The sequence below is a fragment of the Lagenorhynchus albirostris genome, chromosome 5, assembly GCF_949774975.1.
Source record: "Lagenorhynchus albirostris chromosome 5, mLagAlb1.1, whole genome shotgun sequence".
Lineage (NCBI taxonomy): Eukaryota > Metazoa > Chordata > Mammalia > Artiodactyla > Delphinidae > Lagenorhynchus > Lagenorhynchus albirostris.
Window position 1 is genome coordinate 6,372,258 of NC_083099.1, and position 72,089 is coordinate 6,444,346.

Consider the following 72,089-nt stretch of genomic DNA (forward strand, 5'->3'; position numbering starts at 1 on the left):
ATTTATCCTTCCCCCTTTGGCAACCATAAATGTGTTTTCTATGTCTGTGAGTCTGTTTCTGTTTTGTATATAAGATCATTTGTATCATATACACACTATTGTATTTAAAATAGATAACGGAGAAGGTCCTACTGTAGGGCACAGGGAACTCTGCTCAATATTCTGTAATAACCTAAGTGGGAAAATAATTTGAAAAAGAATAGATATATATACAACTGAATCACTTTGCTGTATACCTGAAACTCATACAACATTGTAAATCAACTATAGTCCAATATAAAATAAAAATTAAAAAAACCCTAATTGTGGGGTATTTTATAAGACAACTGAGAAAGGGAGAGAGAGAGAAAGAGAGATGAATTGATAGGGAAGCGATAAAGCAGATGTGCCAAAATGTTGACAATTGTTGAATCTAAATGAATGGTATACAAGTGTGTAATGTATGGCTATTCCTTCAACTTCTCTAAGTTTGAAATTCTTTTCCAAATTTAGGGGTCTCTTTTGGAGGGGTAAGAGGGTACTTCTGATTATATCCTTGGAAGAATGTTCTTAACTCTGAATGTTACCCAGTATGATACATCTTGTAGTAGATAAAGGGCTGAGCTTGCTTGTTTAAGGGTATAGCATTGTAACGATGTGGCATCTACATAATAACTACATAAAACAATCAACCAGCAATTTCATAGGTTTTCAATTTGGGTCTCACTGACTGCACAGAAACCATGTTAAAATATATAGATTTTAATTAGTGACATCCACTGGAGGTCATTATATATTCATTTTGAACTCAATTTTATTATCTGGGTTAACGTCTACTTCACAAGACTTTTGTGACAATGAAATGAAGAAGTACATATAAAGCACCTTGTGTAGTGCCTAAGACATAGGAGGTGCTTAATCAACAGTAGTTTCCTTTCCCCCTCACATTTTAGGTCCAGATATAGGTTCATGTGGACACAGCCCTCTCCCTGGGCACTGCAGTATTCACTGATCACCCTGAAGGCTGATTCACTCCTTCACCTAACAGGAAATTCTAATCTAGTTCCCTGACTCCACTTGGCTCCTTATACGGACCATGGACACATATGTCAATAGCACAATAGATTGAAATGTTTTTGAAGTTTCTCCATCTCTGTCATCCTCACGGTGCATAGATCAGTGTCTTTTAGTTAGTAAGAGCTCAATAAATATTTTAGACTAAAAGGATTGTGAAATGTGGCAAAGCATCTTAGCATCCTACCTTTCCCAACACTAGCAGATGTTTACTTGGAGTGCCTGAAACTGCCATGAATTTTTACTCTATAATGAACATCTAAAGAAGCCTGGAAAATCTTCTGACCTCAAGCATTGACCATGAAGAAAATGAAAAGGAAAGCAAAGCAATGAAGCGCATTTATCAATACACTTGTCATCTTTTTCTGTGCCTTAATTAAAATTAATACCTGTTTTGGGCTAAATTTAGGCTTATTTTTTCCTGTTTTCTCTTTGATGAAGAGAGATATGCCCATGGATGTTCAAATATAAGCTTTCATTTCTTTTCTCCCAGTCTATTTTGGAGACCTTTTCTCATGTGTTGAAACCTTGCCACAGTAAACAATTACCACCTGTAATTTAGCACTGTGTATACGGAAGTGTTACCAAGTTTAGGCATTTCCAGGTTAGGCAAAAATGAATGAACCAAAAAAGAGATAAGGTAAAATGAAAGTGGAAAATTACTCTTTAGAGTTTTTACAGAGTAAGAATAAGAGCACACAGCACTGTATGGAAGAAGTCTCCAACTTCAGGCTTAAGTTGTTTAAGAAGCTAATATACAAACAAAAACATAAATCCCATGGAAGGGAAGTAAAACTCTTAATATCTATTCAGTCCTTTTTTGAGACTGAATTTTTAGCAATGGAAGCACTTCCAAAAATGATTGTAGAACTAGATTGAAGGCACAGCTGTAGTAACTGCATTCCAACCAGCTTTTCTATATATTGTTGCTCTAAGAAGCTGCAATAAACATTATAATACCACATGGAATTCAAACATGGCTTTATCTTTCTGAGCAGAGGGGGAAATCCTGAGCACCTTTAGACCTGGTCTTAAGTTCTGAAATGAATGTGGAAATAGCAGCAATGCCTAAGGGATTTTTTTTCTCTGCCATTACTGGTACAAGGTCAAAAGTATTAGTGATTAAAAAACCAACTAATCTTATTATGCCAATGTGGGAATAAGAGTGCCAAGGATGGCCTTCACAGACTGCCAAAGGCAACACTAAACTTGACTTATATTTTCATCCCACCAAGGATTCAGGGCTGTATCAAGTGAGGTTCAATACCGTGATGTATTGACTTAGTGACAACAAACTTGAATAGGAGGAATTTGTACCTAATGAGAGCTTGTAGCAGTGAATTATTATCTCCTTCAATGGACCTGGGTTATCAGTTCAGTCTCACCACTCTTTCTCTGCGTTACGTTGTCCTCTTCAACAGAGGAATTTAGGTGTACACAACCACCTTAGGAGTCCACTTGGCCTGCAGCCTGCTACCTTGTATTTCTCAGACTGCTACTTTCTATTTTTCTTTTTCTGATTAAAATGCAAATACCCTAGGAAGGAAATAATGGTTTAAGGAATTTAAGTCATTTATTATTGAGTGTGAAGGTGTTTGAGATGCTTTTTGATAGAATAGAGAAGATATTGATAGACAAATATATTTAGGAGTTAGGAATCAAGAAAGTAGTATAAGATAAGGAGAGGTGCAAATGCCAAAGTGATGCCGAGATACCACTGAGGAAGTGAGAACACATACAGTTTATGTCACGAGTTTTCCAACATTTGCCTCTTTTTTCTAAAATGCATCCTGATCCTTGGTTCAACATATAGCATGGAAACTACCACCAAGGATTTACTCTCGGCCTTCTAAATATCTAAAAATTAGATATTAAAAAAAAAAAAGCCCTTACTTCCAAAGAATAGGTTTCTAGCTCAACCTGGGTCCATCGACACCTTGTAGGCAAGGATTTTGTCTTAATCACTTTTGCATTCTCAGGGGATGCAGAGTTCAGGAAATCTTGGTAAAATGAATGAATGAACAAACCTCAGTCAACGGTTATTTGTCACCAGGTTTCAGTGCTAGTCTCGTGATCCATATTTCCAAGAAAGATTTTTCTTTCATTGCATGTCAATTGCCGGAACAGACACTTCTTACCTGAACTCACTTCACGGTGGCTGCATCCCCACACCCAACCCCCAACATGCTCAGCTCCACGAATAAGGGCGTGACCCACAATTCTTTCAGACTGATTTTTTTTTTTTTTTTTTGCGGTACGCAGCCCTCTCACTGCTGTGGCCTCTCCCGTTGCGGAGCACAGGCTCCAGACGCGCAGGCTCAGCGGCCATGGGTCACGGGCCCAGCCGCTCCGCGGCATGTGGGATCCTCCCAGACCGGGGCACGAACCCGTGTCCCCTGCATCGGCAGGCAGACTCTCAACCACTGCGCCACCAGGGAAGCCCTCAGACTGATTTTTTGACAGCTGTTCAGAGGCATCATGTCACACAAAAAAATCACAATACAGCCCAGAGAGGGGTCATGCTAGCTATTTCGCACTCCACATTATAAAATTTAGCTAAGTTTAATTTGTGAGTAAATAGGTTTCTGATGCATATGAACATTTCATGCATAAATCCCTTTTCATGTCTTGCCAAATATTGAGTTTTTCTACTTTAACATGAAGTTTTCCTGAGATCTGCCTTGTGAATGCAAATTTGGAACTGATGTGAGCTGTGAGAAGCAGCCAAGGAAAACAAGCTGTCATCTTGCAAACAAAATCCTTCAGTGATTTATGTGTTTGGCCTCAACTTTGGATTATTATTACTAAAATACCTGAACTACAATGAGATAGCTGAACCATAATGTCTTATCAGAGACCTTTAAGTTATAAACCAGACTTCTAGCTAATTTGCCAAATAACAAAATATTATCAGGAAAAGTGGGCAAAGGTGGTGGGGGAAACTTTGAATTACTAAGTCATGTTTTGGTAAAGGATGATGATACAAATATATTGATTACAGAGGTTAATTTTGTAAATTTAACTTGAAATTCAGGAATATAGTTATCCTCTGGTCCCTGTGTATAAGATTGAATGGTCATCTGAATTTCTGTCAAGTATATTCAAGAGCAATAACAATCATGTTTTTTAAGTGAGAATTACTTCAAAGATATTATTTTCTATATGTTTCTTGGATAATGTTCTGGTGATCTGTGTTACTATCATTCCCATTTTACTGTATGTATCATTATGTATACTGTATGTATACATTATATCATTATGTATCATCCAGTATTTGAACATAGATATTTTAAAACTGGTCCAACTATTTGACTAAGGAAAAGACATTGAATATGAACTGTAATAGTAAAAAAAAAATCCTATGATCAAGAACAACCACACACATTTATGCAACTGTCACTACTTGCAGGGCAGAATGTTAGCTCTGGAAAACAGACCGTATAATAGGGTCTATTTACCCCCTATATTGCCTTACACAATTAAAAAAGGTGACCTGGAGATCTCGGGAATACAAATCCTGTAGATAAAACTATTAAAAATTCAGAGGACAAATACATGAGCAAGCTCTTCTTAAAGAATATACATAGCTTGAAAATAGCCAAAGTTGTCATTAATATGTTTTTCCATTCATTTGCTCATCTTACACAGATATATCAGGGACAGGAAAAACTGTCCTACCCTTCAGTAATAGAAAAGTGGAACTTTCTTTTGGGTAGAAAAGACACATACATAAAAGAGATTAACCAAACAAGAAAGCACAGGTACCAAGTAAATATTATGAAATGCAACACAAGATTTCATGATGGCTTGGGTAGTAAGAAAGAATAGATAGAAAGAACAGAAAGAAGTCCTCCAAAGAAGAACTTGAGCTAAGATCTTGGAGAGTGGTTGCTTTTTTAATAGTAGAGAGAACAGAGAAACATTATAATAGGGGTAACTAGTTCAGAGACAAGAGTATGGATGACATCATTTCAAACAAATCAGCCTAGCTTGAAAAAATGTGCTAAAGGAGAGCTGTGCAATTTACAAATAAAATTTTGAAATAAAGCTTCCTATAAACATGCAAATGAATTTAGACATGAGATAGATCAAATTTACAATTTCCTTACTGATTCTTTGTCTGAATGATGTATCCATTGCTGAGAGTGAAGTACTAAAAGCTCGAACTATTAACGTATTGCTGTTTATTCCTCCTTTTATCTCTGTTAGGTTTTGCTCTATATATTTAGGTGCTCCAATATTGGGAGCATAAATATTTACCAGTGTTATATCTTCTTGACGGATTGACCCCTTTATCATTATATAAAGACCTTCTTTGTCTCTTTTTACAATTTTTAGTTTAAAGTCTATTTTGTCTAATATAAGTATAGCTACCCCTGCTTTTTTGTTGTTACCTAACTTAAAATATCTTTTTCCATCCTTCACTCTCATTTTATGTGTTTCTTTAAGTCTAGAGTGAGTCTCTGTAGGCAGCATAGCCTTAGATCCTGTTGTTGAAGCTAGTCAGTCATTTTATGCCTTTGATTAGAGAATTTAATCTGTTTATTGTAAAGTAATCATTGCTAGGTAAAGACTTACTATTGTCATTTTGTTCATTGCTCTGTGTTTTGGTAGACTCGTTGTTTTTTATTTCTTACCCTGTTGTCTTTTTTTTTTTTTAACATCAATATGATTTAAGTTCTTTATCATGTTCACTTGTGTAATTGCTACAGTTCCCTTGTGGTTACCATGAGGCTTACATAATCTTAAAATTAAAACATCCTGTTTTAAGCCGATAACAACTTAACTTTAATAGAATTCCTAAACTACAATTTTATTTCTCCTCCCTCTGCCATTTTACATTATTGTTGCTGTAATTTACATGTTTTTAATATTGTGCAACTAATAAGAGATTATTGAATTCACTGTTATTATTACTACATTCATTTTTCTCAACTTTTAAACTATAGTGGTAAGTGAACTATGCACCACCACTACCAAATACAGAATCTAACTTCAATTATATATTTACCATTCCCGGTGAGTTTAATGCTACCTTTTTTATGTTTTCATGATGCTAATTAGTGTTCTTTACTTCCACTCAAAGAAATCCCTTTAAAATTTCCGATAAGGTGGGGCTAGAGGTAATGAATTTCTTCAGCCTTTGTTTTTCAGAAAAGTCTTTATTCTTCCTTTATTTCTGAAGGACAGCTTCACCAGGTATAGAAGTCTTGATTGACTTTTTTTTTCTTTCAGTATTTGTATATGTCCTTTTACTCTCTCCTGGCTTGGAAAGTTTCTGTTGAGAAATCAACTAATAATCTTATGTGGATTCCCTTGTATGTAACTTCTCTCCTTTCTCTTACTTTTTGTTTTAGTTTTTGTTTTTGTTTTTGCGGTACGTGGGTCTCTCACTGCCGTGGCCTCTCCCGCTGCGGACACAGGCTCCGGACGCGCAGGCTCAGCAGCCATGGCTCACGGGCACAGCCGCTCCGCGGCATGTGGGATCCTCCCGGACCGGGGCACGAACCCGTGTCCCCTGCATCGGCAGGCGGACTCTCAACCACTGCGCCACCAGGGAAGCCCTCTCTTACTGTTTTTAAAATTCTTTTTCTTTAACTTTTGATAATGTACTTATAGTATGTCTCAGTTCTAGACCTATTTGAGGTCTTTTGGTATCATGATCTGGAGGTCTCTTCCCAGGTTTGAGAAGTTTTCAGCCGTTATTGATTTAAGTATACTTTTGGTCCCTTCCTCTCTCTCTTCTCCTTCTGGAATGTACATAATGTAAATTTTGTTTCTTTCCATTGTATTGTGGTAGACTTTCTTCACTCTTTTTTATTCTTTATTCTTTTTGCTCCTCTAACTAGATAATTTTGAATGTCCTATCTTCCAGGTCACTGATACTTTTTACTGCATTGTTGAGTCTGCTTTTGAAAAATCTCTATTGAATTATTCAGTTCAATGTTTGTATTTTTCAACTCTAGGATTTATGTTTACTTAAAAAATTGTTTCTATTTCTGTGTGGAACTTCTCATTTTGTTCATGCATTGTTTTCCTAATTTTAATTTGTCTGTGTGTTTTTATAGTTCACTAAACTTTCTCAGAATTATTATTCTAAATTCTTTGTCTGACAGTTTATACATCTCCATTTCTTTAAGATTAGTTATTGGAACCTTATTAGTTTCCTTTGGTGGCATCATATTTACCTGATTTTTCATTATCCATGGTATCTGTACATTTGAGTAATCGGGCTCCTCTTCCAGACTTTATAGGTTTGCTTTGGCAGAGACAGTTCTTCACCAGTTGGCTTGGTTTGGGATTCTTGATGTGTTGGCTGGTAATGTCCTTGGGCAGTTAGGACCTGGTATTATCTTCTATTCTGGGGCAAGGCAACTGATCTAGCTCTAAGGTCAGGGATGGGAGCTGTGCCACCAGCTGAGAACAGCTGAATAGGATTGCTGACTTGGTTCCCTACACAAGTGAGGCTGTAGGACTGTCTTCAGAGTTGCCTGGATTCTCTGGTCAGGCTTAGTAGATGCTTGGGACTGGGTACTATTTGTAATAGTAGATGGGGCTATGAATTAGCTTCCTTACTCTGGCAGGGCAGCATCATGGGATCCAGGACCTGTACAGCTTGTTGTTGGACCACTTGCATCAGACAAGAGTGTGCACTGGATTCCCTGGTCAGGTGAGTCCAACAGTTTTGCTGTGCAGCTGGAGAAAACTACAAGCTGTACTCTCTGTTCCACTGCCGCTGGAAGCAGGGCTTTTGGATGAGGTATACAGCTCCCTGTGTGCTCTGGTTAGGGTCCCTCATCAGGTAGGCTGAAGGTTGTGTTCAGCAATTTGTGAAGCTACAATTTAGTGTCCTTGCCTAGGTGCAGTAGAAAAGGTAGCTCTAAAGATGATAAAGTTCTTGTTGTCTCAACTCAAGCCAACTTGTGCTCCAATTTCCCTGGTCAAACTGGGCCACTGGCTTTGTACTGTAGACTATCGACTCTGCCTGTTCATCTCTTGGCTTGAGTGTTGTTGGCTTACAAAGCTTCCAGGTATTCTTACCAGGCCTTCCCGTTAGATAGTACCGGGAGACCCTCTCCACAGCAGGCAGAGCTGTGTCTCAGTTCCCTTGCCTAGGCAGGATGGAGAGAGGTTACTCCAGGACTCTCCCAGTGTTTCCCAAAGTGACTTTCTTGTTTGGAGGGGCCACAGCTACTCTCAGCGTAAGCTGTGGATCAATCTCTCTGTCTGGAAATAGCAGGGGAACACACCATGCCTGGTACTTGCTTTATTCTGGGGGTGATCAGCTCTGCTTTCCCACCTCTTGACTCAAGAGTTGCTGGTTATACAGTTTCCAGGTGTTCTTGCCAGCCCTATGGTCTGGTGGAGGCCAGGAGCCACAGTAGGTGGGGCTATGTACTAGCTTACTTGCCTGGGTAGGACAAGGAGGGGCCACTCCACACAACTCCTAAGTTTTATCCAGCAGACTTTCCGGGAGGAGCTGGGAGCTACCCACAGCCTTGGTTTGAATATATCCCCCTGCCTGGGGATGGCCAGGGAGCCCTCCATGCCCAGTAAGGCTTTGCTCTCGGGGAGTTCAGCTTTGCCTGCCCACCCCTCAGCTCCATTTTGCTGGACTATATACAGCTTCCAGGGGCCCAGACGAGCTGTGAGACACTCTCCCCAGCAGGTGGGGCTATGACTCAGCTCCTTGTCTGGTTGTGGGCACACCAGGCTCTAGGGCTGGCAAAACTCCTCATATAAGGATGTTATTGAAGAGGGGGAAATTTCTGCCCTTCACCTCTTAGACATTTGGCTGGCCAAATAATTAAAATAACATAAGACATATTTTTTTATTGGAGTATAATTGCTTTACAATGTTGTGTTAGTTTTTGCTGTACAATGAAGTGAATCAGCTATGTGTATATTTATATCCTCTTCCTCTTGGACCTCCCTCCCACTACCCCCCCATCCCACCCATCTAGGTCATCACAGAGCACTGAGCTGAGCTCCCTGTGCTATACGGCAGGTTCCCACTAGCTATGTATTTTACACAAGGTAGTGTATATATATATATTTTTTACGGTACGCGGGCCTCTCACTGCTGTGGCCTCTTCCGTCGCGGAGCACAGGCTCCAGACGCACAGGCTCAGCGGCCATGGCTCACGGGCCCAGCTGCTCCGCGGCACGCGGGATCCTCCCGGACCGGGGCACGAACCCACGTCCCCTGCATCGGCAGGCGGACTCCCAACCACTGCGCCACCAGGGAAGCCCAAGGTAGTGTATTTATGTCAATCCTAGGATTGACATAGACATATTAACAGGAGAAAAAATTCAAATACATATGTATGAGGAATCTGCATAAACATGGGTATTCTTAAGATAATCATGCAAAATGAGTCATTCAGGACTAAGGAGAAGGGGGCAAGTATGTGACTTCAGAGTGAAGCAAGCAATTCACAGGAAGATGAAAAGTGAGCAGATGTTTGGTAAACAAATATTTGCTGGGCTACACAGAAACAATGGGACACAGAGAGGAATGTTAATCAACAGACATTGCTAGGTTCCTCCCTGTTCATATTATACTGTAATTCATATTATACAGTAGATATCTCTGGTGATTTGTCTCTTTCCTAGAATTTGTCCTGTATCTAAATTCTTTTAGGCAGTTAAGAGAAAAGTAAAAAGAAAAAATGCTTTCTGAGTATTCTGTTCCTTCCTCACGCCAAAGGGACACATAGATGGGAGCAGAATTTGCTTCCCTACAACCCAAATCAGGTAGCTCTGCACCCCAAGTTCCCTTGTCAGAGCGCACCACCAACTCTGTTCTGCAGATAAGCAAAGTGGTCCATTGGGATAACGACTTGAACAGGGATGGTCAAGATGCATATGCTTGTTGTTACAAGTCCCTCCCCCCCTTCTCTGTCACAGTAGGATTCCCAGTGGTTAAGCCTTGCAGATTCCTCTGCAACCTCTGTGGTGGGGGGGGGGTGGCAAAATCAGATTAGAGGCTCCCACAAGGTGACCCACAATGCTGGGGTGGCTGGTTGTCCTCCTTGGGCTCTATTTTCCCACTGGAGGAACATAGGACTCAGGGGAGACCTCTCAGTGTGGTGCTGTATTGACCTGGGGGAGGGGTAATATGGTCAATGTTTAGCCACTTTTCTTACCTTCTAACGCAGCCTCTCTTGGTCTCTGTGGTGCATGGGGTTGCTTCATCCTCACCACCATGTTCCAGGATCCTCTCAGTGATGTATTCTTCATCAGCAGCTCTTAGTTGTTCTTCTTGTGACGGGAAGCAAAGTCAGAAATGATTTATGCTGCCATCATGGTGGCTTCACTCAGGGGGTCTGATCTTAGGAACAGACGTCCAAGAACAGAAAGGCACCAAAGAATTGCCAGGAGGTTGGACCTGGATTCTTGCTGGGTCAATGTCCTTAGCAGCTTTCTTAAAAGTGATTGTCTCCCGTCACCTTTACTGAATGATGTGATAAGATGATCTTTCAGTCTCATCTATGCCATGGAAGAAACTTGGCTGCATCTCTATCAGGACCTTTGGGGTTAACTATCCAGCCCGAGGGAGAAGGGCACTTAAGCCGCAAGACTTCCCTCTGGTACCTTCCAACTATCACATGTGGATATCTTTTCCTGATAATTCAGGAGTTAAAAAAAAAAATAAAACAAAAGAATGAATATAACAAAACAGATACAGACTCACAGTTAAAGAGAACAAACTAGTGGTTACCAGTTGGCAGAGGGATGCGGGGAGGGGCAAGTTAGGGAAAGTGGATTAAGAGGTACATTACTATGTAGAAAATAAATAAGATTTCAAGGATATATTGCATAACACAGGGCATATAGTAACATTTTGTCATAACTTCAAATGGAGTACAATCTATGAAAAAATTGAATCACTGTTGGACACTTGAAGCTAATTTAAATCAACTATGCTTTAATAATATATCTATGTCTATATCTATCTGCTCAAAAAGAAAAAAAATATTTGGATGAACTTCATTAATTCAGCAAATATTTACTGAGGCCCTACTGTGTGCCTAACCCAAAATTACACACTGAAAATACAATGGTGAAGAAAGTGGATACAATCTGAGCCCCAGGAGTTTATAGACCAGTAGAATTTTAAAACTTCTTTATTTATTGTCCTAAATAGTGATTGTGGTTTACATTTCATAAAGTATAGGTCTGAGCACCTGTTTTTCCTAATTAAAAGCAGTAGCTCCCTGTATCTTGTTGATTGAAGAATAATCCCAACCAGGTCTCAATGTCATATTCTTAACTCGCCTTTCTAGGCATCTCTCTCTGGATAGTGAATTTCCAGGCATATCATATAGACTGTGGGTTCTATGAGGAAAAGAATGAAATCACATACTCATTTATTTTTGTCATCCTATTTGTTTGGTGACTAACTGCTTCCTATTTTCCCTGTATACTCTGGTTTCTAATCTAATTCCGATTCCTCCAACTGGAATTCCTCCTTCACCGAGTAGTTAAGTTTTGTCTCAAATATCAGCTCCTTTATAAAACATGTGCTAAATCTTATCTCAAACCAAAAGTACTAGTTCTCTCATCTAAATCCCCATAATAGTTCTGTGTATTGCTATGTACTTCAGCGTCAGTTTCAAACCTTTGCCTTTTGAGGATTTATAAAATAATTAGTAACAATGAATAGCACAACGGCCAAGGCAAATAATGATAACTCTGTTAGGCAGAGGTTGGCAAAAGAAACAAACTCCATAAATGCTTTCATACACGCTTGATAGCAATTTTATTTTCCTGACATTTTTAGCTATCTATAGTTGACAAAGAACAAAAATTATTGGTGGTTCTGGTGGAATTTGAGCCTAATTCTGAGGCACATGATCAGATTAAATTCCCCATGGGTTTGGTGACAGATTAGCATGAGCTTCAGAATCACTCAATTGAAATGACTGATGAGAAAATATTATGTAGGAACACTCCTTTACAGTAGTCCAGAAAAACACACTGCTCAAATGTAAATATGTTATCTATTATCTACACTAGAGCTTCTACTGGAAAGGATAAAATAAAACTAGTTTTCTCCCTCACTCCCTCCCTTCCTCTCTCCCTTTATTCATTATTAGTAAGTTTTAGTCCTTGTTATGAAATACGAGGAAAACATGACCCCCAAGAACAGCACAAACCAGTGAGGAAAATGGAGAACTATAGTATAGAAAACTTCCATACTTCCTCCTGGAAGACTTTCTATTCCTCTCCTCATGGTTCATCCTCCCCAATCTATGTCATCTCTGTGCTCCTCTAGGACAGGAATTGACATAATTTTCAAATGGAATTGTGATGTGCTTTAATGCACATCACCGCAGCTAATACGTGGACCCGTTAGTTTCTTTTCTTTTCTTTGTCCTTAGTACTTAACACAAAGTTGGTCTTGATAAATGATTAAATATTTGTTGAATACATAAATGAATTAACAAAAGCATGAACACATGAAATTTTAGAAAAAGAGTTACAAACTTCCAGCTATAAAATGAATAAGTCGTGGGGATATAATGTACACATAGGGAGTAGAGTCAACAGTATTGTAACAACTTTATGTGGTGACAGATGGTAACTGGTCTTATTGCTGTGATCATTTCATAATATTATATAAAAATATCAAACAGCTATGCTGTACACCTGAAACTCATACATTATTGTATGTTAATTATAACTCAGTTAAAAACAAACAAGCAAATAAACAAACAAGCCCAAGAAATACTTGGGTTGGTGCAAAAGGCCTGGGGGTGGTGTGGGGAGGAGCATAGCCTATGAGAGAGAACTTGGTCTCTTCAGTGCCTAAAAGATGGTTCATTTATAGTTGGTCCTTGAAAAAGGACTGGAACGTTGGGAAGAATATCAAAGAACATGAATTTTAAATCTAGTCCTACCACCATGTTACTGGACTATCAGATTAAAACCTCTGGTTTTTCTACCTACAAACTCCTCTAGAATTTGTATTTAGTTTATAAAGCTAAATAAGATTATATAGATAAAGATACTTTCTCAGTAAAATTACTACTGGAATGAATAAATTCATGAACTGCTACAAGTCACATTGTGTTTATAGAGATTTAGCTGTTGATAAATTGGAGACTTTGGTAATAGCCTATTGGGCTAAAGAAAGTCATTGGAAGTCTGAACTAGCTGGGTGAGTTATTTCTTCCCTTGGCTTCTATCATGCACCTGGCTTTGAGTCATAGTTAAATAGTTTCTCAAATAATTGAAATCCACATGACCCTAAACCAAATCTCCTTCCCAAACTGATGGTATTTTAGAACACATTATAAAGAACAAGATATCTGTTGTTTTAAAAATGATGAGACAAGACATTTTAAAAGAGTTCTTACATTCTTGGAGGAGGAAAATATTGCCTTATGATTTAATTAAGAGCTCGGAGATTACTTATCCACTGGTGGTTCTTAGCTAAACACCACCACTTAGCTGAAAAGACATTGCCTGAAAATAACTGTCTCAAACAAAATATGCAAATCCTCATGGCTGTAAAAAATTTTGTAAAGAAGTTTTCTTTTCCTTAACTTTTTATTTTATGAGATTTTTAGAATTGCAGAAGAGTTGCAGAAATAGTAGAGCTCCCTTACCCCCTTCATCCTGGCTCTCTTTTTTTTTAACATTTTAATTTTATTGGAGTACAGTTGATTTACCATGTTGTGGTAGTTTCAGGTGTACAGCAAAGTGATTCTGGCTCTCCGAATGCTAACATTTTATATAACTGTACTATAATTATCCCACCTAGGAAGTTATCATTGCTGCGATGCCATTATTAACTAAACCATAGGCCTTTTTTTCACATTTTATCCTGTTCCAGGATCTAATCCGGGATCTCACATTGCATTTAATTTTCATGTCTCCTTGTTCTCCTCCAATCATGATAGTTCCTCAGTTTTTCCTTGTCTTTCATGACCTGGAGGCTTTTGAAGAGTACTGAATGGTTATTCTGTAGAATGTCCATGTAGGTTTGTCTGATACTTTGTCATGACTACATTGGATTTATGCAGTGATGTGCTTTTCTCAGTGTATCGTATCAAGGGTACCTTAGATCAAAATGTTTTGCTGCTGATAATGTTAACCTTTATCCTTAAAGTGGTATCTTCCAGTTTCTCCACTGTAAAGTTACTGTTTTTCCCTTTGCAATTTATAAATAATTAATTTACAGTACATGCTTTGAGACTATGAAAATACCCTATTCCCCTTAAACTCTGTACACTAATTTCAACATCTATCAGTGGTTCCTGAGGGCAGGATTTTACTGGATATTCTAACAAGAATGTTCTAGTTTCATCATTGTTTCTACATTTGTTTATTTATTTGTTTGTTTTATCATTATGGACTCAAGGATATTTATTTTATTCTTAGGATTATATTGCAATATTATCATTTATTTGCTAAAATTGTTCCAGCTAAAGCCACTAGGTGTTTTGATTTTTGTTGTTGTTATTTTAAATAAAATATATTCTTCAGAATAGCTTTAGATTTACGGAAAAACTTTAAAAAATATATGGAGTTCTCATATGCCCTCAGTTTCCCCTATTATTAACATCCTACATTAGTATAATACATTTGTTACAATTAATGAATCAATATTGATACATTATCCTTAACTAACACCTATAGTTTATTCAGATTTCTTTAGTTTTTACCTAATGTTCTTTTTCTGTTCCCAGATCCCATTCAGGATACCACAGTATATTTATTTGTTGTGTCTTCTTAGGCTCCTTGTGGCTGTGATAGTTTCTTAGACTTCTCTTGGTTTTGATGACCTTGACAATTTTTGAGGAGTAGTTGTCAGGCATTTTGTAGGATGCCCTTCTATTTAAAGTTGCTGTGGTTTTTCATAATTAAAATATAGTCATGAGATTTGGGGAGAGGTAAAGTGCCATTTTTATCACATCACATCAAGAATAAATATCAATACAGCACAATTTTTCAGTGGTGATGTTAACCCTGATCAGCTGGCTGAGGTTGTGTTTGTCAAGTTTCTCCACTGTAAATCTACCCCCATGTTATCTTCTACCTTCCCATACTTTATTTTTTGGATGGAAGTACTATGCACATGGCACACACTTAAGGAGTGGAGAGTTAGCCCCTTCTTTTGACAGCAGGGTATTTATATAAATTATTTGGAATTCTGTGTGGGAGATTTGTCTAATCTTCCACATTATTTATTCAAGTAGTATTTATATCATTATAGAATCGTGTGTATTTATTTTATATTTCATGTTATGTTACAATACTGCCTTATTGTGTTCAAACTGTTTTGGCTTTGGCCATTGGAGCTGGGAAAGAAATGAAACTAAGAGTTGGCTCTTGTGTCCCTTTGATGTATTCTCTCAGGGTAGTTTGTTTGTCTTTAGTTTGGAACTTCCTGACTTTCTAGCACTATAGGATGCTCTATAGTCATCTTATATATTTCCTGCCTCCGTCCTAGAATCAGTCATTTCTCCAAGGAGCTGTGCTGGTTCCTTTAGAAGAGACCATAATCTGGCTCAGATGTGCTCATTGCTACTAGAATGTCATTGCTTTTAGGCCCTTTCATCTAAGAGAGTGAGAACATATATCTCTATAGTAAGCCATGTATATGCACATAAATATTTCCATACGTAGCCATGTGTACCAACTTTAACCTAAACGTAAATGCATGGGAATGTCTTGAACTCTAATCCATTACTACATGGACCATTTTAGCTTCCTCCACTTGCTATAACTTCACCCTCCTATAGGGAGAAATCTGGTTCCCAACATCCCCCATCCATTTGCTTAACTATTCAATTCCAGAATAGGTCAGAGTGGTTAATCCATTACCACTGTATCAACGAGAGTGCCGTGCTAATGTCCAGTACTTTTTGCCTTTAGTTTTACAGACTTCACTAGTTTCCAAAAGTACTTGGGTACTTTTGCCCCCACACATTTCAGTAAGGTCGTTTCATACATATTTTAAATTGAGGTATAATTGACATATAACAATATATTTGTTTCAGGTGTACAACATAATGATTCAGTATTTGTATCTATTGAGAAATGATCACTACAATAAGTCTAGTTAACATCTGTTACCATTTAGTTAACATATATTTTAGCTACAGTTAAGTTCTCTTGTCACAGTCATCATTTCTTCCTGGATCCCCTGAACTCCTAAATGATTGTTTAAAATTTTTGAATACATTAAGATTTATTATTAGGCTAAAATGTTCTGTGGGTTTTGACAAATACATGATATCAGGTAGGCACCATTACACACCATATACAATATTTTTTCACTGCCTGAAAAATTCCCTGTAATTCATGCTTCATCCCTTTCCTCTCCTCCTGGCAACCATTGGTCTCCATACCATCTCCATAGTTTTACCTTTCCCAGAATGTCATGTAATTGAAATTATGCAGTATGTAGATTTTTAAAGGCTGGCTTATTTTATATAGCAATATACATTCAAGTTTCTTTCATATCTTTTTGTGGCTTGACAGCTCATTCCTTTCTATCACTGAATAATATTCTATTGTATTTATGTCTCAGCTAGTTATCATTAGTCTAGTGAAAGGCATTTTGGTTGCTTCCAGTTTTGGTAATTATTAGTAAAACTACTATGAACATTCACATGCAGGCTTTTGTGTGGACAAAAAGTTTTAAATTGGTTGGCTAAATACAGTAGTGCCCACTTATCTGTGGGGGATATGCTCCAAGACTCCCAGTGGATGCCTGAAACTTCGCATGGTACTGAACCCTATATATACTTATGTTTTTTCCTATACCTACATACATACTTATGATAAAGTTTAATTTATAAATCAGTAAGAGAATAGCTGAATTGCCAGTATCCCTACTCTTGTAATAATGGCTTTGGGGACATTATTAAGTAAAATAAGTCTCACTCTCAAACACTGTAATACCACATCTGTTGATCTGATAACCGAGAAGGCTGGTAAGTGACTGATGGGTGAGTAGCATATACAGCACGGCTATGCTAGACAAAGGGATAATTCATATACTGGGCAGGATGGAGCAGGACCATGCAAATTTTCATCATGCTACTTAGAACAGGGTGCCATTTAAAACGTATCAATTTTTAATTCCTGGAATCTTCCATTTAATATTTTTGGACCATGGTTGTCTGCAGGTAATTGAAACTGTGGACATGGAAACCATGGATAAGGGGTCGGGGGCTACTGTACTTGGAGCGGGATTGATATATTGTCCAGCAAGATTATGTTTACTTTGTAAGAAACTGCCAAATTATCTTCCAACATGGCTGAACCATTTTGTACTCCTACAGGCCATGAATATGTATTCCTGTTGCACTACCTTCTCACCAAAATGTGGTATTGTCAGGTTCTTTTGTTTTTAATTTTAGCCTTTCTAGTAGGTGTGGAGCAGGATCTCATTATTGTTTTAATTTACAATTCCCTAGTGATAAATGATGGGGACATCTTTCCACATATGTATTTTCCATATGTTGATTTTCTGTTCAGATCATTTGCACATTTTTTATTGGGTTCTCTTTTAGTGTCTCATTATAAGCGTTCTTTGTAGATTTTGGACCAAATGTTTTATCAGATACATAGTTTGCAAATATTTTCTCTAAATCTCTGGCTTGTCTTTATTCTTCTACCAGTTTCCTGAGAGGATACAAGCCTTTAATTTTAATGAAGTGCCACATCAATTTTTCTGTTCTGTATTGTGCTTTAGGTGTTGTATCTAAAAACTTATTGCAAAACACAGGGTCACTTAGATTTTCTCTTATGTTTTCTTTTAGAAATGTATAGTCTTATATTTATGCATTAATTTTTTGTGAAAGATGTAAGATCTGTATCTTAATTCACATTTTTGCTGATGAAATGCAAATTATTCCAGCACTGTTTGTTGAAATATACTATATTTTCTCCATTTAATTGCCTTGCTTCTTTGTAAAAGACTAGTTAACTATATTTGTGTGGGTTTATTTCTGGGCTATTTTCTTCCATTGGTCTATATATCTGTTATTTCACAAATAATATATTGTCTTGATTACTCTAGCTTAATAGCAAGTCTTGAAGTCAATTAGTGTCAGTCCTCTAACTTTATTCTTCTTCAGTATCACATTGATTATTCTGAGTCTTCTTCCTTTCCATATAAACTTTAGAATCAGTTTGTTGGCATCTACAAAATAGCTCGCTGGGATTTTGATTGGGATTACACAGATCAAGTTGGGAAAAATTGACATCTTAAAAAGTTAAGCCCTCCAATCAATGAACACAGAATATCTCTCTATTTATTTAGACATTCTTTTATTTATTTCAACAGAGTTTTGCAGTTTTATACATGATTACTGGTACATATTTTGTTAGGTTTACACTTATGCTATTTTTGGTACTATTGTAAGTAATACTGTACTTTTAAATTTCAAATTCCAATAGCTAGTTGCTAACATATAGGAAAGCAATTGACTTTTGCATGTTAACCTTGTGTCCTGAAACCTTTCTATCATTGCTTATTAGTTCCAGAAATAAGTTTGTTGATTCTTTGGGCTTTTCTATATAGATGATCATGTCAACTGTGAGCAGACAATTCTAATTCTTCTTTCCCAATCTGTATATCTTCTATTTCCTTTTCTTATCTTATTGCACTAGCTAGAACTTCTAGCACAATGCTGAATAGTAGTGGTTTCTCACTATCTTGTTCCCAACCTTAAGGGAAAATGATCTAGTTCTCACCAGTAAGTATAACGTTAACTCTAGGTTTTTTGTAGACGTTCTTTATGAAGTTGAGGAAGTTCTTCTTTAGGAACTTATGGGATTTTTTTAAAATTTATTTTTATTTATTTAATAATGGGTAAAATGTCATCCCTGAAGGAAAAAAAAACCAACCCAACTATATGGAGTTTCTCGGAAGAACATTAGTAGAAAGTTACTCCATTCTTATGAGAATAAAAGGAAAGGAGTTTTTTAAAATGTATCTCTTAAAACCTAGCTCACTGACCTCTTTTTTCATAAATCTCTTTATGAAATGATGGACTGATGTGTTGACAGCTCCTCCAGTTACTGTTAGGTCAGAGCTCAATCACACCTATTACAGGCAAGTTTGATCTTCACTTTTCTGAGGCTCTCTTTTACCTTCTTTATTCTCCCTTGCAAAGTCCAAAACCTTTATATAACATCTTGTAGGCCCAGGCATATTTCAGCACCATGCTTCTTAAATATACCTTCCCTCCCAGATAGTGAAACTTTCTACAAAAACCTTGTTTTAAATCTGTAATCACACTTACTAGCTATGGGGTTATTTATTTTTTCTGACCTTCAGTTTCCTAGGGGCTGCTAATTCTCTTTTTGCCTTATTCTCTTTTTATGTATTGCTAGTTTTGAATAATAAAGACAAAACTGATATGAAATATCTGATACACAATAGACTTTCAATAAATGTTAGTTTTCCCCCCTCTATTTTAAAACATTTTAACATGACTAAACTTAACCAGAAGTGTAATGATGGAAACTTTAGATTCTGTGGCAACTTTGTGGAGAAATTATTTTTAAGATATTTCATTTCTCATCATTCATTGACAAATTCACTCAAGTAGATATGAGTATCTTTTGCATAAAAGTACGATATTTATTCTTAAAATAAGGTCATATTGGGGCTTCCCTGGTGGTGCAGTGGTTGAGAATCTGCCTGCCAATGCAGGGGACATGGGTTCGAGCCCTGGTCTGGGAAGATCCCACATGCCACGGAGCAACTAGGCCCATGAGCCACAACTACTGAGCCTGCACGTCTGAAGCCTGTGCCCTGCAACAATGGAGGCCGCGACAGTGAAAGGCCCACGCACCGCAATGAAGAGTGGCCCCCGCTTGCCACAACTAGAGGAAAGCCCTCGCACAGAAAAATGAAGACCCAACACAGCCAAAAATAAATAAATAAATAATAAAAAAAAAATAAGGTCATATTATTGCTCTGAAAACATATACAGAAATAACTGTAATACAGCTTTACAAATGAATATGAAAACAATGAGGGCAGTGTATGGGACAGAAAATTTTTCGCAGAGAGATTGAACCACAGGAAAACAAAACTGTCCTTTTGAACTTGAATATAAACACATTATGTATTGATGCATAGGCCTTTCAAATCACCTTAAAGAGATTGGCTCCCAGGTCAGTGGCACTAAAAGCAATAGTAATGAATGTGTATACAAGGCTGAAAAGAGAATATCTTATCAGCTATGGAAATGAGGGGCATGAAAATTCAGAGAGGTTATTGGCAGAGACCCTGAAATCTCTGCTCAAAGAGAGCCATTGAAAACATGGATTTCTCCTGTGACTTCCTACTGTGGAGAAGGGTAAATCTGGCTGAGTTGTCATGGTGACATTCATGAGTTGACATTGAACTCATGCCTGTGTTAACACCCGGTTCTAATCTCACACCGGGTAGATCACCTTCTGATTGTAAGCTGGCTCCCCAGGTATCCTGCCTACAGGGATAACATGTGCTGAACTGGAGAGTTGAATAAGAAGTTTCCTTCAAGGGAAAAAAAAAGGAGATTTTGGTGTTCAGAGTTTATTCATTGGTATTATGAGTTGTCTAATCTGCATCTGTTCTTTTAAGAGGTAAAGATGGTCTTGAAATGCCAAGAAATGAGACTTTTAATCTCTCAAAGTTGAGGAATTGTTTATCAAAATTCACTGAAGTAAAGCTATTCTCTGAGGTCTTATGGATGATTTTCTTGAAGAGCTGGACCAGGAGGCAATGTTTTTCAGACAGAAGGAGTTGATGTGAAACATTTTCAGGGTGTTTGGCATAACTGGGGAAAGAGTGTGAGAGTTTAATTGTACTGAGGTGGGATAGGGAAGGAGGAGTCGGGAAGTGGAACACTGAAACAAAAGAGCTTGGAAAGGTAGATTAGGGCCAGAGAATAAATGTACTTGCCTGTCAGGCAAAGAACTATGGACAATAGATTTTCTAAGGCATCTTATGCTGAGGAATGATACAAGCAATGTTTCAGCTATCTATTGCTAGATAATAATAGCATTAAAGTATATTGGCTTTAACTATTCACAATAGCCAAGACATAGAAACAACCTAAATGTCCATCGACACCTGAATGGATAAAGGAGATGTGGTACATATAAACAATGGAATGTTAGTCAGCCATAAAAATAATGAAATAATGTCATTTGCAGCAACATGGATGGACCTAGAAAATATCATACTGAGTGAAGTAAGTCAGAAAGAGAAAACAAATACCATATGATATCACTTATATATGGAATCTAAAATATGACACAAATGAACTTATCTACAAAGCAGAAAGAGGCTCACACACATAGAGAACAGACTTGTGGTTGCCAAGGGGAAGTGAGGCCAGGGGAGTGATGGATTGAGAGTTTGGGAGTAGCAGAGGTAAACTATTATATATAGGATGGATAAACAGCAAAGTCCTACTGTATAGCACAGGGAACTATATTCAATATACTGTGATAAACCATAATGGAAAAGAATAGGAAAAAGAGTGCCTATATGTATAACTGAATCAATTTGCTGTACAGCAGAAATTAACATGACATTTTAAATCAACTATATTTCAATAAAATAAATTTTAAAAAATGTATTGGCTTTAAACAACAATCACAAATACTGGGAGAAGTGATTCATTGGGGCCATCAAAGTCTACCATATGACCAATCCTCTGGTTTGGAACGAATCTGTTGTCAGAATGGGGAATGTACTCTGAGAATGGGATACAGATTAAAAGACAAGTCGCATAGACAGGAATCTGCATAAAAATTCTAAGTCTGCACTGACGACTATAGTCCTCAGAGAATCTTACAGGATGAGGAAGACAACAGGAGTATATTTCTTTAGACCCATAGTAACCAAGTCTCTCCCTTTCTATCCCTTAGAAGGGAATCAGAATTCCAAAGAGAGCTGGATAAAATTGAATAATACATTTTATGTATGGAATCTTAACATTTTTCCAACATTTTCTTGGTTTTGTTTATGGTTTGTGTGTTACTTTGCTTTACCTTTCCACATTCTTGTCCCTCTTCATAGTCTAACTCACTAAGCTGTCCTCCTCACTGCCATCTAAGCCAAGAGAGTACATATTGATCTCAAGTCTGAGAAAGTCTTTAAAGGTAGACAGGAGGTATGAAGAATGATCACAATGGTATTTTCTTCAACACTTTCACAGCCAGTGTTTTCTGTGAATCTTCCTTAGTAATCAATCACTAGCCTAGGTGAAAAGAAATTTATAGTCCTCCAAAGCTTTATGTAAAGTGTCTCTTATGAAGTGAGCAGAAAGTGCTCAAGATTTAACAAATTCAAACCCAGCTCTGCTTATAAGTAGCTTGGTGATTTGTGGTCAGTTACAGAACCTCTCTGGCTAAGTAGTAGTTTTCTTTATCTACAGAATGAATGCATTGGACTTTATGATATTTTAAATCTCTTCCAGATCTTGTATTATATCTTTTATAAGCATTGACACTCCTTGGAAACTTAAGTGATATCTTTCCCATATGTTCATTTCATGTATTTTGATTCATTTTACTTCTAAAATAAGGTTCATTTCATGTATTTTGATTCATTTTACTTCTAAAATAAGGTACTTGTCTTGTTGGTATTAGAATCAACAAAATCCAGATTTCACAGGCGAATTGAGCCAGAAACTAGAAATTAGGAAGAACTGAAAAACTCATAAGATGCTCAGATAAATGTTAAAGATGTTGTGGTTACCCACAATCAGGGAAGGTTTTGGATGAACACCCAAGGGGCCAGTACTTACAGGATTTGGAATTTCTGCTCTTATCCCCCCCAGATTTTTCCATAATAGTTCTGTTGTATTAAAAAATGGTAACACTGCATTTTATCATCTACGGTACTTACAGAGGTTAGTTGTTTTAGAAGTTTAAAATTTATCTTATTGATATTCAAATATTTAGGAAAAACAATAATAAGAGATTTTGATATAGGTGTGGATAGAACCAAGTTTTGATACGGATGAAACATAAGGTGTGACAGGGATTTATGTATTCACACATCCATTCCTTTATCCATCACAATTTTTTGAATGTTTACTATGTGCCAGGTAATATGGTAATTGCAATGAATAGAAAGATAAGTCTTTGCCTTCACAGTATTAACGTTTTAGGAGATGGTATAGCAATTACAAAATAATATGACAAGTATAACAGGTATTATTGGGACACATAGAGAACACCTAACTGGGAAATCATATGTAAGGAGAGCTTCCCAGAGAAGCTACATACTAGTTGAAGCAAATAGTGGGTAATAGAGTGGAAATTATACAAAATAGAGGGGAAATCATACAAAAGTTCAAAGACCAGGGAGATGATGCTTGGGAATTGGACAGATTTCAACCTAAGCTGAATATAGAGTATAGTGGGGGAAATGATGGGGAATTAGGCTGGAGGTCTCAGCAAGAGAAACCCTGAATGATATGGTTAGCCATGAGGAGGGCACCTAATTTTATTTTAAAGGCAGTGAAAAGCCGTTAGACATATTTAGATGGTCGTTGAAATGCTTTAGAACATTTACTTTGGCTGACGTATAGAGTGTAGAATGGAAATGGGACATTACTTGAAAGAGTTACAGGCAACATACTTAGAAAGGATGGGATATAGTAAGTTGGTGTGGTTAAATATAGGGTTGTGACAAGGGGCATTCAAGACAAGTGAAAGAATTTGAAACATAAAAGTCACCAGTACTTGATGATGGATTTAAGGTGGAGAGAAATAGAAAGTTATCCGGTTTGACACCCAATTTCCCATCTTGAGTACCCAGGTTGGTGGTAGCTGGGTGAGCTATGAATCCCAGAAAAAGGAGCAAACTGGGACTGACAGATGAGAAGAGGGATCAGTTCTAGAAGCACTGTCTCTTTGGAGTCCCTGTGACCTCTGAGTAGAAATGTCAAGGAGGCCGTTGGATGGGGTAGTTTTAGGACTCAGGAGAGGCATTCAAGCTGAAGGAATAAAGCAATGGGTCACCAATGAAAACACAATAATGATAAGGAAGTGAATGCTTATTCAGAACTTTCTATGTTTTAATGAAATTAATTCTTTACTTTATTCATATTAATTCTATAAATACTCAAAATAACCCATTGATGTCGATACTATTGGTATTCCCATTTTATAGATGAGAGAAAAAAGGCATGGAGAGTGACAGATCTAGGATTGAATCCCGAAAACCTACCCAAGAGTCCGTGCCCTTAATCACCAAGGTAATTGAAGTCACAGTAGGATGGATATATGACCCAAGGAAAATATGTAGAGTGACAATGGAAGCAGCCTCAGAGAGGATCCGGGGCTCTCCAATATCACCAATATTTCAGAGAGTGGAAGGAAAGAAAAATATGCAAAAGAGACTTAAAAAGAAGATGGTGAAGAGAGAGGGTAAGATAGTATTACCATAATGCAAAAGGAAAAACATATTCTGAGTCATAAGGAATAGTTAGCACTCCGAAATTCTGCCGAGAAGTCTGTGAAGATTAGCCTTAAAGTGTGCTCCTTGGGCTTGAAACATCATGAGCCCAAGTGGAAAAGTCTCATATGTCATGCTGAAGTGTTTGGCTCTTGTTCTGTGGTCTAGTGATTGTCTGCCTGGGTTTTGTGCATCAGAATCCCCTGGATCCTTTTTAGGTATGCAGATGCCTGTGTCTCCAACTCAGACCCGAAGATCTAGAAAATTTTGAGGTTGAAAGGAGCATACGCACACTCTGAAAGCTCTGTGGGAGGTTTTGATGCCCATCCGAAGTTCATAGTCAGCACTCTTAGTCACTGGGGAGTCACATGGGGGCAGTGATATTGATACATCCATGTTTTAGAAAGATTTCTTTGATGGTTGTGCACCAGCGTGGGTTGGGGGTGGGGGAAATAGGGACCAAACAGCTAAGAGATCTAGACAGTCCAATATTTTGGATAAACTCCTAAACCTGGATGGAGAGGTGTAGCTACTCTTTGAATTTCTCATACTTTTTACTTTCTTGAGGCAGAGTCTACTACAGATACCTGGTCCCTGAAACACTGTGGTATTTGCAACACGAGAGGGCTTTTCATGGTGAGTTTTCAATGACTTAGTTCGGCAGATATGAAGTTCAATAAGAAACCACCAAGTCTGAGACATAGTTGGAATCAAAGGGCTTCCCTACACTATGTTGTTTAGTTAGAAATATGCAAATTTTTTTCTATTGCTTAGAAATAATGCTTTAATACATCTATAATTCTAAAAACATAGGGGGAGGGGTTCCAATGGAAAGCGTTGGGTTTATTTTTTTATTTCAAAGAATTACAAAGAAGAGAAGGAAAAAAGCATTGTTTTCCTTCCTGTTTGCTGCTTTCCAAAAAGCCTTAACTGAGCACAGCTGTGTAATGGCACAGACAAACAGGAAATGAGTGTTTCAATAATTCTACATTTCCAAAGCACTCTTAAATGCCGTGGCGAAAATACTAACAACAATGCCTTTTGAGATTAACTGTGAAGGCATTGGATTTAACTCACCCCACTATTTCAGAAGACCCCACTTTCAAAAAGATTCTGAAAAATCACTCTCCTCTAAGCTGTCAGGATACAATGAGCATAAAAATAAAAAGCGAAAAAAAAAATAAAAAAAGAAGAAAAGTGAGTGTACAGAATAGAATAAAAGGCTGTTGTTCCCAGCAAAATTTTTCTACCCTGTGTTGTGACTGCCAAGTACAATTTCACATTTTTTGATTTAGGAGCAATCTTCTCTAGATCATTTCTTCAGCAGGAATGTGACCAGTGATGAAGTGCTTGGGCTCTTGGACCAGGTTCTTAAGCACTTTGCAATGATGCAGTTCGAGAAAAGATATTTTTTAAGACTTTCAATGTCAACAAATTTTAAAGTGAATAGCAGCCCTGTGTCACACACACCCTTTCCCACCACCTCCCCTAATTCCTTCCATGATTTACTTGGACTCCTGACAGATAACTCTGACCCAGTGGCCTTGTTGCTGGCAGCATAATAAAATACTTGCTTTAGATCATTTGACTACAGTGTTCTTGGTCATAGATTCTTGGGTTTGGGTGAGCTGCAAAATGCGTTCAAAATAGCAATGATTTTGTGTCCTATTTTGAAAAACAGGCTTCCTTGAGAAAACAAAATTATGACCATTTTCATCTTGTGAGGAATGAGGAAATTCATCAGTCATTTAGTTCAGTTTGAAAAGCATTTATTGAGTACATAGAGAGTCTTAAGCACTATGTGGTATGTTAGTAACACAAAGATCTACCCCAAGTAGTCAACGTTTCAATGCAAGAGTCTGCAAACCTTTCTATATATGGTCAAGATATCAATATTTTAGGTTTTGTGGGCCACATACAGTCTCTGCCACCCATTCTTCTTTCTTATTGTTTTACAACCATTTAAATGTAAAATCCATGCTAAGATAATGGATCACACAAAAGCAGATACCTGGTTTAATGGATAAATAAATAATACAAAAAAGGTGGTCTCACACATGCAAAAACAATAGTTTGGGCCATAAGAAATTACTAATCGTTGACCATTTTGTGATGGCAATTTCATATGATCCAACCCATGTGTTAAGGCCGACCTACCACATAATTAAATTCTGGACAATTGTATACATTGTATAATGGTAAATATAAATGTATATAGATGAAGCAATTAATCAATGCTACCTGGGAGTATCTCATCAAAAAGATGAATCTTGATTTACATTTTTAAAAATAAATTTATTTACTATTTATTTTTGGCTGAGTTGCATCTTCGTTGCTGTGCGGGCTTTCTCTAGTTGTGGTGAGCGGGGGTTACTCTTCGATGCGGTGCATGGGCTTCTCGATGCGGTGGCTTCTCTTGTTGCGGAGCATGGGCTCTAGGTGCATGGGCTTCACTAGTTGTGGCACACGGGCTCAGTAATTGTGGCTCGCGGGCTCTAGAGCACAGGCTCAGCAGTTGTGGCACACGGGCTTAGTTGCTCCAGGGCATGTGGGATCTTCCTGGACCAGGGCTCGAACCCGTGTCCCCTGCATTGGCAGGGAGATTCTTAACCACTGCGCTACTGGGGAACTCCTTGATTTACATTTTGATAAGCAGATAAAGAAGAGATGGGAGGAGATGGAGAGAATCCAAGTAGATAAAACAAAGTTCTGACACCAAACCTTCACAGTGGGGCTGATGCACAAAGTGAATATGAAAGATATACTTGGATACAGTTGGGCCAGAGTGTTTAGAGTTTTATACAACTTGCTATGGAGTTTAGGCTGTCCTACAAGTGGCAGGAATTTAAGACTTAACCAGAGAAACTGCAATTCAATCTATGTTCTAGAGTTAACTTTTTTTTTTTTACATCTTTATTGGAGTATAATTGCTTTACAATGGTGTGTTAATTTCTGCTTTATAACAAAGTGAATCAGTTATACATAGACATATGTTCCCATATCTCCTCCCTCTTGAGTCTCCCTCCCTACCACCCTCCCTATCCCACCCCTCCAGGCGGTCACAAAGCACCGAGCTGATCTCCCTGTGCTATGTTGCTGCTTCCCACTAGCTATCTATTTTACGTTTGAGAGTTAACTTTTTCAGTGCCAACTATTTCATGTGGCCCCTGTGTACAAGTTGTAAAAGACATTCCTTTCTGTTTTTCTTTTTTTTTTTTTTTGCGGTACTCGGGCCTCTCACTGCTGTGGCCTCTCCCGTTGCGGAGCACAGTCTCTGGATGGGCAGGCTCAGCGGCCATGTCTCACGGGCCCAGCCGCTCCGCGGCACGTGGGATCCTCCCGGACCGGGGCACGAACCCGTGTCCTCTGCATCAGCAGGCGGACTCTCAACCACTGCGCCACCAGGGAAGCCCCGACATTCCTTTCTTAAATCACTTTCCTTCCATACATTGGAAACATTATCAATTATATTGATTCTGTTACAACAGAGCACTTTGTCATCTGCTGGAAATTGCCATAATAAAATGTAAAAATCTTTGGGATTGACATATATACACTACTATGTATAAAATAGATAACTAATGAGAATGTATTGTATAGCACAGGGAACTCTACTCAATGCTCTGTTGTGACCTAAATGGGAAGGAAATCCACAAAAAGAGGGGATATATGTGTATATATAGCTGCACAGCAGAAACTAACACAACATCGTAAGGCAACTATACTCTAATAAAAATTAATTAAAAAAAGAAAAAGACAAACAACAACCAAAAAATGTAAAAATCTATGATGTCTGCCATGTAAATGGTGCTTGTAATGGGTGGCGGGTTTTTTGTATGAATTATACATATAGCAGCCATGTCTCTGGAAGCAGCATAAAGTTAATACCTGGGAGGAGAAGAGTAACACTGAAATAAATTAGAAAACTTTTTTTAATAATCCAGATCCAGGGAAGAGGTGATAAAGCACTGGGTGATGGATGTTACAGACATAGAAGCTCTATGAGGCATTGTGTGTAAAGATTAGGAAAGAGAAAAGGAATTTATACACGACCCTAAGAATTGTATAAACAACTGGCCAAAGAACTTTGCCAAAGAACTTTGCCTTTAACTGTGGAAGGAAATGCATAAGCAGTGGCAGGTTTACAGAGAATTTGGGGAGTTAGATTTTGGAGACGGTAAGTGTGAAGTAAGTGTGAAACAGACAGGCAATTTCCAGCATAAGTCTGGATCTCAAGAGAGGGGCTAACGGCATGCAACTCCTTAGAGTGTAAAAATAGGAGAAAATCTGAAAGCAAAGAGAGGAATCTAGATAAGGAACCAAAATCAGCAGAGAAGAAAATATACAAAGTTTGAAGAAAAATTTCAAAGGAAAGTCAAATGCAAGTGTTATCATAGTTTCAGAAAGGAGGAGAAACATTTTCGAAGGTGTGAACATCAAAATGACACCCAGCCTTCCACGGGTAAGTCTGATGTCTAAGGAGTTAGGAGGTCAGTGGTTACCTTTGTAAGAGCAGTTTGAATGGTGTGACGAAGAAAGAATTCAGATTTCTGGATGCTGAGGAGAGATGAAAAGCGAAGATTATCAGACAGTGAGTAAGTATTAAATATTCTGTCATTACCACTTCAAAAAGTCTGACTGTAGACTCCGAGAAAGATCAATGAAGGTCCGTGTGGAAAGCTTTTTTGGGGAGGATCAGGATAGGAGGGAAATAACAATAAGAGAAGATTGCATATTCAATAATTACATGCATTATAATATATGAAAGACAAGTGAGAAAGAAAAAAGATAACAAATGAACTTCCAAGTTTAAAGATCAACAGAAGAATGTGTAAAGGTACATAGGGGTACATGACTGATTGCCCAATGGCAGCCTGAACGAGAGGTGCTATGTATTTAGGTATTATTAGTACTTGACTCAGTTTCTCCATCTGGGTGTCTTTTAATGTTTTACCAGGAGGTAGGGATTTGGGGATAAGAGAAAAGAAGGATCAGATAACATTTTCTATAGGACTTGAAGATACTTGGAGCAGACTGAACAAATGGAAGGCCTGCTGCAATTTGACCTTTCTAAGCTACCTCCATAAGAGAAGAAAATAATAGCTCTGCTTCTTTTCAACTACCTTATCATGGGTGTGAGGATGAAAGGCAAACCTAGAAATAAAACCACTCATTCTAAATGTAAGAGCTCTTTCTCCACACGTGAATTCTGGAACTCAGTGTATTAAAGTGTAACGTCTTTTTAAGATTTATTGTTGGTTTTCCTCTCCTTCCCTGTTCCTCCACATACCCCCACTAACACTGTAGCCATAGGGAGGATCAATTTTGTGTGTTTATTTTTTTAAAAAAAATTTTATTGGAGTGTAGTTGATTTACAATGTTGTATTAGTTTCAGGTGTATAACATAGTGATTCAGTTATACATATATTCATTCTTTTTCAGATTCTTTTCCCATTTAGACTATTACAGAATATTGAGTAGAGTACCCTGTGCTATACAGCAGGTCCTCGTTGATTATCTATTTTATATGTAGTAGTGTGTGTATGTTCATCCCAAGCTCCTAATTTATCCCTCCCCCACCCCAATTTTGGTATGTTTAGATTTTCCAAGGCAGTGGATCTGTTATGAGGACAGGTGTGCGTGAGCACATTTCACTTCCATGATTAAATGGAACCAGTGTTTCTTCTGACCTCCAAGAACACAAGTTTTCTTTCTCTGAGATAGATCAATAAGAATAATCTTCTGTATTGAGTGGCACACCTGGCTACTCCTCATTTGTGCACAGACAACAATCTCCCTCTGAATCTCAAAGTAGATGACCCCATACATTATTCTCAGCAAAGAGAGAGAGAGCTGAATCCCTTAGAGTTCACCTGGGCTCTGATTAGACACAGTGATACATTCAGGAGGAAGACACCAGAAACCAGATAGCATAGATCATCACAGACCTGTTGAGCACACCTTTAGAACTAAATGATGTAGTCTTTCAATCTTCCCAGATCATTGAAATTCTCTTTGCCCTTCTCTGTTGCTCAAAGAGCCTGGCAGGAACATAGAAAAGTCAAGGTATCCAGGGTGGAAATTTCTAAAATTTATCCAGAGAGGCAGGGTTAGAGAAGTGTTTCATTTTTGGTGAAGAGATATGAAGGGTTGAAACTGCAGCTTGAAATTTCCAAAATCTATCTGCCTGACTGACGGTTGGAACTGAGGTTCCCTGGGTTTTGGATTATCTGGTTTGAAGGTCATGAACAAGAAAACTGTGAAATTTGTTAATGCATAACTATGGCATCACCTCAAAAAAATATTGAAACTAAAAATTGAGTAGTGTTAGGAATTAAGCTTCAACATGCTCAAGATGTTTAAGGGGCATATGGCGATGGACTTGTTGATTTCAGCCAACACATGTTTTTTACCTTCGAAATTCTTAAATTTCTCACAAAGGTAAATACCTTGCAAATTTCCTACAAGTTGGGTGTATGTGATATTGGAAAAAGTACCTTCATGGCTGTCTGCTTAGAAGGAATTGAGGCTGTTGCTTTGAGAGTCTGGAAGTGGCGTTCATGCTGTTGAGAGACGGTTTGTAAAATCTAAATTGGGATAACATTCTTGCTCTTATTTTTTTTTAACTTATTGCCAGGTTAACAACAAAATTTTTAAGATTTACAATAGGTCCAGAGGGCCCAAAATACGAATAAGCCTTCCTACTTACACCTGATTCCTCTTTTACCTATGACTCTTCAAACTCTGCGGGTGTCTGTGGATGTGCGCAAGGCCTAATGATCTTCTTGCTTTGACGTTTTCAGATTTTTAGAGAGCAACTCTTTTCTTTAGGACTTCCCCAGGCTCCTCAAGCCATTCCTCCTATCTGTCTTGGCTTCAATTAAACTGATTGCTCAATTGCAGTCCTACAAGAAGTCCAAAAGAAGGAGAAAGTTACAAAGGAACAGATTTACAAAACAGAAACAGACTCTTGGACATAGAAGACAAACTTATGGCTTCCAAAGGGGAAAGGTAGGAGGAGGGACAAATTAGGAGTTCGGGATTAGCAGATACAAACTACTATATATAAAATAGATAAACAAGGTCCTACTGTATAGCACAGGGAACTATATTCAATATCTTGTAATAAATTATAACAGAAAAGAATACAAAAAAGAATATATATATATGTATTGTATATGAATATATATATATGTATTGTATATACATATAACTAAGTCACTTTGCTGTACACCTGAAACTACACAACATTGTAAATCGACTATACCTAAATTTCAGAAAAAAGGAGAAAGGAAACAAAACTCTGTCAGATCTGGAACAAGGTTTGGTAAGGGTAGAATTTGACAAAGGTCCATTAACTTGAGCACCAGAGCTTATATTTGGATTTCCTTTCTTATCATGTGAAATGAACAGATTGGCTGTCTTATTGAGCTACAAGGGGCAGATTTGAATAAGGATTTTTGTGGACACAGATGAATGGGTAAGTGGCCTTACTTTATGGCTAGCGATGTATCCATTAAAACCCCAACTCAAAAACTGTGTGGTCCAGCTGCTAGTAGGATGGCAGGGAAACCAGGAAGAAGAAAACTAATGTGTCAAGAATCATGAATTTTGACCTGCTAGACTTCACTGATGGGATTTGAGGGGCAGCAACACATAGAAAGACAACACTTTATGTTAGAAAGTGGCTTCGATGCTTGCGGGGGCTGTTCTCTGAAAAGAGGTTCTAAAATATTGTCATTGGAAAAACATCAAAATGAGAGAAGACATTTGAAATGATGCAACCTCAGCAAAGATGCAGACTTGGCAATGAGCGCTTGGCAATGAGCGCTGATGTCCCCCACTGACTGTCCCCCACTGACTGTGTGCTTGTGCCCAAATGAGTCATGCCCATGAACTTACGTAAATTATTTATTGAAACTCTCTCACCCCGCCTTCAGCCACCCCTTGTCAGAGAAGGATGGATCTCCATAGAAGTCTACCCTGAGATTTCTGTCAGGGACATTTTAAATTACTCACACAAAGATGCTTATGCTTCTCCTAGTAGGAGCAACCAGAGCCTCAAGATGCCCCATGTAGATGAATGCCATGCGAACATCTGTTCCTCTGATAGGCACTGCCTCTGACCCACTCATGGCCATGACTGGACATTTGCTCAAGGAGACAGGAAGGCAGGCAGGGCTGCATCTGGGGTGGAAGGTACATGTTTCTGACTGTTTAGAGTACAGCTCAGTTTCCTTTTCACTCCCATTCTCTCTGGTTGTAGCTCTCCCTCAGCTTAGAGTTTCAACCTGACACCATGTGAGAGACAGACACCACAACCAACTGATTTTCTCAGTGTATCTCTATCATGGATGTTTTAGGCAAACTGTGAAGATTTTTCTAATTTTTTTATTCCTTATGATCAGCATCAACTAGATGATGCCCCTGTTTGTTGTAACACAGAGGAGTTTCTGCACTGACAGCTTAAAGAAAGCAAATTAAAGAAAACCAACACATACACTTTGAAATTACTTATCAGTATTTTAAATATAAATTTTCATTTTTTAAATGATAAAAATAATCTATGAACCATAACATTAAAAAGATCTGGGGCTTCCCTGGTGGTGCAGTAGTTGAGAGTCCGCCTGCTGATGCAGGGGACACGGGTTCGTGCCCCGGTCCGGGAGGATCCCACATGCCACGGAGCGGCTGGGCCCGTGAGCCATGGCCACTGGGCCTGTGTGTCCAGAGCCTGTGCTCCGCAACGGGAGAGGCCACAACAGTGAGAGGCCCACGAACCGCAAAAAAAAAAAAAAAAAAAAAAGATCTGTATTACGAATTCCAAACAGAGAACAAAACAAGAAGTAACGACCACAAAATTCCAAATGTAATTAATATTAGAGTGCTATTTCTATTAGTTCAGTAAATCCTACTCTAGTTGCAAGTAAACGCTGTCTTCTTCAAAGCACTGGTCCCATTGATTGGTTTGATCTTGGATCTTAAATTGTCAGTGTCAGCTTTGATGGCCATATTAAAATATTTTTGCTAGAAGAAACATCACACTTGCTTTCACACATTTACTTGGTTCAGGTGTTGTCTTGTGTAAGGTCACTAGCTATGTGCCTCCCAATAAAAAAACTCAATACATCCTGAAACAAGCTTAACCTTGGGGTTACTCTTCCTCTTATAATGGAAGTGGGTGATTGCACTGTATCTGTTCCAAATGTTTCTCCTTGCTTCCTGTTGACTTTCTATGAATCAAAGATTCAGCTTGACTAAGCACCTTGACTTTTCAAACAGTCAAGTTTAACTATGAAACATTTCTTTATACTCAGTATTTTACATTATAAGCACAGGTTCCTTGTTTGAGGAGGTGAGAGCCAAGTGATATAAATATACTAAGAGATTCTCTCTCTCTCTCTCTCTCTCATTTTTCCTTCCACTTCTATCAAAGTTAGAAATAATGAGTACAGAACAAAGTAGATGTTGTTAGCAAATAGCATGAATAATACTATTTACTTCATATTTATTAGAGGTTAAAGAGTGAGGATAACAACAAATTAAATATACTGGAGGTGTTAAAGGCATTGCTGTGTTGTATACATATTATACAACTATGTATACTTGGAGTTGGAGAAACATCTTCTGTATAGTAAAAAGAAATTGGACAGAACTTTGAGGCAGATAGCAAATGTTAGATTTTTCAGTTCTAGTGTTAAGTAGTTTCACAGCCTTGGAAGACACTTTGCTCTTTTGAGTTTCAGTGTGTTTATATCTAAAAAAGAGATTAAAAATAACCTCCAAGTTGTCGGAAGCATTATATGAGAAACATGAACAGTGCCTGGCACATCATAAATTCTCAATGAACATTACACAACTAAAATTTCAGAAATATATTGTTGAAACATTTTCTGAAAAATCCCTTCAAATGCAGAAATGAATTTAAAAATACTAGTTAGCATGATAAATTTTATCAATTAGTCATTGTTCCCTGGGACCTCCAGTTTCGTCTCAGCATCAGTAATGAAGAGGAGAGAGGACTTAAAGAAGAAATCGTTTGGATTGATGAATTGGACACATTTTGTTAAAAGTTAACGTTTATCTAGTGATACTGTATCATTATTTCAAGTAATGTTTTAAAAAAGTTGCTGGAGTGGGCAAGGAGAAAAGGGGGACCTTCCTACACTGTTGGCAGGAATGTAAATTGGTGCAGCCACTATGGAGAACAGTATGGAGGTTCCTCAAAAAACTAAACATAGAGCTACCATATGATCCAGCAAACCCACTCCTGGGCATATATCCAGACAAAACTATAATTTGAAAAGATACATGCACCCCTATGTTCATAGCAGCACTAGCCACAATAGCAAAGATATGGAAACAACCTAAATGTCCCTTGACAGATGAATGGATAAAGAAGTGGTATATATAATATATGCAATGGACTATTACTCATCCATAACAAAGAATGAAATAATGCCATTTGCAGCAACATGGCTGAATCTAGAGATCACCATACTAAACGAAGTAAGTCAGATAGGAGAAAGACAAATATTATATGATATCACTTATATATGGAATCTAAAATACAAAGCAAATGAATATACCTATGAAACAGAAACAGACTCACAGACATGCAGAACATACTGGTCATTGCCAAGGGGGAGGGGGACTGGGGGAGAGATAGATTAGAAGTTTGGGATCAGCAGATGCAAACTATTATATATAGAATGGGTAAACAACAAGGTCCTACTATATAGCACAGGGAACTATATTCAATATCCTGTGATAAACCATAGTGGAAAAGAATATGAAAAAGGATGTATATATATGTATAACTGAGTCACTTTGCAATGCAGCAGAAATTAAACACAACATTGTAAGTCAAGTATACTTCCATAAAAGTAAAAAAATGAATTTCCAAAAAACCCTCTATTTATTACTTCATTTAATTTTTATATCAATTCCAAAAGACTGTGTGATTACACCTTCTTTATAAACGAAGAAACAGAAGCTCCAAGACAACTTAGTTTTAAGAAAAATTTTGTTTCCCTTCAAGATCTTGTATGCTTCTTGTTTATTTATGGTAATGAAAAAAATTGAACTGACTGGAATTTTTTTTTCCTCTTAGGATTATCTTAAGAATTATACAGAGTGAGCACCTAAAGATGTACAAGACCTGGCTGACTGGATTCAGGTGGAAACTGACACTATTGATACATGCCCTTCAAACCTGTACCTATCTTTTGCTGTGGACTGAAGATGTAATCAACTCCCTATGATGATTCTGGGCAGATAGTAAGGCTGGACATTCATGTCTAGAGATTTTGTCTTTGCAGCAATAAGTTGCAGAAGAGTTTCATGTCTTTTTGACAACCTAATTATATAAGGTTAAATATTTACCCAAAGGTGTATATCACATTTAAAAAAATATTATTCTCTGTGAGATAAGCTGTTTTTTAATATATAGATAAGCTTCAAATTCCTGTCTAAATAATGACAAATGTGTAAGTCAGTTCCCTCAATCCACTGAAAGCAGAACTGGATTGAGGCATGCCAAGTAAAACTTGTCCAAATGGTCCCTTATCTCTCACCATCTCTAGAGTTGTGTTAGTGAATTTAAATCCAGGAAATCTCCAGTTCTCTGTTTTGTTATCACTCTCCATGGAGAGTTCCTCTTTCCAGGTTGGAGGAGTCATTAAATCCTCCCTGATCACTTCATGCTGCTGTCTCTTTCTTCTCAAAGGAGCAGGATGGCCAGCTCTTAGATTGTGAGAGGCCACCAAGAAGGCTGGTCACAGGTGAAGTAGGACCCCATCTGCTGTCTTGTGCAGGAAAAGGCAATTGCTTCTAAAGATTCCTGTATGTAATGCAGAGGAAGAGAGGGAGGAAAGGAAGTAGGTTGATTTTTAAATTAATATTAATAGATATAAACCTGAACAGCTGCTGTGACACTGCTACACTTAAACCCTGGCTCCAAGGAAAGGAGTGGAAAGGGGCAACATCTAATGTTCCCCGGGAAGACATTTAAAAACAGGTTATACAGGGGGCTTCCGTGGTGGCGCAGTGGTTGAGAGTCCGCCTGCCGATGCGGGGGACACGGGTTCGTGCCCCGGTTCGGGAGGATCCCACATGCTGCGGAGCGGCTGGGCCCGTGAGCCATGGCCGCTGAGCCTGCGCGTCCGGAGCCTGTGCTCCGCAATGGGAGAGGCCACAACAGTGAGAGGCCCGTGTACCGCAAACAAACAAACAAACAAACAAAAAACAAGTTATACATAGAGAACAGACTTGTGGTTGCCAAGGGGGAGGGGGTGGAGGAAGGATGGAGTGCGAGTTTGGGGTGCAGATGCAAACTATTATATATAGAATGTATAAACAACAAGGTCCTTCTGTATAGCACAGGGAACTATATTCAATACCCTGTGATAAACCATAATGGAAAAGAACCTGAAAAAAATGAATGTATATATATTTATAGCTGAATCACTTTGCTGTATGGCAGAAATTAACACAACATTGTAAACCAACTATACTTCAATAAAATAAATTAGAAAACAAACAACAAACAGACAAACAAATTCTATGGTCCTTAAAGGGGTGCTATCTCATCTGATTTGAAAAAAGAATGGATTGACATAATACCTCTTTGTCCAGTGCTTTTTGCTGGACTGTGGTTTCTTAATTATACAATTGACACTTAAGCAAATTTACATAATTATGAGGTACAACATTTTAAAAAGGGACAGAAAGATGTTCTATGGAATACCAACAGAGAAAAAAGATAATAATAATGATCAAACCAGATAAAGGACAGTTGCAGCATTGCAGAACAGGGGAAGATCCCAGGAAACTAGGCTTGATTCCAACCTTGCCACTGCCTAACTGTGAGCACTTGAGCAAATCATTTAAGTTGTTTAACCTTCTAGACCAGTGCTGGCCAATCAATTAAAAGTCAGGCAACAAATACAAACCACATATGTGTTCTTGAATGTTCTAGTAGCCACATTAAACATTTTTTTTTTTTTTTTTTTGCGGTACGCGGGCCTCCCACCGTTGCGGCCTCTCCCGCTGCGGAGCACAGGCTCTGGACGCTCAGGCTCAGCGGCCATGGCTCACAGGCCCAGCCGCTCCGCGGCACGTGGGATCCTCCCAGACCGGGGCACGAACCCGCGTCCCCCGCATTGGCAGGCGGACCCCCAACCGCTGCGCCCCCAGGGAAGCCCCCACATTAAACATTTTTTAAGAAGAATATGTGAAGTTAATTTTAACCTACTTTACTTGACCAAATATACAAAATTTATCATGTAGACATGCAATTTCCAGATTATGAATGAGATATTTTACATTTCTTTTTCATGCTAAATCTGCAAATTTCAGTATGTATTTTACACTTCCAACACGTTTCCATTCAGATCAACCCGATTTCAAGTGCTCACTAGCTACATGTGTCTCATAGCTGCTGGACAATGCAGTTTTAGACTCTCAGGGTCCTCATCTATAAAATAAAGGAGGTGAATAGGTCATCTTATCCATGCCTAAGAACATTTAATTCTGTGGTGCTGCCTTTTGCATAAAATGGCCTTATATACAATAACTTTGAGCATGGACTAGATGCTTCTTTCTTTCTAAAATCAAACACGTTACTCAAAATGCTGAGAATAAGTTTTCCCATGAAAAATGGAAAAATTTAAGACCTCCCTCAAAACTTCTCTGTAGGACTTAAATAAATTGTGTATATCAAAGGACCTAACATGATAAATGCTCTCTCTCTATATATATATTTACATTTAGAATTAAAATATACTAAATATGAAAGCCAAGAGAATGGAGAAGTCTTTGTCATGGAGCAAATCTGCAACCATGGAACATGGTATGTATTACACTTGCCAGTTCATGAAAATTGATATCTGTTATTGGTTGTCCCACCCTCTTTTTCTGGAGTTTTCTTTCAGGACAGTTAATGACCCAACTCTCAGTCTAGGTACAGTACCTGACTTTCCCTGAACAGGGAATGCTGTGGGATACAAACCAGCCCAATCTGACCACCTACACCTTGAGTTTGAATTTGGGGAACAAATCTCCAGGAGGGAACATGGTGGAGGAGTGTCATCCCAATGGGACAGTCCAGAAGGGACTGTCCATTTTCTCCTCCTGCCCATTTCTCTGGACCATCACTGGATGCTTTCCTTCTTAGGTCTGGTTACTCAGCTTTCCTTTGATTCTATAAGATTCCCTATAGCTTTCATATAAATTCCCCCTCTTTGATGAATACAGATATTTTCTGCCAAACACCCTGATTAAGCTAGGTCAAAAATTTATACTTTTAAGCTCCACAACTCCTTCTCATTTGGACACACCTCCAGTCCTAATATCAATTTCAACCCTTTGGACAGCTTCTTTCAATCTAACTGTGAGATAAACAGTCACTCACACTTGCTAAATTTCTGCTGGCAAGTTTTCTGGTCTTCCAGGCTACAGCGTCCAAGATGGTAGCCACTCACTAGCCACGTGTGGTTATTTAAATTTAAGTTAATTAAAATTAAAGTTCAGGTTCTCATTTGCACCAGCCAAACTTCGAATGCTCAATAGCTACATATGACTAGTGGCTACTATATTGGGCAGCACAGAAATAGAAAATTTCGCTCATCTCAGACAGTTCTATTGGACAGCATGGGTCTAAGGACTTCCAGAACATTTGTTCAAAAAAATTCATTAACTGTTGAGATACTTCCAACTGAAGTCTATTAAAGAAAAACAAAATGAAGTGTATAGTAGGAAAAAAGAATCATTAAAAAAAAATGGAGACTAAATGCATCTTGCACAAGAATAAAACAGAGTTCAACAAATGTGGAGCTGCATAGCACAGGGAGATCAGCCCGGAGCTTTGTGACCACCTACAGGGGTGGGAAACGGAGGTGGGAGGGAGACGCAAGAGGGAGAGGATATGGGGATATATGTATACATATAGCTGATTCGCTTTGTTATACTGCAGAAACTAATACAACCTTGTAAAGCAATGGTACTCCAATAAAGATGTTAAAAAACAAAAAAATGTGGAGGAATATTTTTAAGGCTTTGAGAAAGAGTGCCCATGAAGATGAACAGAAATCCATATCTTAATTTTTCCTTTGGGGATTAGGAGATCTTTTTCAAAGACCTGCTCTTTTTAGGACACTGAATTGTTAAATTATAGAGAGTTCATTTCCCACATATCATTAGTGGCTCACAAGTCATTCTCACTCATTTTCGAGCTAAGAGAGTTGTCCAGAAAGCGTATGTCTCTTTCTGGGTCACACAGCTCAGTTACCTGCAGAAACAATGCACGTCCCCTCAAGTCCCAATCTAAACAGTTGTTATCTGTTGGACAAGGTATATTCAGGACAACTAACTAAGAATCATTTCTGGAGCATTATTTTAACTAAAGATGGTCAAATCAGAGCCTTCCTGAACTCAGATTTCTTGGCCTCCTATGAAGCAGGAAGTTGTGTCATGGCCATATTACAGGTCAACATTACAGCCAGGTATATCTGGGTTTCTCTAAGGACCAGGAAAAAGGAAGTCAGCTCTCTGGAGTCATATAACCAAACCTGACCCTGAACTGTCTAAATTTTATCCCCTGAAATTTGCGAGTCTCCATCTACTTTCTCAAGCAACTTGGGAAATTAAGTCATCGTTTGCAGGGGCATTTTGTTTCGATAAGGGCCTTCATAGCTAAAACAATGTGTTGAATAAGAAGGAAAAAAGGGTTTGTAGAATTTTTGGTGAAGTATATTGCAAGCCAGAACCAGAGAGAGCATTTCCTATTATTAAATGAAAGGTTTTATGTGAGGAAGAGAAAACTGTCAAGCATATAAACCTGCATTAAATTAGGTTAGTTTCCAAAGAGACATATTCATGCATATGTAAGTGAAAAATATACTTTTGTCCTAGGGGCCTAAGTCTACCAGCTCTTGAGTTCCGGGATTTATTCTGGACGTTCTGAAGTTTTACATTTCCTTAAGTGGTTTAGTGTTGGCTTGGCCAAAGTCTCCCTTCCTGCCTGCCAAGTCTTCCTGTCTGTTACACATCTGTTGGCTTCCTTCTGGGGCTGCTAACTGTTGCTGTCTGACAAATGAATTAACAAATAGGACATCATCAGAGTGGTTCCTAGATAATTAATGTACATTTGACATTTCAGTGATTTCATGCATTGAAAGACATTTGCTTTTAATGGATACTCTTATTCTCAACTTTGGATTTTTTTCAGCTACTCTTTACAACCTTTTTGCAATAATAACCATGTTTCCTCTCCCAGGCTAAATCAAGTTCCATGTATTTTGCTTAACTTCTTTCATGACTTTTTGTCTCCTTTCCTGATGTTCTCATTGATTCTAAACTGGGTCATCACTTTACGGTCCACTGGCCCATTCAATTTAATACATCTTTTTATTTTCCCCCGAGTAGATTAAGCTGGGACTCTGCACTGGGACTGGTCAGTAATGCCACACAGTGCGGGTCACCCCTTCGAGGAGGCTGGAGATCTGAACTCTAAGAGAAAAATCATATTAGAGGGATAATTTACTTTCTGAGGAATGGTAGAACCAAACTTAAAACTATTTTTTTTTTTTTTTGTGGTACGCGGGCCTCTCACTGTTGTGGCCTCTCCCGTTGCGGAGCACAGGCTCCGGACGCACAGGCTCAGCGGCCATGGCTCACGGGCCCAGCCGCTCCGCAGCATGTGGGATCTTCCCGGACCGGGGCACGAACCCCTGTCCCCTGCATTGGCAGGCGGACTCTCAACCACTGCGCCACCAGGGAAGCCCAACTTAGAACTATTTTTTATTGAGGTCTTCTGATTCTGTTCACCACCTCTTTGGAGCAAAAGCCAAGTAAAAAGACCCTTAAAGTCAACCTAACACAAACAAAACCAAAAACTTATGTATTTCCATACCCATCCCCTTTAACTCACCGATAAACATGTTCTGTTAGTTTCAGGTGCACAGCAAAGGGATTCAGTTATACATATACATGTATTCATTCTTTTTCAGATTCTTGTCTCATATAGGTTATCAGGGAATATTGAGTAGAGTTCCCTGTGCTATACAGGAGGTCCTTATTGGTTATCTGTCTTATATATAGTAGTGTGTGTATGTTAAACCCAAGCTCCTGATTTATCTCTCCCCCATACAGATGAACTTATTTACAAAACAGAAATAGATTGCTTGGATTCTAATCCCAGCTGTTACTAACCTCTCTACTTTAGTTTCCTCACCTGTAAAATAGGAATAATAATAGCACATACCTTATAGGATGTTATTAGGATTGATAAAGAAAATATAAAGAAAGAGCTTAGAAACATTAATTAAATATTTTATCATTATGAAACTTATTACGGCAGTAGTTTATTATGGTATGTGGGAAATCTATCCCTGGTAGCCTTGTCCTGTAGCCTAAAGTAATTGATGCAAGTTTTTTTTTTTTTATCTTCCAAGGCTCAAAGAGGCTAGAAGGAAGCAGATCCCTGCTAGTATTGGGTCTGGGAAGCCTAGCGAACTGGAATTCCATTTGCAACTAATATTTCCCTGGTTAAAGACAAGAAGGTGAATCAGGTGTTACTACAAGTTCAAATTCATGAGTGCATGCAAACCTATTTTTATTTTATTTTATTTATCAAAGGCCCAGATAAAAGTGGTTTAAAAAGGTAAATTCGTTTCTCTCTCTTGTAACATTCTGATCATAAGCCGTCCAGATCTGCTATGGTCATGCTATTCAGCTCTCATTATCATGAGCACATTCTAGCTGCAAAAAGAAGAGAAAAGGACAAAGGAAGACATAGCCATTTTCCTTGAGGGCATAAACTGAAAGTCAAACTCATTATTTCTATTTATAAACTTTTGGTCAGAACTTACATGGCCCCACCTATCTGCCAAGGGAGTTGGGAAATGTCTTTAGGTGAGAAGTGATGCTATACCCACAACCCATTTAAGTTGAGGGTTCTGTTACTAAAGGTAGAAGAATGAGAGAATGGAAAGAATAGATATTGATGGAGGACTAGTACATCTTCCACAGCCCATCCTTCTATGCACTGAAGCTTCTTCAGGAATAGAATCCCCTTATCCTCCCCAAAGGAGTCAAAGACCCATCAAGCTATTCCTTTCCACACAAGGTTTAAGATCTTGGGTTGTATGAAGTACTTTTTTTCAATTCTTAGTGTGTCCTTTCACTGCCCTGCAACCTAAAAACTAAACTATAAGTATTTTACTTCAATCTTAATCCTTACTATGCCCAATTTAGAAGGATTGAGAATATCTATAATAAAAACTCTTCTTTGTAGAAGGTGTGGAGTGGGGAACACATCACAGTTCCTCTTCAGAAAAATTATGTCTTGCTGGGCAATGACCGTGAACATTCTCAGTCTAGCACATCTAGTAGTTGTTTCTTTGGAGACAATTTTCTTCTACGATTTGGGGTTTTTCCTCTGGGGAGTTTTTCTTGTATTTTGAACTCCACGGCCACCTCTGAAATGGGCATTGGAGAGAGCCCATTTAAAGCCCTAAGGTTTCTTTAGATGTCAAACAGCCACAGGCTTTGAAGGTCAGGCTTGTAGTTTCTTAAATAGCAAAATACCTTCAATAACCTGGTAGGCTTCTAGTCTACTTGCCTTTGGTCAATCCTATGTGCCAGAAACATGGCCAAAGACATAATGTAAGTATATATATTTGTTAAACTTGATAATTTTGCTCCTTTATTCCCTAGCCTCAATGGTCTGCCCATCTCCAACATTTTCAACTTAATAAGGGATCAGTGAATTGCTACTGAAATAATGGATGACAGTTTTCATTGGATTCCCAAGAAGTAGAGCCTCAGACAAGTGTTCATGTGACGGTGATTGATTAGTAAGTGTGATCCAGGAGAACCAATAAAGGAATAGGAAGGTGGACCAGGATGTGAAGGATGGCAGGCAATGCCAGTGGAGGGTGACATTGCCTCAACTACCCAGGTAAGCTCTGGAGATGTTACAGTGGTAGAAATCACACCTTTAAAGTTGTTCAAATCAGTTAACAAGGGAGCTGGAGTATTTATTCTTCTGCACCCATTGGTCATGATTTTGGGGCTGCCCCAGGTTAAATAAAGGAACTCCTGGCTCTCACGGTTTGAGCCAAAGTAGTTCCAACAGCACAAGGGCAGCCTGCCAAAAAAGAGATGCTGCTTCCAGGGAGAGGAAGCAGTCTTGGAGCTGGTGTGTACTCAGATGGTACACCGTTATCACTGTGAACACTGGCAGAGTTCCAGCATGGTCTGCTTGGAATAGGAGGCAACTTCCTTAATCTGGTAATTAATTCAATGGGAAATAACGAGTAGACGCACAGTCTCACATGCTACCTGCACTACCTCTGTGGAGGCCAGCAAAGAGTGAGAATTCTTACCAAAGTCAGCTCTCCTGGACTAGAGGGGCAGAGAGAAGAGGTGTAGAGATAACCCCGCAAAGATGCTTACCGAAGTATTGTGTATAATAGCATCATATTGGTAATAACCGTGGGCTTCATTTCATTAGATAAATCTATCACCAAATTATGCAAACATTAAGTTTTTTCAGAGAGTTATTTTTAATTTACATAATAAGTATTCATATTTATATAGTCCCTCAGGTATAAAAATATAATACAGTTAAAAGTCTCCCACTTACCCTCATCGTCTATTAGCCCAAATCCCAATGCCCAACCCACAAAACACCACCGATATACTTGTTTATCTTCCAGCGTTTTTAAAACGTCCATTCAATCATAAAAGCAGAGATTTCTATTTTTCGTACACAGTATGCAGTAGGCCGTTTTCATGATCTTACACTGTGCTTTCATCACTTAATGATATGTCTTTAAGTTCTTTCCAGGTAAATCCATAGAAGGATTCCTCTTTCTTTTTTTATTAATTTACAGATCCTAATTCTATTGTGTATTTAACCAGACTCCCGTTAATAAACCTTTGGGTTATTTTTATCTTCTGCTGTTACATAAAGTGCTGCATAAATCAACTTGTGTATACCTTACATACATAGTTTTGCACCTGGGTAAATATATCTGTAGAATAATTCTCTAGGAATGTGATTGTTGGGTTGAGGGGAAGAAGCTTCTGAAGTGTCAGTAGATGTTGCCAAATTGCCTTCTGCAAGGGATTGGATCGATTTAATTTCCCGCCGACCGTGTATGAGACTTTACTTTTCCCCATAGCTTACTACCAAAGTGAATTGTGAAACTTTTGTGTTTCTCCCAGTTCCATAAGTGAAAATGGTATCTCGGTGTATGAATTATCTATTTCTATGTGTCAAGTGCCCCTCCCCCCAAAAAAAAATCTGACTTAAAATAACCATGATAGATTATGGCGCATCATTCTGTGGGTTGGCTGGGCTGTTCTGCTGGGTTTTCCTAGGTTTCTTCATTTGACTACATTCAGTTGGAGGTCTCCTGGGACTGGGCTTGCTGAGACAGCTCTGAAAGCTGGTCGTGTTCCTCCATGTGGTCTTTCATTCCCAAGAAGGCCACGCTGGGCATTTTCACAGGGTGAAAGCAACATTCCAGGAGGTAATCCCAAACAGGCATCACATTTTCTGATGTCCTCCTGGCAAGGCCATTCACATGACCCAGGCCAGGGTCCCTGTGGAGGGAACTTCACAAGAGCCTTAGCATCTGGAGGCATGATTCATTGAGGGGGCAGCTGTGGTAAGTCTACCACATTTAATGTGGTTTAAATTTGCATTTCTCTTATTGTAAATGAATTTGAGGAATTTGAACATCTTTTCACATGTTTAGCAGCATTTTTTTCCTTTTCTATTAAACGTCTAATATAGCTTTAGCCAATCTCACTTCTCCATAGTTTTTTTCGTCTTTTTCTTCTAGATTTTCAGGAATTTCCTATATAGTAGGGAGATTGGTCACTTTTCTATGGCGTGAACTAGAGATATTTTACCTTTTTCAAAAACACAATGGCTTAAAAAAAATGGCCTATGGTGACATTGTACTGGTGGATCGTCTTCATGTTATGTAGGCATTACAATTCTTTTTACATTTTTGAGGAATTTTGTGTGATGTTACATCCGTACCTTTTATATTACCGATTATTGCATTAATTGGAATTTTCCAAACTAATTTTTTTAGACTTTCCTGTGGTATTTGGTTTTGATTTTTAATTGATCCATTATGATGTTTCTCTGGTTAATAGTCTTTATGTTAACATGGTTGTCTTTTCTACACTGTTATAAAGCATCTTTCTGCTATGCCGATTCTCTTTTAATTGCTAGTTGTTCAATTAAGTTGATTTTCGTGTAGTTAGCTCTTTGTTGGCATTTTCTGGAGTGTGGGGGAGATGGCAGGGAGGCTGACAGAACAGCCATCCTGACAATATCACTGATTCAGACTGTTTCCCACATATATGGCTTTTCTATGTGATTCATTGAATCCTTTTGGCAAATAAAAAAATATGTCATGTGTATTTCAAAACAATCTTTCTCCTAAAGGAAATGTACTTTTTGGTACTTTCTGAGATCTATTGTTGCTTGGTCCTTTTACCACTACTTGGCTTTGTCTCTTCACCTATTCCTGTGTGACTGGCTGTTTTCTCAGCTGCCTTTTTTAGGCTTCACACACAGCATCTATGTTCCAAGTTCCACCACTGAAATGAAGGTTATGGGGATTTTTCTTTCATTTCCCCTTTTACATGTATTAAGTTTTGGTATGATGTTTCTTGCCATAAGGAAATTTATAATAGAAGTTTTAGTCTTATGGAAAATAATTTTGGAAAAATTCTTATTATATAAGTAAGCGACAACTACATTTCTGCAAGATTAAATAGGGAAGACTCCTGAAGATAGTTCTGAAAGAGGATGAACTGAGAAACTTCTGGAAAGAAAAGTGTTTTGGAATTCAACAGGCTTGGGTTCATATGGACCCTCATCTAATTACTAGCTGATTTTTATCAGAGGCAAATTACTAGAAAATTCCAAGCTTCAGTTTCCTCATTTGTAACATGATACTAATAATGTTTCTTCAGCATGTTCTTAGGAGGATTGAATGCGATATATTTTTAAGTGATATAGCCATAGATTATTCTTAACAGGTGCTAGTTCTCTTTTCTATCACATATTAAAAATAATTACTTGATATAGGCAGAGTAATAGAACAAAGGCTGGGAATAAGCAGCTTTAAAATCACCAAATATGTAGAAAAATTTGACATATAGTAGCCAGTTCTCAAAAGTTGCAGAGTAGACAACTTTTATCTAAATAGTTGGAAAATGCTCATTATTGCTGAAAAACGTTGAACCTTACCTCCCACTTAAAAGCAAAATATGTTATGTGTTGATTGTTTATTTTATGTGTCTACTTGGCTAGGCTAGGTGAATAGTTAATTGGTCCCACACCTGTCTAGATGTCCTATGAAGGTATTTTTAGGTGTGATTAACATTTTGTTTTCTTCCCCCTCCCAAATTTAATTGAGAAATAATTGACATGTATCACTGTGAATTTAAGGTGTGCAGTATGATGGTTTGATTTAATATATTGTGAAACGATGATCACAATAGGTTTCGTTAACGTTTATCATCTCATATAGACAAAATAAAGAAAAGAAAAAAAAATTCTCCTTGTGAGACACTTAGGATCTACTCACTTATCAACTTTCCAGTGTATCACACAGCAGTGTTAACTATCGTCACCGTGCTGTACATGACATCCCTGGTACTTTTTTATCTTATAACTGGAAGTTTGTAGCTTTTGACCAACTTTCTCCAATTTTCCCGCCTCTTCTCCCCTGTCTCTGGGAACCACAAATCTGATCTCTTTTTCAATAAGTTTGGTGTTCTTTGTTTTGTTTTTTTAAGTCCATATAAGTAAGATCATACAATATTTGTCTTTATCTCTCTGACTTTTTTCACTTAGCATAATGTGCTCAAAGTCCATCCATGTCGTCACAAATGGTATAACTTCCTCATTTTTTATGGCTGAACAGTATTCCATTGTGTGTGTGTGTGTATGTATGTGTATATATATCTCAAAACTTATTTATTCATTCATCCATCCATAGACACTTAGGTGACTTTCCTGTCTTGGCTATATAAATAATGCTGCTATGAACACGAGGGTGCAGTTATCTTTTCAAGTTAGTGTTTTCATTTCCCTTGGATATATTCCCAGAAGTGGAATTGCTGGATCTTAAGATAGTTCTATTTTTAATTTTTTGAGGAGCCTTCATATTGTTTTCCATAGTGGATACACCAATTTACATTCCCATGTGCTCTGCAAATGGAGAAAGCTGTGGACTGTGCTCTCTTTTCAATTGTCGCTCTAAGCAGAGCTGTTGGATGGGCCAGCAGCTTTCCACGTGCTTTGGTTAGGTCCCCTATTTGAGTAGGTTGAAGGCTGCATTCATCACTGAGCAGGAATGTAAATTAATTTTCCTTTCCAGGCACAGCAGGAGAAGCAGCTCGTAAGCCAGTAAAGCCCTTTGTTGTCTGAACTTAAGCTTCCTGTACCCTAAGTTCCCTGCCTAAATAGGGCTACTGCCTTTGCTCTGTAGACCCTCAGCCTTGGCTTGAGCATTGTCATCTTATACAGCTTCCTGGTCAGATGCTGCCAGGAGACACTCTCCACAGCAGGTGGGGCTATTTCTCCGTTCCCTCACCTGGATAGGATGAGGAAAGTCCACTCTAGGCCTCACCCAATATTGAAAATAGGCCTTTCAGTGGGAGGGGTCAGGAGCTACCCCCTTCCTCAGCTATGAATTGATACCCCTGCCTGAGTGTAGCAGTGGAACCCTCCATGCGTGGTACTGGGTTTGCTCTGGGGGCGATCAACCCTGCCCACCTAGTTCTAGCCTTGCCAGAGAAACAGAACAGAATATATGTGTATATATATATTATATATATTATGTATATATAATATATATTATATTATATATATTATGTATATATATTATATTATATATTATGTATATATAATATATTATATATTATGTATATAATATAATGTATATTATATATTATGTATATAATATAATATATATTATATTATATATATTATATATATATATATATATATGGAGAGAGAGAGATTTTAAGGACTTGGCTCTTGGCTCATGTTACTGTTGGTAAATCTGAAACTCTCAGTACATTAGGCAGGCTGGAAATTTTGGCAAGAGTCAATATTGAAAGGGTGCAGAATATACCACCTCAAAATACCCTTCTTTGGCACAATAATTATTTTGAGCTGGTTATTTTTAAGAAACAGGCACAGGAAAAGCTCTGAAAACCAAGCAGAAGTTACCCTTCTGTAAGAGACATTAACGTTGATAAGGGAAATCTTTTTAAGGGCATCTCTCTCTCTGTACCACGAAGAAGAGGATGACCAAATTTCTAGAAACTCTTATCAATCAAAAGGCAGAGACTTGAATCTGCATAAACCACAGCCTTATTTACTGTGATTTGCCTGATAAATTCTTATAACTGGCCTTCTCCCCCACCCCAACACTTTCTTTGTCTTTAGCTGAAGATGATGTTTAAGATGATGGAATGGGTCATTTGGGGGAGTTACTCAGTTTCCTAGATATCTTCCATGTATAAAGGATGCACACATGTGATTAAACTTTTGTTTGTTTTTCTCCTGTGAATCTATCTGCCTCTTATTACGGGGAGGATCTCAGCTAAGAAACTAGAATGACAGAAGGAAAATTATTTTTCCTCCCCTACAATTTGGCGACCCATTAGGGGACTTGCTAAGACACCATATTCACTCAGAGCCTGCAGGGGGGATCCTGGCAAACTGGCAGAAGCTGGCATAAGATAAGAATTCTTACCAAAGTCAGCTCTCCTGGATCTCCCTCTGTAGTGCTCAGTTGAGAGAGAAAGGTAAAAATTTAATCTTGTCTTTTCCTTTTCAAATGCAGATTGGAAGGAGAAAATATTTGTGTCAACTAGTTCTGTGGGCATGGCTACTCTGGTAAGGATTTGTCATGACTATTCTTGATTTCTATTGATCTTTTTTCCTCCCAAAGATGGTCATTTTTTTTCTCTCTCTGTCTTTTGTGCTGTTCATTGTAAGGAGGAGAACTGCAGGCCAGATGAGGTTTTTCTTTTCTCTTATTCCATGCCTTGAGAGCTTGGCTTTGTGACCAGTGAGAATATTCTCTCTGGTCTCTGCCAGCCAGAAGATGCATGTGTCGGCGTGCATCTGGTAGACAGCCAAGGAGACTGCGGATTTGGGAAGCAGCATCCTCTTTGCCCCACCGTGCCAGCTCTCAGGACAGTTTGTTGTAAGGGGTTTCAATCCATAGGGGGTTTTATTGTCTTGTTAGTGCTGGAAAAGTTCCATTCCAGTAGCACCTGACTGGTGCCACAGGTTAGTTGTACTGTAACTGGAGGTGCCTCATGTTCTTGTGGGAAACCAGAAACACTGTTTTCTCATGTTCTCATGGGAAACTGGGGGCACTATTTCCACACCATTCTTGCTGCCTGTGACAATGAAAGTCTTTGCTCTTACAGGCTAACTATGTGAGTGAACTTTCTGGATCTTGTGTAGTCTGCATCTTTTGGGATACCTCTTGCATCCATGGTTAAGCCATAAAAAGGCTTAGTGTTTTGAATCAATACTGAGATTAATATAAGATCCTACTCATCAATGGCCAGATGTTGGAAACTTTGAATTGGAAATACATCTATATTTGAAAAAAAATTTAGAGAATTCTCATCCTAAACAACTGTCTTACTTGTACCTATGGAAAAATTAAATTGAAAAGAAGACACTAAGGAGTATGGTAGCTAACCTTAGAGATTCCCTTAACAAGATGAAATTAGAAAGCCCTTTTTGTCTCCACTATAGTCTCTAAATGTAGAGAAGAGCTCCTAAATCAATGGCCATTCACAACTCACAGGGATCCCCACTTACAGGGACGTTTACTGCCTCTAAGGAATGTTCTTTCTGCCCATGTTTGTACTATAGTTATCAGACAAGCCAGACAGCCCTCTGGGGACCTCCCTCAAAGAGGAAACAGATGGCTATAATTTCTCCCAGGCCTTCCTACAAATGATCAGAAAATGGGTCACCTGAAAAAACAATGTTCAGGACTGACTGAAGGAATAGAAGAGACTTTTCCCCTAAGGTAAATTGGTCTGAGGTTGAATTGTACAGTCAGAAAGAGGAGAGCATTCAAAGGTCTCTGCTGCATGCTTTATACAGATGTTTTAAAGCCATACCTCATTAAACCCTGAAGCTCTAGAACATAGAAATCTTTTGATTTCCACTTTAGTTGAAAGTCTTCTCCTTGATATAAAGAAGCAAGTTGAAGATAATGTAGTTGGATGGGCAAGTCAGTCCCTTGATATCATTCAGGCTGCAATCCAATTACTTGAGGAATTAAAAGCAACTGTATTTTCTTACAAATCTTTACAAAATCATGAATGTAGCTGTAGAAGTAAAGCCCACCTATCCTTTTACCAATCCCAAACCCTTTCCTGTTCCTCTCAATGCTCGCAAAGTATCAGGACATTGTAAACAGAATTGCCTTGCACTTAAGAAAGGGAAGGAAACATTTAAATAGTAATTACTCTAGACCTCTGATTATTTGCAAATATACCCTAAAAACTCCTAGGAGAAAACTTGGATACTATTTTTGTGCCTTTTTTATATAGATTTTCTATCCCATTTTCTCTGGGACCTAAGAGTCACTTCTTTCAAATGTAAACTTTAGGGAAATGATTCCCATGAGAAAAATAAAAGAGCTTTTTGGGAATTGGGCTAATAAAAAATCTTGTGTCTTCTCAACAATCATTAAGAAAAAAAGCTTTGGCCATCTGTGTGGGTAAAATGCCAGAAACACAATTTGGACCCAACTGTTACATATATAAACTAGTGAGTTTTGTATTATTGTACCTGATTCATGACTAAAATTTTGGAATGATACTTATAAGGTCTCTATTTGCATCTATCTGAATGACTGTCTGTGTCTATATTTGTATGTTATGTACATATGATATTTTTCTACTTTTGGATGGTATTGCCAACATTAACTTGCAAAAACCTCTATGTAATTGGCTTAAAAACAAGCACTTATTAAATTAAGTATTTCTAAGCTCAGAAATATAGAAGCTAACCCCAATATTTTCCAAGTTAATGTCATCTGAGATGATCTTTGATAAATAAAGCTTAAGTTTGTTGGTTTAATTTAAATAGACATTTCATAGCTACTAGCACTAAATATAATGCAGTGCTATTAGCTATATTTAGTGCTACTATCACTAAATATAATGCAGACACACAACTTCTATCCTATCTAGGTTTACTAGTCATGTTATTGAAGCTGAATCCAGTCTCTGTACCTCAACACCGAATTAATTCTCAGAGACAGAGTTTTGGGTGAAGTGGAAAAGAATAGCTTTATTGCTTTGCCAGGCAAAAGGGGCCACAATGGGCTAATGCCCTCAAAACTTTGTGTCCCGACCTGGAGGGGGTAGTGAGGAGTTTCATAGTAATGGGTCATAGTGGGCGTGATAAGCTTATGGACATTCTTCTGATTGGTTAGTGGTGAGGTCATTGGGAGTCAGCATCATCAACCTGGTTCCAACTGGTCTTGGGTTTACATGCTTGTGGGCAGCAGACAGTTAACTTCTCTCACCTGGTGGGGGTTTCAGTGTCTGCAAAACAGCTCAAAGATATTGTTATGTGTACCCCTTGAGGGGAACCAGGACCCTGCCCCAAGGCTGCACTGTTGTTTCTTGGCTGCTCCTCCCTTGTCTCTGTACCCCCTCCCTTCCCTGATTAGCAACTGTTTGAACCTTACCTTTGGAACCCAGGGAAGGTCGTGGAGGCTGAATGAAGCCTATTTCCTGTAATCAAGAAATGGGGGACAGAGCTTCCCTGGTGGCGCAGTGGTTGAGAGTCTGCCTGCTGATGCAGGGGACACGGGTTTGCGCCCCAGTCCGGGAGGATCCCACATGCCACAGAATGGCTGGGCCTGTGAGCCATGGCCGCTGAGCCTGCACGTCCAGAGCCTGTGCTCCGCAACAGGAGAGGCCAGAACAGTGAGAGGCCCACGTACCGCAAAAAAAAAAAAAAAAAAGAAAAAAGAAAAAAGAAATGGGGGACACAGAAAGGCTTTTGTGCTTGGGAGCCCGCAGGATCCTGCTTGGTATCATTATCTGTTACAAAATTTGTCAGAGAGAAAGATAGCTTGGGATGATGGCTGACCTTGTCTAGTATCTGATAAAGTTTTCATGAGTATTCTAAGCATAATTGTTGGAAGCAAGTGATTTAGACAGATGTAAGTAGAATAAGGTTTTGTATGTAAACTTTTCAACAAATGATTATGTTTTATGAAATATCTACTTAAAAAGTTTTCCAAATCTCTTTGATAACTTGAAACTTTAGAGTTTTGCTAAGTTAAGTTAAATAAAATGATGGAGATTCATTGGATATCTAGGTCATTACCAAATAAGATAAAATAATGAAACATTACTGAACATAGGTTTATCTACTTTTGGCTTTTTATTATAGAGGAACTAAGGATATGTGGGCTTGTTAGTAAACATCTCCTGTGCCACACTGAAAGGTTGTACTATGAAGAAACATAGGTTTCTAGAAATTATGAAATATATCTACAAATTTCTAAAATAAAGAATGTTGGTGTAACAGTTCACAACTGCTTCTTAGTTTCCACTAGAAATTAAAGGTTTTAGGGATTAATAATTCTTTTTTATATTATTCAGGTATAGTTACTTACAATATTATATTATTATAGGTGTATAACATAGTGGTTTGATATTTTTATAGATTACATACCATAAAAATTATTGTATTATTATTGACTATATTCCCTTTGCTGTACATTAGATACTTGTTATTTATTTTATAACTGGTAGTTTGTACCTCTTAATTCCCTTCATCTATTTTGCTTAAGGGTTAGTAATTCTAATTAGTATATGTAATTAAAACTACAAGAAGTAATAAGTGAAGCAACTCTGCCTGCCAGGAAAGCAGAATATGTTTGGGGGTAAGAAAAGGTATGAGATTTGGAAATGTATTTTTGTTAAGTGAAATGAAAGTAATTTTGTCCTACAGTAAAACTAGTTATTTCAGAATGGAAAAGAGGAGAATAAAAGACAAAATAAATATGCTGGGGTGGGGGGAGAGAGAAAGAAAGAGAGAGAGAGAGAGAGGGAGAGAGAACCTTTCCTGTGTGATCAAGTTGACAAAAAATGAATGAATTTATTATAAGTTTTTTAAAATAAGCTTTAATATCAATAGTGTACTTCTGTAAAACTAAAACTTGATTTTTAAAATATGCTACAATAACAAAGTTTTATTGGACTATTGCTCTGCTCTTGAAAAAGAATTATAAAAGGTTTTTCTTTACCTTTGAAGTAATCTGTCTAAAAAGCAAAACATTTTTGTTTTATCAAAGTAATTTCCTGTGCTTTGTGTTGTATTTATTATCAGATCTTTGACTATTTAAGAAAACTGAGTCAATATTAAGAGCTAAATTCTTCTCACAACTATGTAACCTTTTGTATTTTCCTTTGAAAACTTATTGTCATTAAATACTGTTTTATAATGATGTGTGATCCTTTTTGGTGAAGTGCCCAAAACTGCTGATATTTTTGACAAACTTCCAAAATCAAATTTTAAATAAATTCTTGTTGATACAGAATTAACTTTGGGATTTTCCATAGGGCCCCTAGGACATCTCAAAAGATTTGTTCTCTCTTCTTATTAAAAAAAAAAAAAACAGAGAGAGAAATTAACTAATTAGGTTTATTTGCTTTATTAAATTATATGGAAATCATTGTCAAATAAGAAGTAATACTAAGCTTTCTTTACACTGTATTTTTATTGGTATATATTATGTGTTCCAATATTGGATGGAATACCTAAAATTCATATACCTCCTGGTATAATGTTATCAGTCATAATTCTATTTATTATCTTGAAATGTGTGTCACAGAAATAAGCAAATTTCTTTGTCAATTGCATTGTAATAAACTCTAATCATATTTTAACCATGGGCATTTTAAAGTGTTTTTGTTATTTACAGATGTTTTGTTTTATTCAGATGTTTTTGCAAAAGTGATTCATGTTCAGAGAGATTCATAGAAAGGACCCTAGAATACAGGTTTCTGAAAATTTTAAGATCATAAAACTGGACTGCGTAAGAAACTTATAGCACTCTAAGGGAAAAACAAAGTCACTTTGTTGTACACCTGAAACTAATACAACATTGTAAATCAATTATACCCCAATAAAAATTTTTAAAAAAGAGCCTATATGGCTGATAGCTATTCTTGCTATGCTTATGTAAATAACCAGGTCAAGTTTATTGAAACTAGACATAATTTGCAAACAAATTTGGTAGAAATGGGGGTCATTGTAGAGAGAAAAATTGTGTTTGCCCATTTGTAGAGATTAGATTCTCGTGCTGTCTTTGAAGTTTTGTTTTCTACCTGTAAACTGGACTGGATACTGAATTCTAGTTTCCTTAAACATCTGGCTATGAATCTCCAAACTAACATTTCCTATTTTCTCCCATCCTTTTGTCTTGGAATCACTAAGAACAAAAACTGCCCTTTTCCCTGAAGCCTTGCAAATTGAATGGGAGTGGCTTGATATAAACTTCAGAGATATCATACCATTAGCTCATTTTTAGACAATCCTCATGCCTGTTGCTATGTGGGCCACTCAGAAAGTTTACCTGAACACATGATAACATCCTCAGAGATATCAAAAGATGGTCTGATCCTAACATCTAGAAATCTTTTGGACTGGCTGTCATCAGGACTCAGATTAGGTGTATATCCTGTCCCAACAATTAACTTTTCTCTTTCTTTTGTTTCCATGGAAATGTCTCTTATTAAATTCCTCATTGCTCACATCATAGAGGCCTAAACTGGAAAGCCCACCTGCAAGACTACTTCCTGAAATGAGAGACACACTGTTTAACTGGAATGACCTACTCTCAGGACTGAGAGACTGGTTCAATGAGATATGGAGCATCTATCAACTTGGTTCTGGATTGCAAAAGTCTTTATTGAAAATTTCAAAGGTGGGAACTGAAAAGGAGCTGAATATACCACCCTAGAATATGCTTTTTTGGCATAAGGCTTATTTTGAGCTGGTTACTTTTAAGAAACAGCAAGCATAGGAAAAGCTCTGAAAATTGAGAAGTTACTCTTCTGTAAGAGACATTTACATATATAATGAGAATCTCCCTTTTTAAGGGTGTCTCCTCTTCCAGTGCCAGGAAGAGGAGGATGACCAAATCGCTAGAATTTTATCAATAGAGAAGGTACTGTGTTAAGTTTGCATAAAAACCATACCCTTATTTGCTGTGCTTTGCTGGATATCCTCCCATAAGTGGCTGCCCCCTCCCCAACATCTTTTGTCTTTAGCTGAAGATGGTATTTAAGGTGGTGGCTTGGGCCATTTTAGAGAGTTATTCGGTTTTCTTAGGTATCTCTCATGTATGCAAGAGGAATACATGTTATTAAACTTCTGTTTGTTTTTCTCCTGTTAATCTGTCTTTTATTACTAGGGGCTCTCAGCCAAGAACCTAGAATGGTACAGGGAAGATTATTTTTCCTTCCCTACAATATTGCAGTTTTGAGTCTGAAAGCTGGAAAATCAGGCAGAATTTCTAGGTTACAGTCTGGAGGCAGAATACCTTCCTTTTGGGGATCTAAGGCTTTGTTCTTAGGGCCTGATTGGATGAAGTCTGTGAACATCATGGAGGATAATCTGCTTTACACAAAGTCTACAGATTTAAATGTTATTAGGGGGATGAAGTCACCAAGACAGCAACATAGATTGCTCATGATTCACTTCTCTTCACAAGAAGAACAACTAACAACTATTCCTGAATGGCTGAGAGAATCCTAGAACACAGAGGTGAGGATGAAGCAAACCCTTGCACCACAGAGACAAAACAAATTGCATTAAAAGAGTAAGAGAAGTGACTACACACTGACCACATTGCCCCTCTCCAGGCCATGCAATCCATGCTGAGCGGTCCCCCATGAGGCTCTGGTTCTTCCAGTGGGTAAAGAGAGCCCAGGGAGACCACCAGCACCCCCAGCATTGTGTCACTCCATGGGAGCCCCTACTCTGGTCTTGCTTAACAGTAATGACAGGGGAATCTGTGGGCGCATCTACTGGAATCAGACTCTGATGCAGATGGGGAAAGGACTTGTAACAACCAGCACACAAATCTTGCCAAACCAAATTCATACCTGCCGTGCTCAAGTAGTGATAACAGCCAGCGACTTTGTTCATCTAGAGAATCAAGTCGGTGGCACATTCTAACCAGGGAACTCACTGAGGTGCAGATCTGCCTGACACTGGTCCTCAAACAGTTTTGCTGGCCCTAGAGCCTGGCTTCCCTATGCCATAGCCCCACTCACTGTGGAGAGAGTATCTACTTCCCCATGTGGCTAGAGGGTCTGGCCAGAGCACCAGGAAGCTGTATAGCCCAGCAACACTCAAGCTGAGAGCCTGGCAGGTGAAGCTGATCACTCAGAAAACAAAGCCAGTACTGGGTGTGGAGGGTTCCACTACTGCGCTTGGGCAGGGGGAATAATTCATAGCCAGGGAAAAGGTGAGCTCCCAGCCCCTTCCAATGAGAAAGCCTGACTGAAGACAACTGACCTCTCCCTGTCGTGCCCAAGCACATGAACTGAAACATAACTCCACCCACTTTGACCAGGGGGACCCCATTGGACCAGAAGGGCTGGTAAGAGTGTCTGGAAGCTGTGTAACCAGCCATACTCCAACTGAGAGGTGGGTAGGCAGAGTTTGTCACCTCCAGAGCAAAACCAATACTGGGTGTAGAGGGTTCCCTTGCTATGTCCAGGCAGGGGGACTGAGTCATAGCTCAAGCTGAGGGTAGCTGCAGCTCCTCCAACCAGAAGCCTGTTTGGGAAAAATCGGGAGAGACCTGGAGTGGCCCTTCCCCATCCAGCCAAGGCAAGGGAACTAAGACGCAGCCCAACCTGTTGTGGAGAGTGTCTCTGAGCCCCATCTGACAAGAAGGAATGGAAAGAACACTGGAAGCTGTATTAATCAGCAACACTCAAGTGAAGAGGGGAGCAGGTAGGGTTGATGGTCTGCAGAGCAAAGCCAGTGGTCCTACTCAGACAAGAAACATGGGGTGCAAGGTGGCTTGAGTTATGACAACATCAAAAAGACTCTTATTAGCTTAGAGTTGCTTCCATCACTGCACACACACAGGGAAACTAATTTGTACCCCTGCTCAGGGCTGAATGCAGCCTTCAGCCTGCTTGACCAGGATACTTAAACAAACCATGTAGGAAGTGGTGGAGCCTATCCAACAGCCCTGCTTACAGTGACACTTGAAAAGAGAGCACAGCCCATAGCTTTCCCCATTTGCAGAGTAAAACCAGTGACTTCGCCTGACCAGGAAATTCAGTGCACACTCTTGCCCAATATAGTTGGTCAAACACGAACCATACAGGCCCAAGATCCCATTCTTCTGCCCTGCCAGGGCAGGGAAAATAATTCATAGTCCAATCTACTACTGAATAGAGTACACAGCCCCAACTGTCTAAAACAGTGACCAGAGAGTCAAGGTAATCACAGAGCCCGTCCTACAGCATCACTTGTGTAGGGAACCAAGCCAGCAGTCTCATTCAGCTGTTCTCAGACAGTACACACCCTCCATCCCAGACCTCAGAGCTCAAATAGTTGCCTCACCCCAAAAGAGACCATAATAGGAGTCTCTACCTGCCTAGAACCCAAACTGAACTGAACCTGAAAGTCTGGGAGAAGAGACCACTTACTCAGCTGTGCAGATACCATCATAAGGAATCAGGATCACAAAAAATCAGATAAATATGACACTACCAAAGAAAACTAATAAAGGGCTAATAACTGACTCTAAAGTTAAAAAGATCTATGACCTGTCAGACAAAGAATCAGAATAATCCTTTTAAGAAAGTTTAGCAAATTGCAAGAACACAGATATAGACAACTAAATGAAATTAGGAAAATAATGCATGAACAAAATAACTTCAACAAAGAAATGAACACCATCAAAATAACCCAAAGAACAATTCTAAAGTTAAGAAACATAATAACTGAAATGAAGAATTCATTACACATTTTCAAAAGTAGACTCGACCATGCAGAAGGAACAGTGACCTGGAGGATAGGACATTGTAAATTATGCAGTCAGAGGAGCAAAAATAAATTTAAAAGTGAAGAAAGCCTATAGGACTTATAGGGCACAATGAAAAGAAACAATATTAGTATTATGGGAATTCCAAAAGAAGAGAAACAGAAAGAGACAGAAAGTATGTTTAAAGCAATAATGGCTGAAAACTTCCTGAACCTGGGGAGAGACATGAACATCCAGATCCATGAGGCCCAAAGGACAGCACATAGGTTGAATCTGAATAGGTCTACACTAAGACACAACATAATCAAATTGTCAAAAGTCTAGAACAAAGTAAGAAATGTCTTTTTCCATCCCTTCACTCTCAGTCTATGTGTGCCTTTAAGCTTAAAGTGAGTCTCTTTTAGCATATCATTGAATCTTATTTGTTTTATCCATTCAGTCATCTGTGTCTTTTGATTGGAAAATTTTGTCCACTTATGTTTAAAGTAATTATTTATAGGTAAGAACTTACTATTGTCATTCACCTATATGTGGAATCTGAAAAAGAAATCAAATCAAATTCACAACAAAAGAGGTCAGATTTGAGGCAAGCTTTGGGGAAAGAGGGATTTGAAGGAAACTGGTTAAAAGGTACAAACGTTCAGTTATAAGATCTATAAGTACTAGGGTTATAATGTACAACATTGTATACAGTTAACGCTACTGTATGATATATAGGAAAAATGTTAATATTGTATCTATATGAGATGATGAATGTTACCTAAACCTATTGTGGTAATCATTTTACAATATACGTAAATCGAATATTTATATCTTACACCTTAAACTATACAATAATGTAAGGCAATTATTTCTTAATAAAACTGCAAAAAATATGTTAAAAACATTAACCAAATGACATTTCCATCTGTGTATGCAACAGTCTGCCAACTGCAGTGTTTCTGGTGGAAGATGTTCCCTTCTAACTATGATCTAGGATGGAGTTCTGCTGTTTGTTGGCAAAGGGAGGACCATTCATCTAGGTGTAGCAGTTTTACTGAGTATTTGTTGTAACCAATGGTTCTTTCAAGAGGTGTGTGGCTGGATTACTGACACTCTCAAGAAAATAAGAGAGGACTAACTTTCTCATTTGCTCTAGAATCTGTCAGGTACGCATACAGCAACAGAAAAGCATTTCCTTTTCCACGGCTCTACCCTTGAGTAGGTGACCCCTCCAGTTAAAGTCTCATCATCTCAGATTGTCAATGCAAAACTTGGATGATCATTAGAAATATGTGGGCAATATTTTTGAAACTGTAGGTTATTGATAACCTCCCTGAGAAATTCTTATTCACAAAATCTACAGTGGAGGTTGACAACACACACACATTTTAGGAAAAGTATTCCCCCAGTGAATCTGATCATCAGACAGATTTTAATAGCAATAATGTAGGAGCTGCAAGAAGCAAGTGATAGGACAAATAATAACAGATACTTAAATTCGTAAGGCTCTCAGCCTTGAAAACAGTCCTCTCTACCCAAAAGCCCCTCTGTTGGCAGATCTCTCCTTGTGCTGCCACTGAATTTCCAGATTGTCAAAACTTGACAGGGAGAGATTCATGCCTAATTAGTCCTTGACTGTCTTCCAAAGCAGAAGATCACTACAACCCCAGCTCTAAACAGCAGACTGTGTGTTCATTTCATTCATCCAGTATGTGACTAAGACGTAAGCGTTTCCATGGGGGCCCGGTGGGGAAGAAAAAAACTTGGCTGCAAACTATAAAGTTAATTCTCTTTGAGCCATGCAGCTCCCTGTCTGGGATATTTCACCCTTTGTCAGCCAGCTGAAATGATTTTGATATTCCCTTTTTGGCAATGATAATCCAGAAGGAAAGGAAGTTTTTTCTTTCCCTTTTTCATCATACTCTCCTTTGCGTGATTTTGTTCTCCCAGACAAGGGTAGACTGTCTTGAGCATGCACAGAAACTCCCAACATCCTGCCAGCTGCTTGTAATTTTAGGACCTCTTAATCTCTAAAACTGTAATGTTTACAAATTCTATTGGCAGAGACAGTACTCTGGAATGTTCAGGATGTATGTGTGCACCTTCTGCAGCTGGGTGTGAACCAGATGTAAAAAAGAATGTGTTGTCTCCTTTTGGTACAGTATGCAGACTCGGCCTGAGGTCAAACATGCAACTAGGAATAAATTTCTTTAGGTGTCACTTCTCTACTGCCCAAATACCCTGGGTTGATCTTGTAAGACCATATCCACCAATCCTGTAATCCCTTCCTGGCTAATCACATTTTGGCAGGAGACCTTTATCAACTATTCATAAATCACACCTACAGACTTCAAGTCCTATTCTCTGAAGCCAATGCTCAAATGTGCACCTCTGTGATGGATGCGGTCCGGGGGAAAAACTAGGTGTTCAGCATTGTTAGTTGCCTGTGGGTTTGTGCTTTAGCCCCTCTGGCATAGTGCAAGGTTCAGAGAAGCCGTCAGTAAATGTTCACTGAATGGAGGAATATGTTTGCATTCAGACCAAAGTCCTCTGGAAACAGTGCTTTAATCACGGAGAATAACTGGTTATTCTTGAGGTTTTCATCTGGCTCTAATTCTTCTTTTTTTAATGTTTTTTATTTTATTTATTTATTCTTTTGGCTACGTCGGGTCTTCATTGCTGCGTGCAGGCTTTCTCTAGTTGTGGCGAGCGGGGGCTACTCTTCATTGCATTGCGGTGGCTTATCTTGTTGCGGAGCACAAGCTCTAGTTACACGGGCTTCAGTAGTTGCAGCCCGTGGGCTCAGTAGTTGTGGCACATGGGCCCTAGAGTGCATGGGCTTCAGTAGTTGTGACACGCAGGCTCAGTAGTTGTGGCTCATGGGCTCTAGAGCACAGGCTCAGTCGTTGTGGCACACGGGCTTAGCTGCTCCATGGCATGTGGGATCTTCCTGAACCCGGGACTGAACCCATGTCCCCTGCATTGGCAGGTGAATTCTTAACCACTGCACCACCAAAGAAGTCCCCATCTGGCTTTAATTCAAATATGACTTCTCATCCTGCTTATGCTTTAGGTATCCTCAAGAACTGGAGCTCGAATAGAAACAGTGAATTTTCAGTAAAGTGGCAGAATAGAGCCAAATTTTATCTGCATGGGCTACAGACTCCTTGAGAGGAAACCACCCCTGGAATGAAAGTAGGGGTTGAAAAAGGAGAGCAGAATAAGTCCAAGAAGATCAGAATTTGGGCAACTTTTCAATATAACTTTGGAGAACTCTCCACACATTTCAACCTCAAGAAGGCACTCAGAGTACCCAAGAGAAAAATATGTTCTAATGGGTTAAAAACAATTTCAAAGAAACTCTAGAGTTATTCTTCTCAAAATAATAGTGTTTGAGCCTCAGTTACATAAGAACTCATTTTTGTCTCCCTGTGAACAGGCCCACATTACGTACCCAACTCTATCTCCACGACTACTAACAAAGCAATATTCTCTGCAGATGATTCTTCTCTACCCTACCCAGATGATTCTTCTCTACCCATTCTCTGCAGATGATTCTTCTCTACCCATTTATTTGGCAAAACTCGCCTTCATCACTGAATCTCTCCCTCCCTTTCTTCACTTATTGAGACTTCATTCGTTCTTCAAGATCTCAGCCCTAGTCTGATTTTAAATCGAGTCCTTCTAACAGCTCTGGCCCTTTCTTTACTATTTTTTTCACCTCCTGACTTTGTGTACTTTCTGTTTTCACCATTTATGACTATTTCCTATTGTTTTGTAACTATTTTAAATGCATTTTAAATTATCAAGTAACTTGAGAAATTTTTGAGGGCAAGATTCCTGTCTTAAATATTATCGTAGATAACAAAGCAACATAATCAGTGCTTAATAAAGACTTCTTGAATTGGACAGTATCAAATTGATCATTTCAACTCCTAAATCTCATAGCCAATCAAAATCATTACAAAACTCATGGATTAACATCATTTAGGGAGCAGGGCAGAGGACCATCTTTGTTTTACATGTCTCTGACTTTGGGCCTGTGTGAGCAGGTCTTTTTCTGAGATTCCACAGGCCCCAGGGGACAATCAAGCACCCAAAAAAAAAAAAAAAAAAAAGGAGAAAAGGTTTTTCTGTGTAGTTTACAGCTAAGGTGACTGCAAAGCCAAAGCTGATTTATTCAGGTTTTGATTAGTGAGGGGAGATTTATATATTTTGACATTCAGAAATCCCGAGAGGTCTTGTATGAGCAAATAAAAGTGTGTCTAATTATTCAATCCATGTGGCCAAATAGTACATACTGGCCTCTTTTTCCTAGAAGATGTGATCTCTTTTTGAGAGAGAGATCATACATCAACACACATCATTTTTACTACTATCTTCTATAATTACCCATTCTAATGTTGGCTAATAAAACCTATCTGATCTATAACCGATTTCTTTTTATCAGAAAATGAGGAGTGTTTGAGGTCCATCTTACACAAAGGTACTAACGTCTCTGCCAAGGATAAGTCCCACTACCTGTCCTTAGTGGGATTTACCTAAGTTTACTGTTTTCTGGAAATAGTGGTGACCATTGATGACCTCCAAAGCTTTTCTGAAAAAGGGAGAGTGCTTTGAATCTTCTTCCAATCCATCATAATTAGAGTGCGGGAATGAAAAACATGGATTCGAGCTCCGTGTGGTTGCAGGCGTGGAAATGCTCAGGGCAGCTGCCTTACTGCGTGAGCCCCATCAGCTGCGCTTCATTAGGGGAAGCATTCACCTTCTAGGGGAGTTCAGGCTGCCTGGCTCTGCCATGGAGCCTGGATTCCTGCACAGCATCCTTTAACCCTCCCCTGGAACTGAGATGTCCCTCCCAGGTGCTGGCATCGTCACTCAGAAAGCTGGTTGAGTGGAGGGGCCTCAGAGGAAGCTTTCAGCTTGATCTTTGCCTTTGGCACCAGTGTGCAGTGTGCAGCAACACCAGGGCGGGCAGGGAAAAAGGTGGGTGTTTTTATGAGAATGTTTAGAATGGCAGTAAATGGAGATGCTAATAAGCGCATTTGATCTTGACTTCACTGCACATTTGTGGCTGCCTGACTGACACTTTAGCAGGGGAACATCCTGAGAGTCCACTACAGATACCACATGCTAGTCCTTACAGAAAAAAATGGATAGAAATAAAAATAGCTGGAATACACATAACCGCTTCATTGGGTATTGCTTTACACTTACACCTCCCTCAAATTTACTATCCTAGGTTACTTTTTCACATTGTTGCAAGGTTCCCATGAATTCTGCTTCCCCCCCCCCCCCACTTTGTTTCCCTTCAGCAGGCATTCAAGGAAAAGGCTAAATGGAATTATCTTGAAATGTGTCACTATATTTAGGGGTTCTAAGGGTAAGGAGACAAAGTAGCTCTAGCAGTTTGTTTTACACACTATTTTTAGTTTACCCTTTTCACTTCAATCTCACAGCTAAAAGTTATGTTCATCATCTACCTGGTGTATGCCAATATATCTTGGCAGAAATTTAGGTTAAAATCTGTCTTTGTCTGAATAATTACATTTGTTGAAAGGAGACCCAAATGCTACAATGCTTAGTTACTTCCAAATACAGGGTAAGTTATCAGTGTAGGGTAGTTATTGCTCTTATTTTATTCATGGAAACTTAAGTTGGAGTCCCAGTAGAGTCACAAGAACTGTGTTGCTTTGGGAAAGTTACCTGGCTTTTCTGGGCACCAATTTGCTTATCTATAAGTATTAAGTCATGAAGTTGGAGGGCGGATTGAACAAGAGAATTTTCAAGGCCCCTTCTCAATTTCACATTTTATACTTTCATGGGAAGAGAGACATCTTAAGAAACGCCTATTGTGTCATAATTTTTTAAATCAAGTTTTAGAAAATGGAAGAAATATTAGAAATAGAACTCTTATAGAGAGGATATCTTCCTTGTTAATTTAATTGTTTGGTTTAAGCATCCAAGATGCAAGAAGCAAATAGTTTGCAGGGTTCATCAACGTTTGCAAAGAGTCATTGGTTTTTCAGGGCAATTGCATAAGCCCAGCATTCTTGCTCTTTCACAGAGCAATTGCAACAACTTCCAAACCCAATGACCTGCTTTCTCAGGTTGAAATTGATCTTTCCTTTAAGAAAGTGATTCTTGCGTGAAATTTACAGTATTATTTCTTAGAGCACAAATTTTCATTCATTAGGCGTTAGCTTATTTTAGTCACCAAACAGCTGTGGGACACCAACTAAGTCCCCGGGCACTGGGAGAACTGCAAAAGTGAATAAAATCTCCTTCTAATCATCTGTAACATTAAGTCAAGAGCCACACATTGGGAGACATAATCATTCAGAAAGTTATAAATTCCCCATTGGCCTTTTATACTCTGTATTGATTACTCAGAAGAAGAATACTGAGAATAACTTGAATTGAACGTGCCTTTTTACGATTCATGTGTTATACCCAAGAAGATAGGATGGACTAAAATATAATGAGCAATCTGTGTTGAAGCAATATATAAAAGTGAAAAGAGCAAAGACATTAAAGGATGTTACGGAAGACATCCATGTCTCTAGCCACATGTCTCCATTCAATTATCCATTTATTTATTCAAAAGTATTTATTGAACACGTATTATGTGTCAAATATTGTGCTAAGGAAGAAACTGACAAGAGCTTACATTTTAGAGTAGGGTAATGAGAGCAGGTACTAAGCTAGAGAATGCTTTCTCTTATGATAGCCTGAGATGTGTGGGTACCAGGAGTCAAGGATGTCATCTTGGATGAAGGACCATATCTTTTGAGATCTGGAGTATGAGTAGAAGTATTCAGGTAAGGATCAGAGTGAGTAGTGAAGCAAAGGAGAAGAGGAGTGTGCCACTCGACAGAAACAGCAAGCACCAAGGTCAAGAGAAAAGAGAAAGCAGGAAATGGAATTAATTTGGTTTTCTCAAAGTGGTGACCTCCAAAGAGGGAAGGAAATGTTAGGAAATGGGGCTGTAAATGTAAGCAGAGAAAAGCTTACAGGGTCCAGTAGGGGTAGCAGGAAGAAAAAATGATGTGATTGGACCTGCATATTAAGGCAATCACTCAAGCTATAGCATAGAAAAGATATTGAACCCAATGAGACCAACTAGCAGACTGATGCTAGAACCCAAACAAGAGATGATAAAAACTTGCACTAGGAAAACATTCTTACTCTAGGGATGGTTAAAGTTTGCTGGAGTTACTACCTATACTAACATGCCTCCTGTTCTTGGTCCCTTAGCCCTTCAGACGCTCAAACTCCTAAACATAGCCTACAAGCCTCTGCATCATTTCTCTGAATATTTTTCTAGCTTCACCTTGTGCCATTCTAGTCCTCCTTTTAAAATTAATACTCCAAGCAGATTTGAGGTTATTTTAATTCTTCCATTTTTGCAATGGTTATCTTGTATTAAATCCCTTCCATTTGAAACACCTGGCATGGTTCTTGTGTTTCTGGTTGGACATTTGATTCAGAGCTACTTCTGAAGGGAGGGGACTGGTATTGTATGTGGCAACAAGGAATTTGTTGGGGACTTCGGCAAGAATCGTTTCAGTGTAAAAGTGGGGCAAAAGTCAGACTGCTAGGGTTGAAGATATTGAACAGTGATTAAGTCCAGAATGCAAGGATAGTTATTTTCTAGAAGTTTGGCCAAGAAAGAGAGGGGAAAGAGGGCAGGTAGAACAAGGAGTTCTAGCTTTGTGTTGTCAAATACAGTAGCCAATAGTCATGTGTAGTTATTGGCCACTTGAATTGTAGTTGGTTTGAATTGAGATGTGCTGTAAGTACGAAACAAACTTAATAGATTTCAGATACTTAGTATTAACAAAGGAAATATCTAATTAATATTTTTGTGTTGGTTGTATGCTGAAATAGAAATATAATAGGTTCAATAAAAGCATTATAAAAATTAATTTAATCTATTTCTTTTAAATTTTGTTTAATGTAGTTACTAGGACATTTAAAATGACATATGTGGCTTGGACAGTGCTATATTACACTAAGATTGAAATAGCCAATAGCATCATAAGCCCTCTTTATGTGTTACAGCTTACATGGTACCTGGTTTAAAGAGTTAGACAAGACTTAAAAAATGCAATATGTACATGAAGCAATCTTGCATCAAAAGAAGCATGGGTTAGTTGGAAAAATGCTGATTATTCTGGTACTCATAAGGAAAGTATATCATACTCTATGCTCAGAAGACTCTTAAGAACAAAAGGGATTTGTAGGAGATACGATCAGGTTTGCACTAATAAAATAACAATTGTGGCAGCATTCAAGGTAAAACCGAGAATGAAAGCAAGATCAATTCAAGGACTTTAGAAAGAGTCCTGGAGAGAGGTGATGGACTGAATTAGGGCAGTGTTCGTGGGATTGAGAGGGTAGGAGGCTGTAAGGGACATTATGAAAATCGAGTTGTCAGGATTTGAATGATGGTTAAATGTAGAGGTTTAGGGAGAAGTCATACTACCTATCAGATGGGAAGTACAGTGTGGAGTTAGATTGAGCACTCAGGTTTTGAAGGGGTAACATTATCTCCTTTCAAAAAATGTTTGCTTATATTGCTGGTTTGCCAAGGACAAGAGACAAACCTGAGTGCTCTGATGGGGTAGTCGAATCTCCTTATACCAGACATTCTCCTGAAATCCACAAATGCCAGTTCCGGTGGTGATCAAGTCAGATGCAACTATCCCAGCTTTCACCCACAATCAAGCGTTTAATCTGAACATCGGCCAGATTCTAATATGATATCACTCTCAAACGATGCTGAACAGCTACAAGCAGTGGAAACTACCCTGGAGGCAGAGGCAGCATATAAGTGTTCAAGGCCTGGCTCCATCAAAACCAACCATGAAAGTGACATTACCTAGTGGAACCTCAATTCCTTCACCCATAAAATAAAGACGGAAATATCTGTCATCTGATTGCTTTAAAATTACACAAAATCATATACGTGAATGTACTTTATAAAAATGGAACCTTTACATAAATATATACATAGTGCATTTTTCAAGGCTTCTGTTTCAGATTTACACACAGGTTTTATTCAGTGGAAATATGAATATTTCCAGAAGTGAACTTTAAATGATTAACCCTCTGTGCTGTGGAGAAAAGAGACTCTGAGTTAAAGGATCTATTAGTAGGCTTCCAACACTCTCTCCATCCCCATAGTAAATATGTGTGCGCTTGTGTGGCAGGGTGAGTGCATGTGTGTTTCAAAGTGGAGGTATAGACAGAAAGCATCACAGCTTGAAAAAGATACCCTTGACTGTTTTGCAAAAACAGTTTCTATAATTAACCCTGCTGATCTGTTTATAAACCCCGAAAAGTATAAACACACAGTTGCTTTCATTAATTTTTGATAAGCAGTAAGACTTACAAATATTTTACTTCCAAGCATATGCTATCTGCATTTGTCTTCAGTGGCAGGCATGTGCTTTGACATATGATATTCCATCTTGCACCAAATGCACACGACTCACATCTAAAACAATAGCTGAGTGGGCACCTCACTGGCTGAGTACTGGGGTCATTTGTATTTGGGGTTCTTCGAAGAAGACTTTAAGCAGGGGAGACACACAAACACCTAAATCTGGGACAAGAATTTTATGAATGTTTTTTATCTTATCCATTCTTAAAACAGTAATGGAAATGGTGGGTTGGATGTCTACACAGTATAATTTGTTTGTGAATGTCTTTCCCCTGCAACACCTATTTGTCCTCAAATTATGCTACAGCAATATGATATGCTGGGCCCTTTCCTGGAAACATAATTGATAAAGTCATTCTTTTGTTTGTTTTTTTTAACATCTTTATTGGGGTATAATTGCTTTACAATGGTGTGTTAGTTTCTGCTTTATAACAAAGTGAATCAGTCATACATAAACATATGTCATTCTTTTGTTTTAAGCAACCCAACCAAGGTGAACACCTTCTACACATTTAGCACAATGTTTTTATTTTTTTTTATTTTTTCAAATTTTTTTAATTTTTTTTTTCATTTTAACATCTTTATTGGGGTATAATTGCTTTACAATGATGTGTTAGTTTCAACTTCACAACAAAATGAATCAGTTATACATATACGTATGTTCCCATATCTCTTCCCGCTTGCGTCTCCCTCCCTCCCACCCTCCCTATCCCACCCCTCCAGGCGGTCACAAAGCACCGAGCTGATCTCCCTGTAGCACAATGTTTTCAAAAGGAGCAAAAGATCCAAGTAGCCACCTGGCAGTTGGAGGGTCAAGATTTACACATAAAACAATGAACAAGCCAGTATTGTCCTTGTATACAAAGTTCTATGTTATTCGATGAAAACTAGTAGATTTACCGCCAATCACTGTCAGACTATGAATCCTGGAATACTTGAGGAGTTAAAGGAGATGATAAGAAAGGATCCAATGAGGAGATGGTAACTGAACTAAGTATAAACCACAGGCAAGCTAAGAACTGCCAATGAGTGGGGTAAGGCATTCTGGTTGTAAATCACATCATGAACCAACATGCAAAGGCTGGAATCCGTGTTTGGGTCAATTGCAGGGGGAAGCTGGTACTACCAGGGCATAAGCCTTTGGGGAGGAATTTGTCTGAGTTAAAGTCATCTAGAGACTGGCTCCTAAGGAAGGAATATGAGTGATAAGTAGAAGTGATAAAAACTGATGGGTAAACATTGGAGAGCTGTGCTGGTTCTTCATCAGGGACTGGTGGGAATAGGACCAGATTAACCTGGGGCAGCGCTCAGTGAAGACTGAAGGCAGAGGATGATATCATCAAGACGGCACCAGAAGTTACTCCCAAGGTTATTGTAACAGAGGTTATTCCCGAGGTTATCATAACAGAGGTTATTCTCCGCACTCCCTTTACAAGGAGAACAACTAACAACTATTCATGGATAATTCTAGAGAATTGTCTATGGATAAGACATAAGAGAATTCTAGAACATGGATGGGAGGCTGAAGCACCCCCTGCACCACAGACACCAAGACAGACTGCATTAGAAAATAAGAGAAATGGCTACTTGTTGACTGCACTGCCCCTCCCCCAGGCTGCCCCAGCATCATACTTAAGAGGTCTTTCCCAAGCCTCCAGTTCTTCCAGTGGGAAATGAGAACTGAGGGGTGACATCCAGTCCCCCCCAGCATTATGGGATGCTTCGTGGGAGCCCCTACTCTGGTTTTCTTGCATGGGGATAGCAGAGGACTCTGGGGTCTGAATCACTGACTATGACAGAGACGAGGGGCGGGGCTTCCAACAACAGCACTTGGATCTTGGCAGACGGAGTTCCTACCTGCAGAGCCCAGGTAGGAGTCTCAACCAGCAGCTGTGCTCATCTGTAGAACCAACTCAGTGGCATAGTCTGACAAGGGAACTCAGTGGGGTGTAGGTCTTCCTAATTTGGATCCCCAAATAAGGAGTTTTGCCCACGCTGGAGCCTGGTCTTTGCACACTTAGGCAGAGGAGCTGAGTCATACCCCACCTGCTATGGACTGTAGTTCCCAATCTCTCCAGACCAGAAATTCTGTTCAGGAAAATTGGGGAGTTGCCCGAAGGGGACCCTCTTAGTCCTGCCCAGGCAGAAGCCTGAGTCATAGCCCCACCTGCTGTGGAGCATGACCCCCAGTCCCATCTGACAGGAAAGGCTGGCAAGAACATCTGGAAGCTGCATAACCCAACAACTCTAGATCCAAGAGGTAGGCAGGCCGAGCTGATCACCATCAGAGCAAAGCCAGTGGCCCTATTCAGCCAGGAACTTGGGCCACAGGTTGACTTGGGTCAAGATCACAAACAGGGCATTAGTGGCCTTGGAGCTGCTTCTCCTTCTGCACCTAGATGGGGAACTAATTTGTAACCCACTTATTGATGAATACAGCCTTCAGCCCATCCAAACAGTGAACCTCAATAGAGAACACAGGAAGCTGCACAGTCCATCCAATGGCCCTGCTTGCAGTGGCACTTACACAGAGAACACAGCTTGTGGCTTTCCCCATCTCGAAACCAGGCAGGATCCTGTGGGGCTTCTGGGCACAGAAGCCTTTCAGACAGTTGTTAATCAGGGAAGGGAGGGGATGCAGAGGCAAGGGAGGAGCGGTCAAGACAAAATAGTGCAGCCTTGGGGCAGGGCCCTGGTTCCCCCTCAAGGGGTACACATCACAATATCTTTGGGCTCTTCTGTAGAACTAAACCCCCAACAAATGGAAGATGTTAGCTACTTGATGAAGCATTCTTCGATCCAGAGAGAAGGTCACAGTTTGATAACCTTGAGAATGAGAGAAGCTCATCAGGAGACCACCTGAGGCCAGATTAAAGGAGTGCAGGCCCTGCACACACCCTGATCATTGTCAGCAACTCCACCCTTGAACCATGGCTATAAAACCCCTCACCAAATCCTCCCCGGCTGGGACACACAATTTTGAGAGGCACAAGCTTACTGCATCCCCCTCTGCCTGGCAAAGCAATAATGCTATTCTTCTCTACTTCACCTAAAACTCTGTCTCTGAGATTTGATTTGGTATCAGGGCACAGAGACTGAGTTTTTGGCATCAATCTGCAGAGCAAAACTGGTGGCCTCACATGGCTAGTATATTCAGTGCACGCTCTTGCCTGATTTTGGTCCTCAAACAATGAGCTCTGCAGGCCCTGGGTCCTCTCCTGCTGCCATGCCAGAACAGGGAAGCCAATTCATAGCCCCATCTACTGCTCAGCTTATACCCAGTAGATATTTTTCTTACTTCACTCTAATAATTGAGCACTCAGCATATACTAGGCACTGCGTTAAACCCTTTACAAGTATTACCTCTTGATTTACATATCAATTTGGGAAGTTATTTTTATGCCTGCTGTTTAGATGAGTAAAATGAAACTTAGAGAGAAGGTCCTGGCCCAAGCCCCCAGGGAGGAGGCAGGATTCCAACCAAGGTCTGCTTGGCACTAAAGCCCAAATGTATAACTAATAAATCATCACCAGATGCAACACCCTCTGTTAACATGGGGTGTGCACTCACTCTTTGATTCTTTTTATATTCAGTGTTCCTTTATTTTTAAATCTTTTTGTAAATTTTAAAGTAAAATATGCTCATTAAAAAAAAAAAATCAAGTACGAAGGAAGTAAACCTAGCACAAGGCAAGCATTCTATTTAGCGCTGTGTTCCTCTCACAATTTCTATCCCCTCCCTAGAGGCAATTGATAATAGTAGGCTCAAGTGTAGCTTTCCATATCTGTTTTCAATGCTGACAGCAATCTTTGCTCCCTTAAGGATTCACCCTGCTTTGAATTTGTCTTGATAGGTCAGTCAGATCCTGTCTTCTCATTTTCTCGTTCCCTTTGGTATAGGTTGGGGAGCTGGGGGAGAGAGCAGGATACTCAAAAAATGATGGCCTATGTAGTAGCTTAAATCTTTCAATAAAGTTTTCCTTCTCTTCTCACCTAGTTTTACAAATATAAACAAACAAATTCACCCTGTACATGAACTTAACTT